The sequence below is a fragment of the Sinohyriopsis cumingii genome, chromosome 5, assembly GCF_028554795.1.
Source record: "Sinohyriopsis cumingii isolate HCF-2022 chromosome 5, ASM2855479v2, whole genome shotgun sequence".
Classification (NCBI taxonomy): domain Eukaryota; kingdom Metazoa; phylum Mollusca; class Bivalvia; order Unionida; family Unionidae; genus Sinohyriopsis; species Sinohyriopsis cumingii.
Genome location: NC_142965.1, coordinates 21,753,031 through 21,825,119, shown reverse-complemented (window position 1 = coordinate 21,825,119; position 72,089 = coordinate 21,753,031). Strand labels below are relative to the sequence as shown.

General features: G+C 37.4%; 2 protein-coding genes across 3 annotated transcripts; both read left to right on the top strand.

The window, feature by feature from the left end:
- The first annotated feature begins 22,137 nt into the window (after positions 1-22,137).
- On the top strand, positions 22,138-24,946 carry LOC149798764 (uncharacterized). The gene is made up of 4 exons (XM_089957289.1): positions 22,138-22,508; positions 22,770-22,841; positions 23,051-23,214; positions 24,835-24,946. The coding sequence occupies exons 1-4, from the start codon at positions 22,374-22,376 to the stop codon at positions 24,944-24,946; spliced, it is 483 nt and encodes a 160-aa protein (XP_089813415.1). The 5' UTR covers positions 22,138-22,373.
- Positions 24,947-28,401: 3,455 nt separating this feature from the next.
- Positions 28,402-69,973, top strand: LOC149798763 (signal peptidase complex subunit 2-like). 2 transcript variants are annotated; one of them, XM_089957640.1, is made up of 6 exons: positions 28,413-28,506; positions 34,181-34,207; positions 38,660-38,743; positions 51,985-52,145; positions 60,581-60,715; positions 65,923-69,973. In XM_089957640.1, exons 1-6 carry the CDS (start codon positions 28,471-28,473, stop codon positions 66,104-66,106), a joined length of 627 nt encoding a protein of 208 aa, XP_089813766.1. In that variant the 5' UTR covers positions 28,413-28,470; the 3' UTR covers positions 66,107-69,973. The 2 variants fall into 2 exon arrangements, with proteins under 2 accessions (XP_089813767.1, XP_089813766.1); XM_089957641.1 differs by lacking the exon at positions 34,181-34,207 and having other exon boundaries at positions 28,402-28,506.
- The last annotated feature ends 2,116 nt before the right edge of the window (positions 69,974-72,089 follow it).

Below are 72,089 nucleotides of genomic sequence, written 5' to 3'. Positions count from 1 at the left end.
TGTTGTTGTCATAGCCTTTATTACAGAACAAGCGTGTTTGGAATAGTTAGATGAGTGTATGAGTTGACCAAATGATTTAATTGCCATTATGCTGGTGACAATTCTGTGATAGTGTGTTAATTCTCCTGTGTTTGATCGGTAACGGGTCAGAAAGGCCCAGTACCAAAACGGCCCAGGTTAAAAAGGCCCGGTCAAGAAAGGCCAGTAACGGGTTAGAAAGGACCTGGACGGAAAAGGCTCGGGTTAAAAAGGACCGTTTACAAGATTGATTAATAATAATAATAATAATAATAATAATAATAAAAGAAGAAGAAAAAAGTCAGTTTTTCTACAATACCCATATCTATTCACTTCTAAGTCAATGGTATTTTTACATATATTGCTAAAACACTGAGCTGCCAAAACTGAAACACTGGTTAGTGAGGATTAAAACCTAGACAAAAATAAAGAACGTAGAGTAAACAGCAGACCTTTACCGATTACGCAGATTGTAGTACCGATATTACGAAAGAATCAGCGATCGCCTTGTACTTTTCACACTTCCGTTACCTGTTTTCTGTCTCAGATTTATTTAATATGTTAGGAAACTTTGAAAATCACAATTAAGAGTCAAATACAAATCTCTACAATCACGACATTTTCCTATGCTTCTAGTCTCAACAGCGCCTGATGTGTCATATGATTTTAACAGTGTTTGTAAAGATTACTGAGACACTACTTACTGAACTACCCCAGGCGATTATCTGTAAACAACCTATGGGACCAGAAAACATCTACTCCCATAAGGTACATGCGCATGCGCAGCAACAAATAATAAGATAATTACAGCATGTAATCCCTATATAAATAGCAAAGTCTTTACTGGTCATCACTGATTCTGGTGCTTATGGATTTATTTGTGTGCCAACTTTATTACAATCTATTTATTTTAATTTTAGCATTGTTTTTCTAAGATTTTAGTACTTATTGTTTCGTCTTGATACCAGAGGCGTAGCTATGATATTTTGCGCCCGGGGACGAACTATAAAATTGGCGCCCCAGCCCCCTCCCCGTTTAATCACATTTTTGAATATTACCCTTGTTTACTTATTATAATGTAACGTTGTAAGCCCCTGTACCTTGGCGCTCGGGGACATATGTACCCCCTGCCCCCACCCCCCAGCTACGCCTCTGCTTGATACACCATAATCTGTTTTCCATACTCGTCTATCAATTTATTAATACTTATAAAAAAGATAAGCACTTTGTATAATGGCGTATGTTCACTGTAGGTAGTAATTGGGGCCACTTTACGTACAATGGGAATTAGCATTACAGACCCCCCCCCCCCCCCGGGCCACTTTACGTACAATGGAAATTTAACATGGCGAAAAATCGTGTGCCACTTTACCTACAAGGGGAATTAACATGGGAATAAATCGTGGGTCACTTTTACCGACAAGGGGAATTTAACATCGGGGAATAGAGTTTGGGCTTGTCTAGGGACAAGGGGAATTGAACATGGGATTTTTTTATTTATTTTTTTTTTAAATTTTTTTTAACAAAAGGGGTAGGCAATTGAAAAGTCATTCTCTTTTCGAGAAATATGCGTGGCCCTGAAAAGGGCCTTTGGGATTTCTTCTTCTTCTTCTTCTTCTTCTTCTTCTAGCTCCTTAACTTCTTCCACCATCCTCTTCTTTTTTCCATCATTCCTTTCTTCTTCTTCTTTTCTGTTTCCGGCATCCAGTCCGGGTGTCCCATGGCTCGGAACTTCTCTTGGATTTTTATCCAGTTATTGTTCAGTCTCTCATATTCTTCTTTTTTCTTTCTATTCTCTTGTTCTTTTCTATCTTTTGCCCACCTGTCCTTAATTTTCTGCACTTCTTCCTCTATTATCTTTTTCATCTTTTCTTCCGCTTTCTTTAGTTGTTCAATGCCCCTTTTCACGAACTTCCACTCTGACCGTTTCTCTAGCTCTTCTAAATAGCATCTCACTGCTTTTACCTTGTCCATAGACTCTTTTATAGTCCCTACTCTTACATACTCTGGTTGAATCAATCCTCTCAATCTCTTAACTTCTTCCTCTATCATCTCCTCTATCATCTTCCTCGCTAATTGTAGTTCATTGACATAGTCAAGACTTTTTCTCAACCTCCATTCTCTTTCTATCCTTTCAATAGTATACTCTCCATCCATCATCCAAAAGTAAACATTTCTTAAGTCATTAAACAACGCCGACACTTCCATCTTGTATCTGTTATTCCGTAGAATGGTTTGAACGACGAATACTGTGGGTTCTTATACGAAAAGCGCGGACGTGAAGGAAAACATCCCCCTAAAAACATAAAATTGATCTTAGCTAGATCATGACCAAACAACGCGCGGACGTGAAGGAAAACATCCCCTACTTTCTCATTTCTTATAATAAAACCCAAACTATACTCTTCACATACGCTAAGAAACAATAAACAAACCCATAATCTACTATTCACACAAACTTACGTGAGTAGTTACAAACACAAACACACATACACTCACACTATGAAAAAAGAGTTAGTGTTTATATTCACACTACTCTACCTACACACATTGGCAAATTGATTGTTATTTCTTTTCTAGGGTATTGGGTAGCCCTGAAAAGGGCTGTTGGTTTTTTTAACTCCAGATGCACCTATCTAATGATGGCACCTTCCTGGCCTGGCGCCACACACGCATCTTCTTCCCCAGTCTCCTTTCACCTTTCTTCTTGGGAGTGCAGAGGCGGGATGATTGGCTTCAGCACCCCAATCCTCTGTCTCTGGTATCTTGTAAGTCATCCTCTCTCCTATTTTCTTTTCCTCCTCTTCCCTCTCTCTTCTCTCCTCCTCTTCCTTCTTTATTCTTGCTTTTTCTACTATGGCTTCCGCGGATAGTTCATTTACTATGCGCCTGGCATATTCCAAGTGCATCTGGAGTTCTAGCAGTTTCACAATTCTGGTGTTCATTCTTCTGGTGGTGTTGATCGATCAACAAGGGTAGCTAGACTGCCGAGCGAGTTTCAATTTAGACTGAAAGCGCGGACGTGATGGAAAACATCCCCCTAAAAACATAAAATTGATCTTACCTAGATCATGACCAAAAAAAAAACAACGCGCGGACCTAAAAGAAACACTCACTCACTTTTTTATGCTACCCATTACTATTCCCAAAAATTTTTTCATTAACCACTTCAATAGACTATCCACATACGCAAAGCAATCAAACCCCGAATCTACTCTCCCACACCTCAAACACCAAAAAAATCATCTTAATCTACTATCCACACCAACGTACGTGAGCACTTACAAACACACAATCTTATACACAAACACATACACTCACATTTTTTTAAAAAAGAGTTAGTGTTTATATTCACACTACTCTACCTACACACATTGGCAAATGGATAGTTATTTCTTTTCTAGAGTATTGGGGTAGCCCTGAAAAGGGCTGTTTTTTTTTTGTTTTTTTGTTTGCTATGGCAATCTTTTTTTAGTTTCTAAGAATGCGATGTCCTCTGAGGATAGACTTTCTGGCGATAGGTCTGCTTCTTCGGAAAGAGAAGAAGAACTCTTTGGTGTCGATACGACAATCGACAAAGCCTCTGTCAGCTTCAGGTTGCTGCTGCTGCTGTTGTTGTTGTTGTTGCTGCTGTTGCTGCTGTCTCTGAAGTCTGTACTTCTCTGACCATTCTTCTTTCTCCCTGTTCATTTCTTCTCTGAAGAGCTCTTCTATCAGGTCTTCAGTGACTTTTAACATTCTCACATTCTCTATTTCTTCTGGCTTCGGTATCAGACTGTGTCTGACCCTATGCAAATTCACGTAGGCTTCGTTGAGCTTAGCTAGTTTGGAGCACATCTTCGTAGGAGGATGAGTCGACAATGGATGGTTAGACTGGAAACAACCCCGGTTCTTAAAGTCAAAGCGCGGACGTGAAGGAAAACATCCCCCACACGGTTTTCGAGTCGCAACGTTCAGTGAGTGTCATGAGAGGGATAGTAAGAAATTAAAGAGCATCAATCCAACATTCTTATAGCTAAACAAAAGACAAAGGCATTTTTTTTCAAAAACACAACATTTTTTATTCAAAAATCACTTAACACTAAACAACAACATTTCTAACATTTTTAACAATAATCCAACATGATAACATCGAACATTTTTTTCTTCAAAAAAAAAAAATGACTAACATTTTTCTCAATTTACAATCTACTTTAAACAGGGCTGACAACGTTGTGATTTCCACTGTTGGAAATCATTAGGCCATTGATGGACACTACGTTTCCTAGCTTGAGACAAAAGATAAGCATAATGGTCACAAAACCATCGATCTACTTTCATATCATTTCTTGAAAAAGAACGAGGATCAAAATGAGTCACTAAATGTTCTAAGGAATAGCCCAGGCTGCGATGATGCAGAAAATACACACAGTACTGTCCACACACCAAGGAATCTGTGCCTTGTAATTTCACATTATTGAATCGGGTGGTCTGAGCATTTCTTCTCATAAAGTCAATGATATCGTCTTCCAAGGGGGGTAATCCGTACGAATCGAAATATTCCACACATCCTTCTTGAGGAAAGTAAACGGCTACCCAGTGGGTTCCTGGGAGATGACTGTCGTCCGTGTTGATCACGTAAGCTTGATGGTCTTTAGGTTTGCGATGAGGGAGTTCATCTTTAGCACAGACGACAGGATTCCAAGAAGCCGTATACGAACTGTGGTTCAAAAGGTAATAAAGTTCCCAGGTATCCATTTGTGTGTTTTTTTCTTCACAGGTAATAATAAGTCGTCAATTCTATCCTGACTTTTTGCTTGAAAATGTCTGACAAGTAACCGTTTCTTCGTTTCGTCTCCTCACTCTGATTCAGGAGAGCTTCGATACGATCAATCTCTTGAGTGGTTAATGGTGGACAAGAAGTTCACGCAAGTCTTTATACCACTGGTGCAACACGTCTTCGTCCGAGATGAGACTCCAAGCTTCGTCCAGATACTCGTCCAATTTTTCTTCTTGACTCAACATCAGGCATTTATCGTGTTGAATTTGACTGGGATGATCGTTTTGACATCCATAGCAATTTTTCTTGATCAATTCCGTCATTTTTTCGACCAAGTGTTTGGCAAAACAGGAGACTAAATGGGCTTCTTGTTCTGGCCATCTTGACTTCATCATGATCACTTCTTCTTTTTCCACGGTCTCCTCACATTTCATGTCCAAAGTTTCTCCACTAGGTAAAGAGGGATAACAGTCTTCCATGGCTTCTAGTAATCTAGGATGACTTCTCTCAAACTGTTGATTTCTATGGTATTATCGAATTCTGCATACAGGATGACGTTCACCGTTTCATCAGGGTCTCGGTCTTTAAACTGAATTTCCACACGAATTTGGCCGGATTTTATAGGGTGGAAATGTCCCTTGTCGCTGCCTTGGTCTGGAGTGAAATCAAAAGCCCACAAAGCATAGCCTCCTGCATAATCCTCGTACGTAATACCGTGACTTGTATTGGTTCCTAACTGTCCGGTGGCTTCGTACAGGGACAAGTACGATCTCAAGTAATTCTTCTTGGTAAAGTCAGGTTCGAAAGGTCGGGTACACAAGGTTTTGCCATCGCGACTGACTTCGATTTTGGACACGCCAAAGTGTTGAAAGTAGAAAGGATTTTTTTTTCGGCAGCTCCGTTGAAGGCTGTATTCTCGACGATACCAACGGTCAAACGTTTTGGTAACTGTCCTTGGAACAGATGATCTTCGATCATGGATCGCTGTCCCTTGGGAATGGTGAAGGTTTTCATTTCCACGCGTCGTATGGGATACTTGGCGGTCGTTCTGCTCAACGTCTGATTGATGTCGTTTCCCACTTTAGGTAACACTTCCACACGGCGTACGTAGAGTCTGGCTTCTAGGATTTTGGTTTTGTAACCGTCACTATCAGCCAATAAATGGAAAGCGGTACTGCTACGATTCAGTCTCAGGCGGACATCCACCCCGTTCAGCAAATACTTTTCTTGCAACCACATGTCCAAATGCAAACGATCCATCAGTTCTAAACTTGTGTCGACTCCCGTGATTCTCTTTCTTCGTTCTACAAATCCATCATTGTTGTCTTTCTTTTCATCAGTTTCCAATATTTCAAACTTGGTAGGTTCGTCAGCTTCCCATACCACACAGGCATTGAGATGAGTGTTCTTGGCATCTATTCCGTACGTCAAGAGATTTTCCAGGTAGGCACGATAAGGGTAAGTATCCATGCTGCTACTGACCAGTTTGTTATTCAAGTACAAGTCCACTCCACTGAACAAGGAATGCATGAAATTGTTGACGGGAGCTACTGCTTCATCGTCTATAGGACCTCCAGTCTTATCTAGAATTTTGACTTTCAGGTACAAGTAACTGCTATTCAGATCGATGTAATCTTCGGGCTGTCCTTTGATTTCAAACTCGATGGGAGCGGAATCCGTCAAAGAGGAGACGGGGTGAAATTCTACCCACTGGGATTCTTGCATGGTCATCATGGTGGGAGGCATGGCAAACAGATCCAGTTCCGACTTGGAACAAGCGCAAGACTCTCGGTGCATCATTTTTTTGTTCTTTCTCAATAATCGAAAACGTCTAAGTCTCGAACGGTTCTTCTTTTCTTGGCCTTTCTAGCTTGAAGTCTGGTGAAAGGGTGTTTTCTGCTTCGTCTCTTTCTGCCTTGTCCTTGCTGAATGCCTGACTCGGTAGTGTGCAGGGCATTTATAGGTGTTTCTCGGCGATCCAAAATGTCTTTGCCCGATTGTAACAAGACAATTTTGCTTGCCCTCATGAAGGCTTCTTTAGGGTTTTGTTTGTCGATGATGACATTTTGGAGAAATTCTTTGCCTTGCGTCAGTGCCGCATCTTTCAAGGCGTGCAATCCGCGTGTCACCATCGGTTTCAAGACTGGGGCCACCGAACGAAAGACTGATTTTAACATATCTCCTAAACCGTGTCCTCGCTGTCGTGCAACCTCTCGGTACACTGGATACATGACTTACGAGTCGTGAGAAAACCGTTTTCGAAAATGGAGTTTCACCGTGACTTTTCCTTTGGTGAATGGAATATTTTGTCCCAAATCTCCTTTTATAGTAATGTTGACCGTGTCCAAATACGACTTGCTGACAGGCAAATAGTGAGGATGGACAAATTCGCGGTGGACGTGGTAAGTGTTTCCACCTTCCTCGTCAGCGTTCGTGGCAGCATCCACTTTGAAAGGAATGACACGCAGTAACGGTACGGAGGTGTGTCCCACCACGTTGTGCTCCACCACATCGGAATACACGAACATCAAATTCAGTCCTTGATTTAGTTCTACCGGGGTACGAAATAACTTGATAAAAGACTCGTTGTCGTAAACGATGGGTAATTCGTTTTTCTTGATCATGGTCATTCTCATGTCCATGTCTCCGCCCAACATGTCAAACAATTCATGACAAAATAAAATGGACAGGATTTTACTCCCGTCAAATCTCATCGAGAAGCGACGAGCTGCTTTGTGGTACTCCAGGGTGACACTTTTTCTGACACTCTCCAAAGCTTTCAGAAACACGCTATTAAACCTGGTGGCTATGGTGCTGACCAAATGTTGACCACTAAAATAATAGCCTGGGGGAATGAACAAGTGATAGGTAGTGTACTTTTGATTTTGTAAACGGGTTTTCTTGTCATATTTGACGTTGGTATCCAAGTACTGTTGCACTTGCTTGTCATGAACTTCCACTGAAAAAAAATTTTGATTGGGAAGGACATTGAGGACTTGGGTCGGGTGAATGATTTCTACTAAAGCCACTTCCCAATGGGCTTCGTGATCTAAGGGGATGGCCTGAGGTAATTTGGCCGTGTAACAGCACAACGTGTTGTTGGGAAACACCTCCATGGAACTGTCACTGGGTAAGGTTAAGTAAAATTGGTTTTCGTGACTCATAATTCCAGAGTTCTGTGGCTGTCCGAGGGGTTACTGGACGTTAGAGGCGTGTCTCCGCCCAAAATGGGGTTCTGATTGTGGTTGGAGTGCTGACTGACACTGGCACTGGACACAAGGTTCCCGTGGTTCCCGTTCGAGGAGAATTTCAGGGAGGGATTAGGAAGCAGGTAACCGATGCAACTGCTCAATAAAATGGTCCACAATTGTTTGTCTCCTTGTTGCAAACTCAAATTGGCAATGGCTGCCCCGATGACACAATACACCACGAAGATTTGGCAGAAAAAGACGATTTGCGTTTTAGGCACACGTTCTCCGCACCACACCCAGAAGGGTTGTTTTTGTAAATCTTGCACAGAAGAACTAGGTGAAGGAGGAGTGGTCGACGTAGCTGCGTCTGCTGTGTGAAAGGACATGATGGTCACTTCTTTTTATAGTCGATGACTTGCGAAGCGTCGATCCAAGAATCAAAACTGGGTGGATATCCTTTCCAACGTACTTTGACTTCATTGACACGTCGTTTGCCCACTTTACGGGTTCTGCGTTCGAGAATGCTTTCGATGTCGTACACGTCGTCTTCTTTTTTGGTGACACGTTGTAACTCGGGCAAATAAAACGTTCCTTTGAGCACTTCTCCGTTCATGTCTTCCAATTTATAGACGGCAGGATGACGGCCATGCACTCGTCCAGTGACGCGAAACAATTCGGTCGTCCAGGTAGGTAAGTAACCTTTGTCGAAAGTGCGTTTGGTTTTGCCAATGCGCACCCAATCTCCTACGGCCAACTCTCCACTTTTCTTGGAGACAGCCCTCGTCGGGGACGTACCAAACAGACGCTCAAACACCAACACTTCGTTGTCGGGAGTCACGTCTTGCGGGGCACGTCCAATGCTTCGATGGTAAGATTGGTTGTACGCTTGCACCAGGTGCGGTAAGATGTCGATGTATTTCAGAGTGTGGTAATGCGTACAATATTTCCACATGCGTTCTTTCAAAGTGCGTTGAAAACGTTCCACGATGCTGGCTTTGGTTTCGGGATTCTCGGTGGTAAAAAAATGAATGTCACGTTTCTTTAATTCTTTTTGGAAAGCTTGGTTCAGAAATTCGGTGCCTTTGTCCGTTTGCCATCGAAGAGGGTGACGACTGCTTTGTTTCAACACTCGTTGCATGGCTCGCACTAACTCGCTGCTCGATTTGGAAGTCAAGGGTACGACCCAGGCAAATTTGGAAAAGACGTCGATGACACAAAACAAATATTTGTAGCCACGATTGTAGCTGGCCAAATGAGAGACATCGGCTAAATCGGCTTGCCATTGATGATCGATGCCTTCCACTCGGGTGCGACTTCTGGCAAACTTGCGTCGAATGGGTTTGTGTAAAGTGTAGGTAGCTTGTTCTTGTAACCATCGTTGCACTTGAGGTAAACGGAGACTTTTCAGTCGAGTTTTGGCAGCACGATACAATTTTTGAACTCCTGCGTAACCTGCAGGATGCGAGGGACCGTAGTAAATGCTGGCTAAGACTTTTTCCATTTTTATTTTTTGTGTTGGTTGTTGTGTTAATAAGGCACCCACTCTTGGAGGATGCTACTCTTTTTCTCTTGGGGTATTTTCTTGGATTGCAATGCTTTGCGTGTGCGACCGGCAATAGGTGTTGAAGAGGAGGATGTCTGAGCGGGGGATATCGGTTCTTGTTTCACTTCTGTCTTCACTTCTGTCTTCACTTTCTTTTTCTCTTGTGATGAAGAAGGGGTGGCCATCATCTTTTTAATCCATCCAATTCTGGAGGTAGGTGGTGTTGTTAACTTGCGTACTTTTTCTGGTGGAGTTTGAAACCCTTCTTCTTTTTCTTCTCCTTTTTCTGTCTTGGTCACGGGTAATGGTGGTACTGGTATTGGTACTGATACTGGTGATGGTGCTGAACTTTTCATCAAGGTCTTAAAATCTTTTAAAGTGGGTAAAGCTGTTTCGTCTAAAGCTTTCTGGTGAAAGAGTTGCAGTCGTTGCAAGAGTTGACCGTACTTTTGCGATTTTTCTGTTTCGGACAAATCTTGGCGATCCATCAAGGACTGCAATTCGTGTTGTAACTGGGACATCTCGCTCAAATGGGGATTGGGAGGTAAATGCGGGGTGCGTTGTTCTTGCCACCGATGGTATTCCATCCACCGTTTGTAAGGCACTAAAGCCAGTTTTCGTCCTTCCATGGGGTTGTCAGGGGTCGATTCTGAGATCTTGGGACTTCCGAGGGCCTTTTTATCTTGCTCCCACCAGTCCTCCCAACACGGTTCCCAAGACTCCTTTCAGTATGGGACCTAACAAGAGGGGTAAAATGCCTCCACGTTGGACCAACATCTTCTTCTTTTGACGAATGGGAATTTTCTTTTGAACCATTTGGCGAAGAACGTGGCGATGTTTGCCTAAGCATTGTTTCTGGTGTTTGGACAAAGGGATCGTGCCTTTCAAGACGTTCAAACAACATTCGCACACGGTATCGATGACCTCTTTGGAGGCCGATTGAATGAGTTTTTTTCGTAGGGGTGGAGAAGCTTTGGACAGGACAGATAACATGTCCCCATGTTTGACTAAACGTGGTGGCAGTCCTTTCCTTTTCTTTCCTTGGGTTTTCTGGAGGGTGACATCTTTGAGTCTTCAGGAGTACCAAAAAAACACTGATACCCTACTTGATCACACACCTTTTTTATACTGGAACGCGTCGCCACTGGTTGTCTTTACGTCGTATTAGTTTGAGTACAGGCATGACACGTCGTGCAGGGGTACGTAACGGACTAAATCAAGCCAGTTCTTGCTTGGACAAATCCAGTAAACTTTGTAACATGCCCGATCTTTCTTGGACTTTGATTTTGGGAGAAGGTACTTTGTGATCAGCAGCCACTGCCACTAAATTGGAGGGTCCTGCCACTGGGGAAGTTCTTTTGGGGGTCATCAACGGAGAAGTTCCTGGTGTGATCAACGTCTCCAAGTACTCTTCAGTTCTGGGTGTCATTAACGGAGAAGTGAATGAAGGTGAGGCTGCCGGAGACGCAGTCACCGCTGTGGCAGGTCGTGGTTTGCGAGTGTAAGGTTGCGTCCTGGCCGAAGAAGAAGTGCCTCTCTTGCGACTAGTTTTCTTCTGTGGACTTTTCTTTTTCTGGGGACTTTTTCTCTGTTTCTTTTTCTGGGGGCTTCTTTTTTTTCCGGGGTGGTGTCTGGTCAGAGGAGGGTCCCGCCATTGGAGAAGTTTTTCTTCTTGGGGACCTGGTCTTTTTCTTCTTGGGGCTTCGTTGGACTTTTTTCTTGGGGAGAAGTTTGTTGGCATTAGGATCCCATCTTAAGAGTGAGCGAATGAATAGCCCTCCTAGAGTACCGCTCCCTCCAGGTTTCAAAATGATTTGTTTTTTGGTTTGAGTGTCGATGCGGGGATCGGCCAGCTGGACCAAAGCGACTTTGTTTCGATCGAAAAAGCGTTTGGTTTGATGAGGAATCTGAATGATTCCTTGGAGTAATTGACGTGCCGTCACCGTGAACCATCGTAAGACTTCTTTGAGACTAGCTTCTAAGACACGAGCTAATGTTTGTGGATTTTTTTCTCGACTGATGCCATACAAGGCACGAATCAATTTGACGGGAAGATGCGACTGAAGGGACGACATGTTCACACTGTGTGAGACAGACGAAAAAAGGGTCTGAGGTTTTTATAGATTTTTTTATGTGGAGTGAAATTAAGTCGAGGACGGAGACGTGTACAGGACAGGCCCTCCGTCTTGGCACCAGTGGTGAAACAAGTGGGTACGAAATCGCAAATCCTCGGGGGTCGTAGGTTTCAAATCGACGAGTAAATAGGCGTGTGGCGTTTGAGTGGCATCGTCGTACGCCTGAGTCAGCCAAGGCGTTCCTAACTGTTTGGCTAAGACTTGCACTTGCGATTTATCTCGAGGGCTTTTAAACAAGACCACGTAATGCGCATTGAAACTGATGGTGCGATGGGCTTTACTTTGTTGAAACAAATTTTGGGTGATGTAAACTACACTGGCATTACGGTGATGCCCATTGCGCGTGAACCACAGTTTAATTTCTTCTTCGTTTTCTCCTAACATGTCGTCGAAAATGACCAAATGGGTTTGACGGGAGTCAGAGACGATGCCGTCGTCTTCTTTAGGAATGCCTTCCACAAACACGATGGAATCGCCTTGACTTTCTCGCAAGAGGCTGTACGCCGATTGCCACTCTTTGTAACACCACACGATCCGTTGAGGTGGCCGATCGATCAAATGATGTTTATGTTCGATCAAACGTTTGACGAATTCGGTTTTGCCTGAACCGCTAGGTCCAGCAATGAGCATGTTAAAGGGATGGCGAAGATACAAAGCCTCCCAACTGGCACGATCTAAGTGTTCGTCGATGACTTTGACAGTAGAGGAAGAGGGAGCAGAGACAGCAAAGGTAGCCATAGTGTGAGAAATGTCACTTGTGACACGAAAACAAACAAGACAAGAGTTTATATACTTTTTCAGAACACGTTTATTGAATGTTTTTTCAAACATGAATACGAAAGACAAAAATACATAAAAGCCAAAGGCTTAAGTACAAGGATAAAAGGCACATGATAACCATTAACGTGGAATAAAAACAAATATCTGTACAACAACATGTTTTGGGTAATGTTCTAACCAGTTCTATAGTAGGGGGTAAGGTCACACAAGTGTCTTCCCGAAAGGGTCTTTCAGGCCTGTCCACGACAGTTACGTCCTGGGTGACGGGTTCTTCTGGCACCGTCACTAACACGGGTTGAAAAGTAACTTTTTTCCTTGAACAACTCTCGTGCATACTGGGCCACTTCTTGGGTCCAAGCCTCAAAACCCCATTCTTTCCAGGCACGGACATCTGTCCAATGGGGATGTAAGTCACAAGCTACACACACATCGTCATACACGTCTTGGGTAGCTAAAAGTTGACGAATCTTTTTTTCCTGTTGAGGTCGAGAAGTATCCAGATGAAAACGCAAGGCTTTGAGCAAAATGAGTTTTTCGTGACCATTTAAGGCCATTGAGGTGGTAAGTACTGATCGTAAAGAGTCCACAAAGAATCGGCTGGTAAACGAAATCCCAGAAAACAAGTCACTAAGACACACACCACTTGTCGTCCCAAATTGTATGGATACAGTTCTTGTAATAATCGATGGTAATGATCCACGGTTTGAATATGGTCATTGAGTTCCTTCCATCTGTTCAATAATATGTGACATAATCCGTGGCATGGCAACTTGATTTTATAGTGTCTTTGTTTAAAGATCTTTGTTAAAGATCTGGTGACGTAACGGATGCAATTGTTCTTTACGTTTCACTTGTATTTTGACCAGTTCTCGGTAAATCCTTTCTCTCAACTCCTCATGCAAGCCCAAAATGTTCTCTTGTAAAGTATCCATAAGTATATACACTGTTTTTGGAATCCTTGGGTGGTGGCCAATAGCCTCGTTTAACTTTGTGCCTGATATAATATCCACTCATAATCAGTCTTCTTGTACTTTGGAACAGAGCATAATTTAAAAACGGTTGAATAACTTTGAGTTTGCGTTTCACTTGTATTTTGATCAGTTCTCGGTAAATGCGTTCTCTCAACTCCACAGGCAAAGCACGAATGTTCTCTAGCAAAGTATCCATGAATAGGTCATACTAAATCCTCTTTGGTCTGACACAAGAAATGTACTCTTTGCACAAACATGGTTTTACTTCAGTGTCGAATTTAAATCGTTTAGTCACTAATCTACACATTACAATTCGTTCAGAAGTTTCCTCTTTCACTAAGCTGACATTGTGTTCAAGATGTTGGTAATTCGTTAACTCTTCCTCTGGAATTCGATGCAGTAAGTTTACAATGATGCAGTAGTAGATAGAATCGTCCATAACAAACCAATCCTTTTTAAAACCAGGGGATCGTTGATCAATGTCTGTCCAATGGAACACTTTCAATTGAATCAGTCCTTGTATAGCCTTCAGGTACCAGTGGTTCAAACACCGGTGACGTAACGGATGCAATTGTTCTTTACGTTTCACTTGTATTTTGACCAGGTCTCGGTAAATGCGTTCTCTCAACTCCACAGGCAAAGCACGAATGTTCTCTTGTAAAGTATCCATGAACAGATTATGGTAAGTTACTTCAATGTCTCGGTCCCACTAAGGGTAAGTAATGACAATTCGGTGACCATCGAGCATGTTCTACGTAGGCCGAATCTTGCGGTTCCCAGTGGTGAAGTGACACACCGCAACTGAAGCACTTGACTTTATCTCCTTCGCCCAAGTAGAAAAATCCGGCTCTGGCTAATTCTTCGGGGGTCGGTCCTCCCAGATACTTAGGCCATTTTCCTTTGAACGATTGAAGACGATTTTCAAAGTCGCAGTATTCCGACAAACGCACAGGAAACGAATATTCGTCTTTCACAGGTTCGTTTCGATGAGGGTTGAGTGACATGAACAGGAGTTTGCTCAGGGCTGGATGACATCCGTAAGGGGGTAGACGTGAAGGTGAACATTCCCCTTTAAAACGAAACCCAGTGAAATGTCCAAGAGGACGAGCGGCATCACTTTCGCATCCCTCAGGTTTGACACGCACAGCATCACTTTCCATGATAGGGGTAGTGAGAACAAAGTTCCCATGATGCTTTACGACATCGCTAAGGTCACAACGTACAGCATCGTACCCATCGCAAGGCTCACAATCGCATTCCACTTCCGAAGCCTCACACTTGAATTGTGCCTTTCTAAACAACTTGTTCTGTGTTTCTCTGAAAGTATTCATCTTGTTCGCTCGGTCTTGGTAGTCACAATGAACTATCGATCTTGACCATAACCCCCTTTTTATACTAGTCGCAATGCAGTCTCCAGCTTGTACATCTTTCCTTTTTTATGTTTTTTAGGTCTTGTTCTGGAAGGTACCGTCTCTAAGGTACCGTCAACATTGTACCGTAGTGTGATGGGCGGAAAGGCCATAGAAAGGTAAGGGCAGTGCGGAGACCATCGAGTATGTTCCAGAATAGCTGAATCTTTATAGATACATAGATCCATTCGTAACTTCAGTCCGCAAGCGAAACACTGTACCTCGTATCCCAATCCTGACTCAGGTCCCAAGTAGACATATCCTGTTCTAGCTAAAACATGCGAAGAAGGTAATCCTTCCCTATCCGTAGGCCATTTCTGAAACGTGTCCAATCGACGGGCACAATCACAATAGTCAGGTAAGAAGACTGGAAAATGGTAGGGTTTGAACTTGGAGTTCTCATCGGGTTTCTCACTCGATTCTTGCTGTGGCGAAGTCATCCTTCTAGCGTGTGACTATCCTCTTACAACCAATGTTTTATACCAATGTGTCCATACGGTAAGGTGAAATGATTGGGAAGTCGCACTCGCTTCTGGTACACGATTTGACAGACTTTTTCCAAGGGCCGACTAACGATGTGGTGAGTGGGTAAACGTACAATCTTGTTCGGTTGATAGGTGGTCACTTTAAAGTTTCCATCCTCTCCGGATTGCAAGGCTTCTTTCAATACCCCAAAGTTGACCACACGACTGGTACGATAATTCGGAGTCAGTCCTTTCACTTTGCACGTCGTGTGCATTTCTCCTTGTTTGTCCCGGTTTTCGTAGCCGTAATTTTTGGGACCGCCACTGACGAAACTTAGAATCTTGTCGTCGGGCTGCTCGTCTGTCCAGGCTCCTAAACGGTTTCCTTCGATGTCAGGGTGCTGTTGACTCGGGTGATGGATGTAAATGCAACTGTCCGTGTCAAAGTACAGGACGCGTTCCCCTAACAGTTCTAAAGCTTCGTACAATTTTAAGCGAGCATGAGCTGTCACGTAAGCCGCAGTGATGATATTTCCAAAAGGGTCGTCTTGTACAAAGTCCAGATCTTCTTCGTAATTGACCAAGATCAAATCCTCGCGAACGACGTCCACGTGTTTCATGTATTTGGTTTTGTCGTGAATCATCTGGAAGTAGCGGGAAGGTTCTGTCAAATATTCCGTCTTGGGTAAACACGGTCGTTGTGCCATTTTACCCCACAAGCAATTTAACATCACTTTGGCAAATGATCGCCTGCCTTCGTTTTTCTCGATGTGGTCTAAAGTGATGCCTTCTTGTTCATAGTATTTCTCTTTGAATTGTATTTGGTCTTCGGGAGTGTGACACCAGGACGGATAGCCGCTGGCTTCTTGCTTCAGTTTCAAAAAGGCATCCACGTAGTCGGCGAAAATGCCTTTCTGACTGGGATCACCCTTGTGGTATTGTTGTGTCTTGGGAAAGTGGCAAATTTCGTACACTTCTAACAGTTGGTATCCCATGTCCAGAGCTTTGAACAATTCTACGCTGACCCAGGTTCCCGTCAAGGCACGTTCTTCCTGGGTGTGATGGCAAGGTTGGTCTTGGTTGCACGTTTCGGCACAAGTACGGCACAATGGAAACATCAGTTTGCCTTGACAATGGTGAGGTAAGACGGGATGGTACAAGTCCGTGGGAGGCAAAACTTTACACTTGATCAAGCCTTCGTATTGTCGAATGTTTTTCAGGTCGATGTGTTCCGTCAGCAATTGTGGGTGCCCTACAGGAAAGCGACAATATTTGCACACGTAGGGATACAGTGAACACACGTCCAAGTATTTGATTTCTTCTCCTTTCTCTTCGTCGGCTTGGTACAGCAAACAGGTGGCATTGGTCCTTCCTCCGTACAAACTATCGCTCGGGTTCAGCGGGTCCATGAACTGGTAACTTTCCACGAGACGTTTAAACTCGGGATCGGTTTTCAGACGGTGATCGTACTCGTGTTCCCACATTTCCACCACTTGGTATCCTTGCTGTTCCAACTTTAAGCGCCGCTGACATGTGTCCTGGTACAAGTCTTCCATGGTTCGTTGCAAAAACTGATTTTTAGTGCTACGGTCAGGGTAACAGACGGGACATCCGTGAAATAAGCAACCGTTAAACTCGTACACGATCTTGGGGTTTTCTAAGTCCCAGCCATCGACCGAATACGTTCCGATGGTCTTTTCACCCCCTCCGTTGCGGGCATGCTGAATCCACTTGTCTTCCTTGTCACACAAGTAATGTAACCAGCGTAGGGCTTTGACCGAGTATTGACGTTTGACATAGTGGGTCGTTTGCGGACTGATGACAGCCACGGTGTTTTCAGGCATGAATCGTTGTCGATACACTAAGGAACACGCTTTGGCAATGGTGCAAGCTTCTTTCAAAGGATCGACCCCTCCGTGTTCCATGAACAGTTCTCGAAATTTTCCACAGCAACGCCGTAAAATGTCCACGTCGGAACGACAATACTTTAGCATTTCTTCCTGAAAGTCGAAAGGGTCCGAGGCGTGAGCCTGGTACCAAGCGTAGAAAGCTTCTCGTTGTTCGGTACGCATGTTGTCGGGGTCGTAATAGTGAGCCTCAGGTAAATGGGGTAGAACAGCGTGTTGATTGGCTTCCGTATTGAAAAAGTGTGGAAAGTACCCTTTAGCCATTTCTGTCATTCCAAACGTTTTAGGCATTCGACTCAAAGGCATGGCCAAATAGCTCATCGAATCTTTAAACTGTACTTGTCCCACTTGCATGAAAATGATTTTGGCTCCGTTCAAAGTCACTTTAGGACGCTCGGTGCCTTGTTCCGTATAGTACCTCAAAAGAAACTGTCCATCGTATCCGGAGAAATTGTGAGCCATCACCGTGGCATGACGATGACAATCTCCGTAACGTTCGATGTCCTCTTGGCTCCACGTCTTGTCGATGGGGTCTAAGACCCATTGGGCAAAATCGGCTAACGTGTTCGGTCCCCGAAAGATTTTTTCACGCCCTCCAGGAATCTTGCTGCAGTGAGGGCAATGACTGAAGATAGGTTCTTGAATGCACTTCTCGCACGCTCGATGAGCCACGCAGAAATTAGGAATGTGAATGGCGGTCTCTTGCATGCATTCGAAATCGAAAAAGATGAAAATGCCTTTCTTCTTGTGACCGTCCTCTTTCTCTGGTGGGGGTTGGTATTTTTGCACGTAGCATTCGTGTTCCAAGTCCACGATGTGGTGACAAATGTGACATTTTTTCTTTCCTGAACATACGTGTGCCTTTGCATTATTGGTACGTAGGCCTTGTCCACAGGTAGGGCACAATCTCAGGAGTTGACAAGCACATTTCTTCTGTGAACCTTGCGTCTTCAAATGTTGTTGGTAACAGGTAGGGCTGACAAACGTACGCAGACAAGTTGAACAAGGCACTGGTTCTTCGCTTAGACAGGGTGAAGAGGCCAAACATCCTGGGCATTTCATTCCACAATGCTTGTGTTGCTCTCGATTGTTATAACCATAATCACATTTCTCACAGTAATATCTGTATACCAGGAATCCGGTGATGGTGGTAATGGTATCGAAATGGTCATCGTGATAATAAACATTAATGTATTTTCCGTCCTTAAAATCTTGGCCTCGAAACAACAGAGGTCCGCGCATTTCTTGAGGGTGCACTTTCAAGGTGTATCGTGGAGCTAGGACATCTTGCAATTTTTGCATCTCAGGAATGCCACAGGGTGTGTCTTTGGACAGGCCAGCTTGTTGCAACAGGAGTTCTGCTTCGTTTCGTTGTTTGGCTCGATCGGAACGTTGAATAGTGTTCCAGGTTCTTTTCCATTCTACCGTGTCGTTCTTGTTGGTATAGGTTCGTCCCACCACGATGGCATAGGCTAAACACATCTGGTCATGAGGGTTGTTAATTCGGACGAGACTCTTTTTGGTGTTGCGAAGGTCGTCCACCAATAACATCTTTTTGCGTCCAGTCCCTTGAGGAGGAGAGACGTGGGTCATGTCCAGTGTGGCTTTACCATCGGTGATGTCAAACTGATCATTAGATTGTTGTACGTGTTGAATCTTGTCCATGACTTTGGAAGCAGTCAATTCTGCAGGGGTGCTAAACTCGATCCAAACAGGGGATTTCAAACCGTCGTGTTGTATGGAAAGTCTCAAGCGATCGTCTTCTTTGGGTTGACATTGTCGCTTGAGTGCAGTGAGCAAAGAATCCCACACCCCAGTGATAAACACTTCTGCTTTCTCTAACGGCACTTCAGCCTTGAAATCTTTAAACTTCACCGTGTATTTGTAAGCCGTGGTTCTAAATTTTCTAGAGGAGCGCTTTTCCGTCTCTCGAATGGAATAGTACTTTTCAGGGTTGACTAAGGGTGGTGAACTTGGTTTAGAGGTTTCAGATTCTGGTTCACTCATGTCCTCTTCAAAATCACTGGCATGAACTTGTGCCAAGATTTCAGCTCTGGTACGAGGCGATAGATCACGTTTCTGCCTCTTACTTTCTTCTTCTTCTTTCTTCTCAAATGAATAGGATCGTTTCATCTTGAGTGAAAAACGTCAAATGACTCAAGTTTAAACACCATAAACTAATTTATAGTCATAGCAGACCAGCGTATATAAAAGGGTGTGTGTCTTGTCCTTTCACTATTCATTTCACTCTCAAGCCGAGCACAACGATGGAAGGGACTAACCAAATCGAACGTTTCGTCAGAGCTTTGCGAGGGGTCATTAGAAAATTCTCTTCAGACCAGCCCACGGACTACTCTCCTTCCTTTCGAGATAAAAGTCAAGATACTTGCTATATCTGTAAGAAGAAAGGGCATTAGTCTTCAGAGTGTCCAGACCGTCAAAAAAGAAAAAATAACAGGGGCTAAAAAAGACAAAAGTAAAGATACCTGTTATTATTGTAAAGAAAAAGGACATTGGTCTCCAGATTGCCCAAAAAAGAAACAAGAGGAATCAGAAGAAAAGAGGAATTCTTCAGAAGAAGAGAGGGATTCTTCAGAGGAAGAGAGGGATTCTTCAGAGGAAGAGAGGAATTCTTCTGAGGAAGAAAGAAGACAGGTGAAGAAAAAGAAACAGGAGAAGAAAAGAAGAAGGGAAGAAAGCGAGGAGGAAGAAGAAGAGGAAAAGAGTGTGACGGTGAAGAAATTCAAAAAACAGAGAGACTAAACAAGGAGAAAGAAGAAGTCAATGAACTTTTAATTTAAGTGTTCTGTTGTGAATTGTGAATTGGATTGTAAAAATGGAGAAAAGAATAAATTAATGATACAAGGTAAGTGTCTTTGAGTTTTGATTTTAAAATAAGAAGCTACACTCACGCACTCATACAAAGACACGTACTATAAGGGTAAAATGGGTGGGGTTTTTTTGAGTTATTGGCAAATTGAAATTGTATTTCTTTTCGAGAAATGTGGGTGGCCCTGAAAAGGGCCTTTTTATTTTGGTGTAGGGGGTAAGTTTAACTAATCAACTTTAACTGCCTTAAGCCTTTGCCACGGCCAAGGCCTACTTCTGGACTGCGTAATGTTGATGATGATGATTGGGTTGAAATCACTAAGGGTGGTACGGTAGGCTTAGTCACAGGGTTGACGTGTTTAGCTCGGGAAGGTCGTATTCTCTTCGGTCGTAATAAAGAAGTCTGATACATTTGTTTCAGACTTCTTAACTCCGCTAAAATGTCCAACAGTACCGTGACCGTTTGATTTTCACCTTCTTGTTTCTTTGCTGCTACTTCTTCTTGCTGTTGTTGCTGTTGTTTTTTTCTTACCTCTTCTTCTTGCTGCTGTTGCTGTAGGAGAAAAGCTTGTTCCGCTTCCTTTTGTCGTTGTATAAATTTCTCCAATTCTTCTTTCTGTCTCTGTCTAAAATTCTCCACTTGCGGTAATGAAGAAGGTAACGAAGGTTCCGGAACAAATTCACCTCTTCTGAAAGTAAGTCCGGGTTCCCTTGGGCAGTCTCCCCTGTTGGTGCACCCCAATGGATCGTTTTCTGAGTTTCCGTCATGTTGAATCACTGTCATATAGATTGACTGCACACAAGCGCTAGCGAATCTATATAGACCAACTGACGTCACAGACTGCTCTCTTCGGATTGGATGCGGGCTGACTGAATTTTGTAACGCGTGTTTGGATTGGTGAATGAACTCAATCCGTTTCAATCCTACCTCTACCTATAAATAAGCGCAGTTCACTGCATTGATTCACCTGTTCTCGTCGCTTCAAGATGTGGACCACAGTCGAATCATCCACCCTTGTGTCTTCCATGATGTTTAGAACGGACATGCTCATGTATGTCCGATCCAAGTGGACCGTTGTCTACAGGACGAACACCAGTCTGTGGATACGTAGGATCTACGTAGAAAGACAAGGATGTCTCAAAAGAGTGCTGATTTACGGGCCAACAGTGAGACTCAGCCTAAGGACAAGAAGAAGACCAATGCGGTGCCCTTTATGTTAATGGATACATTAACATAAACCCAAAGGCTCTTTTCAGGGCCAGCCATATTTCTCGAAAAGAGAATGACTTTTCAATTGCCTACCCCTTTTTTTTTAAAAAAAAAAATTTTTTAAAAATATAAAAAAAATCCCATGTTCAATTCCCCTTGTCCCTAGACAAGCCCAAACTCTATTCCCCCATGTTAAATTCCCCTTGTCGGTAAAAGTGACCCACGATTTATTCCCATGTTAATTCCCCTTGTAGGTAAAGTGGCACACGATTTTTCGCCATGTTAAATTTCCATTGTACATAAAGTGGCCCGGGGGGGGGGGTCTGTAATGCTAATTCCCATTGTACGTAAAGTGGCCCCTATTACTACTACTGTATTCGTTGTGCTCGGGAAGTTAGGCCACGACAGCATGCAATTGCTTGTGACGTGTGTGGATTTTGGCAACATCGCACGTGCAGCACTGGTAAGTACACTTTTAAATATATTCCTAAAGTTGTGAAAATCTTCATATTCACTTCTATTCAATTGGAAATAGGGGAGCACAAGCAAAAACATTTATTATTCTTACGTACTCTACCTTTTCTTGAAGTCACAAGAACTACAATGAAACATATAAAGATGACGGTGCAGGTCATTGATAATAAAATTATCAATGAGAGTTTTGCCTATTGTGGACTTTTGCAACACAGGGCACAAAAAATAAGAAAATTCTTTAGTTAAGAAAATTTTCTTTATTTACGACAATTAAGACACTACTATGCAAATGATGGCGATATTTAACTTCATGTATTCAATTAAATCACGTATGAATTTTTTATCCTTTGCATGTTTTAATTGTACACCTACAGAGTATGAATCGAAAATATTTATCTGAGAAGATTATATAATAAATTATTTATTCTAGGAATATCCTTGCTGGCGTACAGGGATGCTGTAAATAGCAGAGGGGAAATCAGTTTTACATGCAGGCCATGCAGAGAATTTAATCAGGTATGATATAAAGCAACTAAATATTAAGAAATTATTTCTACCACGTATGACCATGGCGGTGGAAGGTGAAGACAAAGACGAGCCGATGAACCCAACTTTGTTGTATATATAAACAATTAAAATATAGTTGATTAATTTCTCATAAAATTAACGGCGTTTATCCAGAAATGCTGCTGACAAGTCGTGACACTATTTTGCATTTATTAAATACACCTGATTCGTTCACAACGTTTCCAGTGACCATAGGTGTATCCGATCAAGACCAAGATGAGCCAGTAGATCCGCCATTTTTGGAGTTAAGTGTAAGTGTTTAAAATTCATGAAGCGACACGAGGAATTTTAAGAACACTTGTAATAAGGTAAATAACAGTACAATCATGTTCATGTCGTATTTATGTTGTATATATAAACAAGTAAAAATATAGTAGATTAATTTCTCATACAATTCAAGGCGGTTATTCCAGAAATGCTGCTGACAATTCGTAACACTATTTTGTTCATGATGAGCGTTTATCGAGGAAAATTTTGTATTAATTAAATAAATCCTTAATCGTTTACAACAGGTTCCAGTGACCATAGGTGTATCCGATCAAGACCAAGATGAGCCAGAAGACCCGCCATTTTTGGAGTTAAGTGTAAGTGTTTAAAATTCATAAGACGACACGAGGAATTTTGTTTGTAAGGCGATGAATTAAACCACTCGGTTTTCGACTGCCTTAATATTTATACTTCCATACGTCACAATTTGCCGTTATACATATGATGAAACTAAATTAAAAATCATTATCTGGTGCGAAGAAAAATAGAAAATGTAATGTCTTTTATTGTTTCATTTATTTCATAGACCCCTAGTATTGGCGATTTGTCGACTGATATTCTGGTGGCCGAGTCAACGGAAATTGAAGTGGATCCACGTGGGGCGATTACGATTCCCGACATCCCCGACGCAGACACTTCATTCGATATAAGTGACAGAAACATTGATCCAGTGAATATTATTGACGAAGAGTACGTATACGCAAGTAATACTAGTAATATTTGCGAAGTTGAGACACGTTATTATAAACATGATTTTGAATTCCTTGGTAATCATATACAAACATGAAACATGTGCAACCACAATACTTCCTTTCAACATAAATGCTTAAATTTTGTATGATTGCTTGCATAACATTGTTTATTTCAGGTCAGTGCACGATGTTTTGACTGAGACGATGGTCGAATACCGTGGTATAACGTATTCAATCCTAGAGGGATCTTCACAGAAATATACCAGACTATTGGTGTCCAGTCTTGGATATTCATATGGGGTAAAGGTGTGTGAAAATGTGTCGATCTTAATAGTATTTACATCAGTTATTGTAAACGTAGACAAATACATATGATTTATTTTCAATTTCTTCAAAATCCTGGACAAACCTTTTTACTTATATCGACAAACAAATTCCACATGATAATTTCAATACATACTTATTGAATGTCCCCTAATTGATTGTATAATTGATAATACTGAATACTGTTGTTTCTAGGAAATTAATCACATATCAATTACAAATGACATGTATATATCAAATGCGTAGTAAAATACATCTTTCTCGACCTTACTTTGTTACAATAAAATTGGTGTGTGTGTGTGTTTGATATCAAATCTTTAATTATATTACATTTCCTCATTGGACAAGACTGCTCAAGGACATACATAATGCATTTCTGTCCTTGCAGCGAGATAACGTAAATTCTACTTTGTGGCGCTGCACTTCTAGAAGTCTCAACGTGAAGTGCAAAGTGACAATACGCCAGCAAGGGAACTTGTTTGTTCAAAGCTATGCTCAGCCCCCCCCCCCCCCCCGCGCTGTATCTGATCGTCAGCTAAAGGCACAGGTGTACGCCAAGGTAAATTTTTGTCAGCATAGCATGTTACATTGTCAGCTAATTGTACCTTTGGTACATAAACAACGCAAAATTAGAATTATAACAACAAAAATTACATGTAACTATAATTATTTAAATATTCAATCCTAACACAGTGGTGATACTAAAGGCAATAATCGTGAAATGCATTTTTAATATGCTTTTCGTAATTTTAGTGGATTTCGTGGTAAAGGCAAGAAATTTTCATACATGTTTAGTGTTTTATTATACGCTTGTGATTACCTCCTTTGACATAACAAGATTTCCTCCTTATCAAAGGTGAGACGTGCTGCTAGAGAGCAACTATTCACACCAGCCTTGAAAATTGCAGAAGACGCTATTCTGGAGAGTTCTGGACCAGATACAGTCTCTCTCCAAAAAAAAGGCGCTTTTGAAAAGAGTTGCCAATAGAACAAGAGCGAAACTACGTCCAGAAGAGCCAAGAACGTTGGACTTTGAAGTTTGTGGTTTATATAGAAATCAGACAAATCTACAGTTCGATATTAATTGACTATAAAATTTAAACTAATTGATTTTTACTTTTTTATAATGTTTGCTCATTATTTTTAATATCTGCTGTCAATTATATTTTGAAGATAAAATGTATTATATATAGTTTGTAATTAAATTTTGATAGTTTAAAGTGTGAATATTTTATGACATGAATGATATTGACAACAATTATCTATTTGTTCGTTATCTGTTTTACATTTTCAGGCTGGCACCATCGTATAAATTCAAGGGCAGTACACATGGGGCTAGGCTTATACCAGTTAGTGCCACTGCTTCGGAGGGAGGCCGATCTCGTGCGCTTAGCCGTCCAGTGTAACGACCTAGGACGTGAGAGACGAACCTACAGATTTGAAAAATCATTAAATACACTTTGGGACCAGTACATGCAGCATGTGATCAAAGCCTGTCAGTTTTTGAGCTCCGTCGGCGAACTGTATGGTCTCAGAGTGTAAGTATAAATAATCACGTAATTGAGTCGTAATTAGACTGATCTTGAGTTAAATTTATCGAGTTCTGAGTAGTAAAATCGTTATGTCTTTATTTTGCTGAAAGACATGATTAAACTACGTCGTTGATGAAATGTGACCTGTTAATTGCGATCTGCAATGCTGGTCGCATCAGTACAAAAATCTAACAACCCACACTTTCAAATGTTATTGAGAACAAATTAAAAATAATATTAAATGCAAATGTCGTCATTTGAGATTTGTGAAGTCATGTGACTATTAATACAAATGGCGAGTACTGGGTCATGTTTCATCTACGCCGTAGTTTCGTCTTGTCTGTCACCGGATTAACGACATAATGATTATAATACTTGCCATTTCTGAGGAAATAAATAATTTTCCTATCGATTTCATGCCGATATGAGTCAATATAACAAAGTTTAAATTTCTAGGCCCGCTGGTAAGCGACTACCATACCATGGTTAAACTCTTTTTGTTACAAGACAATATTCATATTATTTGCGTTTATTTCTTTAATACTGTAATAGGAAATTAGAATTTTTATTTTGTACATTGAAATAACTTTATATGCCAATTAGGAATACAATCAAACTTGTTTCGTGTGATACATTTTGTGGTTTTGTGCATGATCATCGTTTCTGACTTTTATGTTTTTGGAGAGACTAGCAAGAGAACATTGTTAGATTTAGAAAATGCATGTTTTATAATCTAAAATGTTTTTTTAATTCTATTCAGTAATGGTCATATGTGAACGTTGAAAAAGTACTTTCATCCTGGAAAACCCCGGGAAATGACATGGAAATTTATCTTTAGAAAAGCTGAATAACCGTGAACGACATTACTATATCCCTCTGATATTCTAGGATTGAATCCGATATCGTCATATTAACGTCGGCAGCCACTGTAGTGCAAATTGGTTAAGTTTTTAAGTGATTATCTACGTATGCATGTTTTTATAGTTCGATGATTATTTGTTGCTGTTATTGTAGAATTAGTTAATATATGTTGCTGTTAAATTTATTTGACAGCCATTATGAGCAATATTGTTGTAGTATTTGATATTAGATATTAATATTCATGTATTATCGATAATGATTGATATTATTGACATATTAATGAATCTGTAATGGCATTAGCGTTTGTCTTTTTTGTGCTTATACTAGTTAGACATGATATCTTTTCTTCTTTTTCTCTTTCTAACCTATCATGCAAATTTATGTTGTTCATTTTTTATATATAAATAACCTCTTAAATCTTTTCCAATTGTGACTTGACTTTCATTGCAACCACAAGGCAATAACGGTGCTTACTAAGCACAGAATATAACAAATGTCTATTGAAAGCATAAATTATAATCAACGCAGATAAAATACGCATACACGTATTAACAATATTGAATGTATATGAAACAGGAAGAGTCAATAGTCTTCGCGAATTAAAATATTCATCCATCCATCATCAATGAAATTGCCATTACTTATTTAAGGCATTACCATGACAAAGTTGGCATACACAAACCACACGTGGGTGACACTAAATCGTATTCATTCTTGATATGTTATAACAAAGATATTACTGATTCGCTTTACATACAATGTTTTCTTACACAATTATTATTTGCCTTCCTTGTTCATCTTACATAGAACATGTATTAGCGTCTCGCAATTATTCTCATGATAACTTGACGTACGATTGTGACATACGGCACAGTGATTCTCTACTGCACATTTTTTATAGACATTTACCAGTAAAACAAGAATTTGATATTACATATTAGTTACTTTTATTAGACATGATACTAGTAATTGGTAATCAATACATAAATGGGCCTTTTCGGACCGGGCCTTTTAAGCACTGGTCCGTTTTGGTCGTGGGCCTTTTTGGTACCGGTCCGTTTTGACCCGTAACCGTTTGATCAAGGGGGCAAAATTGTACGTCCCTGTAATTCACATGAAGGTTTTCGGGTGGGCTATGATACCACCCGAAGATTAGAGAGAAGGAGAAGAGAGCAAGTGGAATTAGGCAGTTGTGCGAAGCGCTGGGCCGGGAGACGGAACAAGGGTACCGGAGGTACCGACAAAGAGAACTAGGAGAACGAAAACAAGAGTACCGGAAGTTCCGACAAGGAATACAAGGTGGAAGTTGCAGATGAGTAACATAGAAGGGACATGGGAATGAAACACTATCACCTTTAATTTCGCGTGATGAAATATTTGGCAATTTGGATAGGTCTTGTATTGATTGGAAGCAATCGCATTGAAAAATTGTCCTGTAAATGTTGAATACCGAGATATAGTTTAATAAATTGTTATACCTTTCACCTTATTATTTTAATTTATTTTATACACCTAGACCGTCGGCTTTGCTGACTGGGGGTTCGGAGCTATTTAACCATTTAATTGTCCGTCATTTTGCGGGGGTAAGTAATAATTCCGTGGGGGGGGGGGGAGAGGCCTGACAAATGCTGTCCATCATGTAACTGTAGATGTTTTCAGTTCAACACATGAAACTTTGCAAATCTGTATCAGTCAGCAGCTTCACTCAATTTGTTGTAGGAATTAAGTCATTTTTGCGTAAACCAGTTCGATAGCTCTAATTCAGTGACCACCGTAAATTTGTTTGTCTATTTTTCCCTTTTTTTAATAAAAAAAATACTTCGGCCATTTTCAGAATTTGTTTTCCTTAAGACATATTTTTTAAGTTGCTCTTTAACTCATATTTTCGGTTTGTTTGACCTTGTTTAAACAGCTCATTGTTGCCTTTTTTTCTTGAAGTGGTATTCAGTTCAGTGTATGGTTTTAATTACACGTGCCAGTTTATATCTATGTAGTGGGTAACAAATTTATCTTTATTTGTTATATTTGGGGACAGTTGATTATGTCCCGTTTCTAATTGAAATTAATTGCTTCTTAAGTGATGACCATTAGCTGTAAGGTGTTGCCATCTTATGGGTATTAGAGGATTGGTCTTAATGTAGTCGTCTAAATTAGTTTATGCTTCCAGATCAATCTCAGAAATATATCCGGTTTCGACGTTGACATGTATTTCAAAACGATTATATTTAATTCATTTCATTTGTTCATTCCATTTATTATGGACTCATCACACTTAAAAACACAAAGGGATATTTAGACATAAAATACATTGAAAGTACCAAGCAGGTATTTTGGTATTTAACATGAGAACGTATTTATTTTATTTTATTTTATTTTGTATTTTGTATTTTAGATCCCATGAGAGTAACACTAGCAAATGTCCGGTGTTATGTTATATGCTCCTCTCTTGATTCTATTATTATGTCTCTAAAACGTGAAACCAGTCTGCCAACCGGATCGACGTGTATTTCCTGTTACGGTTTTATGCAGACCGAAAGATGGCAAGCAAGAAGAATGGAAGTTTGTCGCTTAAGGTTAATTATTAGTCACGCATTGAAAAATGACAGAAATATGGTTATTCCTTAAAATTATTTGTGTATATATGCGTCCACATTTTGACTGATTTCAGTCACTTGTCCTGTAAACGTTGCGCAGTGTTCACCCATATGGGCACAGTTAAATTTCCAATGACCGTAATGGGATGTGTCGCCAATTTACTAAGACCGACAGAACATGCAGCATCCTACAAAAAGTATAAAACGATAAAAAGATATTTTGCTCGATTTAAAAAGAACAAAACAATTTCCTTGTGTAGTAGGGCCCACCTGGTGACAATCGGTTCACGGTTATAAATTAATGCAATAAATGATTATGTTTTGTGCATTTTTTATGTCCTTAATGCATTTTGTTATTAGAATTGGTAGGGATATAAACAAGCGGGAGGGTACATTAATACTATAGATATCCACAGTAAAAATCTTTTCTCATTTCCCAGTTTTCATTAGACTTACAAGGTAAGACATCGACTCAGATATTTATGTATTGCAGGTTGAGGTCTTACTGCCTAAATAACGGTGCTTTGTAGGATGTTCTAAGTCGACTAACATTGAAATGAGAAGTCACATTTTGAGGAATATCTTACACGCTTGGCAACCCTTATCGGTGCTTTTCTGCGAGTTATAGTCGTGATGTTTTACTCAGACTTTACTTACTCTGATATCCTTTTTCTAATAAATTCAAATTCTCACACAAACAAATGGACATGGTTTCAAGATCTGTTTCCCTACGTTTCTATTTGCTGGAATGTAAAATCGGTTAAAAGGATACGTATCTTGAACAAAACAAAGCTTTCTAATAGGTATTCCAAGCACTTTTAGGATATCAGCAGATACAGTTTAAAGCACTAAGCTGTTATTACCATTCTTAAGACCTTAGTATGAAAATAAAATGTAGATAAAATCATGTAAATCGGTCAAATACTTTTCAAGATATAACCTTTCAAAGTTTTTGAGGGACTTGGGAAATTTGCAATCCCCACAGAAAATGCATTTAACCATCAACTTCAGAGGAGTAAAAAAAATAATTTGAAACTATACAACTGTGGCATTTACTTCAAAGCTAGACAAGTTCCTTCTTATTCAAGAAATGCAAGCACTACAATCGTACACAAAAAATCATTCTTTTAGGTTCACTTTGAAACAGTAAAACTGCAGAGGGTGGCCTTACTGGAAAATATAGAAATTGATTTTTCCGTGACTTTGCAACCCTGCTATAATAAGACTATGACATTTAAATGCAAAAGAGAGTATGTTCCTGTGAGAAAACCTTCTGAAAACAAAGCCCAATTTTTGTCTGGACCAACAGGTATGAAACTTTTGCCTTACCAGATCATAGAAATCGGGGGAAAAGAGCAAAAGTTTGAATGTCCCCAAAAAATGCAAAAACGACAATTTTCAAAAGGTCACAACTTTTTTTTATTTATTAACAGATTTTAATACTTGTACCAAAATGCAGGGTATTATATAAAGAATGCATGCAATATACAAAGAGTGTCAAAATGGAGTGTATTACAGTCTTAATGCATGCATGCTAATAAAGTAAATGTAATTATGATAAAGCAAAGATAGGTTACAAGGCAAAAACCATTGATAGAGTATCAAAATCTTTCGCTACGACTAATGTTTTGAAGATAATTTACGCTTCAGACAGTAGATACATTTGTAAATATCATAAAGGACTGCTTTTTTAAAAAATAATCAGAAAAGTAACAGCTTTAACAAAGTTTTAGCGTGAGAATTTTATTCTGCTGTATTTTGCTGGTCAATGTGTCCAATATTTTCAACTTTCCAAGTTTGGCCATCACTTGAAACTAGTTGTACATTGAAGTTCCAAAACATGACTTGACCTTGGCAATGTCGTGACTGGCTGGTCATTCAAAAGGATCGGTTTTGGTTTTCATCTGGCATAAAAGCTGTACGAGTGCCAGATCAGGTTGGTGTACTTTCAACACTTGTCCAATGTAATATTGGTCATCGTAATACAGAAGCAGTATGAGGATAGGCTGTCTCAGGATAGAGTTTCTTAATCCACTCATAATAATAAACCTGAAATGTGTAAGGTTAGAAAAAGTTAAGTCAGATGCACTTGAACTGATGAATATAACAAAGCAAAAGAAAAATATTAAGAAGTGAAAGAATTTAAATAAATTTCTGTTGATTATTTGTTCATCCCAAAAGAGTTTTTTGTTTTTAAAAATGGTCCTGTTTTGTGGTTGAGCATTGACTTCCTACAGGGTTCCCATGCTACCGGGAAGTCAGGGGAAAAGTCGGGAGAAATGGTAATATTTTTTCCTGACCATGAAAAGTCCTTGAATTGTGCAAATATTGATGAAAGTCGGGAAAGAAATGGGAATTTTCCTCCACAACTTGATGCCTGAAACAAATATGTAATTGAATCGTAACTGAACTAATCGTGAGTTAAATTTATCGACTTCTAACCAGAATATTAGAAGGTTGCATTTGGATGCTTGCCATAAATATATATATGTTGAGACAATCCAAATGATCAGTGGATTAGATTCGTCTAGTAGACTTTTTGTTTCAGAGACAGGTCGATATCCATATTTTTTTATATATGGAAGGTATAAAAACCAGTCTAGCATCACCAGAGGCCAACATGGTGGCGTTAAATCATAACCGCTTAGCGGATGGGCTAGCAAACAAACATTAAATCAAGTTATACCTGCATGACATTGATATTAAAATGATTTATTTTCTCACAAATTGCGAGTATTAAAATTGTTATGTCTTTAATCTGCTGAAAGACGATAAAACTAATGCGTTGATGAAATTTGAGCTGGTACTTCTGTCAAAACTTAAATCAACCCTTTTGTAAATGTCTTTAAATGATGGAATTTTTAACCAATCATCTTAAGGAGTTTAGGTTGGTTGAAAAATCTTGTTTGAGATTTTATTGACACATAAATTCAGGGTTAAACTTTTTTCGTTACAAGATAAGATTCTAATACTTTGCACTTATTGTTTGTTTTTTTTTCTTCATACTGTGATAGGAAATGTTTAATTTGTATAACATGCACATATATATCTCTAGAATTGTTTTGAGTTAAATGTTTGAAAGGAACCAAAATAATTTATGCTCAGTATGTTGTTTCCACGTAGTAACATAATGCAGGTCAGCAGAGAAAATTTAGAATTTGTATTCTGTACATTGAAATGACTTTAAATGCAAATTTATAGGAATATAGTCAGATTTGTTTCATGTGACTCATTTTGTGGTTTTGTACATGATCATCTTTTCTGACATATATGTTTTGGAGAATCTTGAAAGAGAAACATCTTCAGATTTGGAAAATGCATGTTCATGATCCAAAATTTTCTTTAATTCCATTTAGTAATGGTCATATGTTAACCTTGAAAAAATTGATTTCATCCTGGAAAAGACCTGGAAATTTAAATTTAGAAAAGCGTGAGAACCATGTTCCTACATGAAGCCAAATTAATTCATTTCACACAAAGTATTTAAAACAAATTAGGTACTTTTAGCTACATTTAATGATGCTGACCTGAAAATTTACTGAGTTGTTATGAACTGGAAACAAGGGGCCCCGAGTGGCCGAGTGGTCTAAAGCGCTGTCCGTTACGGATCACTGCCATCTCACCTCTGTCTGCGTAGGTTCGAGTCTCGGATTCGGCCAATGTGGGTATGTGAGAAAGCTTGCCAGTAGCTTCTCGAGGGTCGGTGGTTCTTTCCATGGTTTTCCCGGGTTCTTCCTCCACCATTAATACTGGCCGCCATGTATAGCCTATCGTGTGCTGAAAAATGGCTTTAAACCCTACAAAAGTGCTAGAGTTGGCTATGAAACACGGATGGTCAGCCAACCAGAAACACTTTTTATTGCATTTACATAGCCACTTTTTTGCTGAGGTAAAACACATATGAACATCTATCCACACACACACATACATACATACATACATACATATGTACATACATACATATAAATCTGTCTTATTAAAATCAGTTTTCCAAAGACACCAATAAAAGTTCACGTTTTGGTGACCCATTGAATTCCCAGTCCACTTATTTCTAGTAGCCTTTTCAGATAATGTGGTGCAAATTTGCATTAGGAAGAGTTATCGTTAATAATTCTTTTGTTCTAAATAACATGTGTCACATTAAAAAATATGAAAGTTGTGATTTGACTGGTGAACCACAAGACCAACAGAACATGACCTCTTATTGGTGCCCATCAGATCAACATGTAGGACTGTGGAGATCTGATCATAATTAGACTGAAAATCTGATCTTATTTAGACTGTGGAGATCTGATCTTAATTAGACTGTGGAGATCTGATCTTAATTAGACTGTGGAGATCTGATCTTAATTAGACTGTGAAAATCTGATCTTATTTAGACTGTGGAGATCTGATCATAATTAGACTGTGAAAATCTGATCTTATTTAGACTGAAAATCTGATCTTATTTAGACTGTGGAGATCTGATCTTAATTAGACTGTGAAAATCTGATCTTATTTAGACTGTGAAAATCTGATCTTATTTAGACTGTGGAGATCTGATCTTAATTAGACTGTGAAAATCTGATCTTATTTAGACTGTGGAGATCTGATCATAATTAGACTGTGAAAATCTGATCTTATTTAGACTGTGGAGATCTGATCTTAATTAGACTGTGGAGATCTGATCTTAATTAGACTGTGAAAATCTGATCTTATTTAGACTGTGGAGATCTGATCTTAATTAGACTGTGGAGATCTGATCTTAATTAGACTGTGGAGATCTGATCTTAATTAGACTGTGGAGATCTGATCATAATTAGACTGTGGAGATCTGATCTTAATTAGAATGTGTAGATATGATCTTATTTAGACTGTGGAGATCTGATCTTAATTAGATTGGAGATATGATCATAATTAGACTGTGAAGATCTGATCTTATTTAGACTGTGGAGATCTGAGCTTAATTAGACCGTGGAGATCTGATCTTAATTAGAATGTGGAGATATGATCTTATTTAGACTGTGGAGATCTGATCTTAATTAGACTGTGGATATCTCATCTTAACTAGACTGACATAGAAATTTTACTACAGTTGTACAAATGATGTGTTCAGGTTGGTCAGAATATTTTGAGTAAGATTTTGGGATAAGTAAAGTTTTTCAATGGACCCAATCTGGCAGAAGTTAGTGTGACCTCAATGCACCAGACTGACAGTATTACTAAACACTTTGATTATCCCTATATTTCCATAAACCTTTTTTTTAAAATGATGAAAATTACGGTGAATAATTCTTAACGATGGATGAATTTAATGGTGAAAAGAAGTAACAGTAATGGATTATATGTTTAAATTATTTTAACGCATTGTTATTATTTATTGGCCATTTATGTGTTCATGTACATATAATGTGTTGTAATATCGGGATATTTTATCTCGATATATTTTATAATTTTCCTATAAAATTAATATACTGAAATATTCCTAATAATTTTTAGACAAAATCCCTATAAAATCCCTTTAATGTTGAAACCATTAGGATGAATTCTAGACAGATACATGTATGTGACAAAACCTGTCGGTATGATAAGTCAGCAGTTACTGTAGTTTATTTCAAAGTGACTCATTGATTTGTATTTATCTATGAAACTTATACTTTCAACTTAATTCCAGGAATCCACTGATGGTACCAATGCCAAGGTTGGTACCTCAATTTATGACTATGCATGCTGGGGAATCACTATCATTTATGTTCTTTGTTATATCTATGTGTCTGAAGTTTTCCCAATATTTCATATAATGTTGTAGGGATACATTAATCTTGGCAATTTGGTCATATAATTTTCATAAGATACATTGAACTAGGCACACCAAGTTCATATAATTTTCTAAAGATACATTTAGCTTGGTATGCTTGGCACATTAGCTAAGGTCATATAATGTTCTAAAGATACATTAAGCTTGGCATATTTGGCACATTAACTAAGGTCATATAATGTTCTAAAGATACATTATGCTTGGCATATTTGGCACATTAACTAAGGTCAAATAATGTTCTAAAGATACATTATGCTTGGCATATTCTTCACTGTCGCAAAGGCCATATAATGTTCTAAAGAAACATTAAGCTTGGCACATTTGCTAAGGTCATATAATTTTCTAAAGATACATTAAGCTTGGCACATTGGGTACTGTAGCTAATGTCATATAAATTCTAAAGATACAGTAAGCTTGGTGTATGGGCACTGTAGTTAAGGCCATATAATGTTCTAAAGGTACATTAAGCTTGGTGTATTGGGCACATTAGCTAAAGCCGTATAATGTTCTATAGATACATTAAGCTTGGCATATTGGGCACATTAGCTAAGGTCATGTAATGTTCTAAAGGTACATTAAGCTTGGTGTATTAGGCACATTAGCTAAGGTTATATAATGTTCTAAAGATACATTAAGCTTGGCATATTGGGCACATTAGCTAAGGTTATATATTGTTCTATCAATGCATTAAGCATGACATATTGGGCACATTAGCTAAGGTTATATAATGTTCTAAAGATATATTAAGCTTGGTGTATTGCACACATTAGCTAAGGCCAAATAAAGTTCTAAAGATACATTCCGCTTGGCATAATGGGGACTAAGGGTAAGTTAATGTTTAGAGATGCGGTAAATTTGACCTATTGGGCACATTATCTAGGATCATGTAATTTTCTAAAGATGCATTAAGCTTCGAATATTGGACACAATAGCTACAATCATATAATGTTCAAAAGGTACATTAAGCTAGGCATATTGGGACTCTAGTTAAGGTCATATAGTATTCTAAATATGCATATTGGGCATTATTACTATGGTAAAGTATTATGTATTGTCAAGAAGGTGAATGTATTTTTGGTATAAAATAAAAGGATGCATAATAAAAAGGTTTTTAATTTATTCCTATAACTTCATTAGAGAGGGAAAAAAATCTAGGCCATAAAATATGACTGAAAACTGTTTCAGAATCCTTTTAAAGGCATACTTTTTTAAAACCCATTTTATTCCTTAATTAAAAAATTGCAAATGATCATGAACTGCAGAAGCATTTTCAAATTATTTAGTAAAATGGAATTAAAGTCATTTCACTTTTCTTTCTTCACCTTGGTGAAGGATCAAAATGCAATGTTAAAAAAACATTTGTGGTTTTTCAAATTTTGGTAAATATTGTGCAATATCACAATAACTAAATACATGGTAATGCTTTGCAAGAGTATATGTTATTCAGTTTGGCCATATCAATGCTGATAACTTTATCCTTGCAAGAATAAATCTTCATTTTGGCCATATCAATGCTGATAACTTTATCCTTGCAGTAATAATCTTCATTTTGGCCATATCTATGCTGATAACTTTATCCTTGCAGTAATAATCTTCATTTTGGCCATATCAATGCTGATAACTTTATCCTTGCAGTAATAATCTTCATTTTGGCTATATCTATGCTGATAACTTTATCCTTGCAAGAATAAATCTTCATTTTGGCCATATCAATGCTGATAACTTTATCCTTGCAGTAATAATCTTCATTTTGGCCATATCTATGCTGATAACTTTATCCTTGCAGTAATAATCTTCATTTTGGCCATATCAATGCTGATAACTTTATCCTTGCAGTAATAATCTTCATTTTGGCCATATCTATGCTGATAACTTTATCTTTACAAGAATAAATCTTCATTTTGGCCATATCAATGGTGATAACTTTATCCTTGCAGTAATAATCTTCATTTTGGCTATATCTATGCTGATAACTTTATCCTTGCAGTAATAATCTTCATTTTGGCCATATCAGTGCTGATAACTTTATCCTTGCAGTAATAATCTTCATTTTGGCAATATCAATGCTGATAACTTTATCCTTACAAGAATAAATCTTCATTTTGGCCATATCAGTGCTGATAACTTTATCCTTACAAAAATAAATCTTCATTTTGGCCATATCTATGCTGATAACTTTATCCTTACAAGAATAAATCTTCATTTTGGCCATATCAATGCTGATAACTTCATCCTTACAAAAATAAATCTTCATTTTGGCCATATCTATGCTGATAACTTTATCCTTACAAGAATAAATCTTCATTTTGGCCATATCTATGCTGATAACGTTATCCTTGCAGTAATAATCTTCATTTTGGCCATATCAATGCTGATAACTTTATCCTTGCAAGAATAAATCTTCATTTTGGCCATATCTATGTTGATAACTTTATCCTTGCAAGAATAAATCTTCATTTTGGATATATCAATGCTGATAACTTTATCCTTACAAGAATAAATCTTCATTTTGGCCATGTCAGTGCTGATAACTTTATCCTTGCAGTAATAATCTTCATTTTGGCCATATCAGTGCTGATAACTTATCCTTACAAGAATAAATCTACATTTTGGCCATATCAATGCTGATAACTTTATCATTGCAAGAATAAATCTTCATTTTGGCTATATCTATGCTGATAACTTTATCCTTGCAGTAATAATCTTCATTTTGTCCATATCAGTGCTGATAACTTTATCCTTGCAGTAATAATCTTCATTTTGGCCATATCTATGCTGATAACTTGATCCTTGCAAGACTAAGTCTTCTGTTTGGCCATGTTTATGTTTATTCATCATATTTGTTGCCATGTACGGATGTTGTCAAAAGCAGTGGTTACATTTCATCCATTAAGGCCTGCATGTCAAGGTTTCTTGAAATATGCATAAGCCATACCATGTAAGCTAAGTCTTTTCCTTGAAATAAGCATTCGCCATACCATGTAACCTAAGTCTATTCTTGAAATAAGCATCAGCCATACCATGTAAGCTAAGTCTGTTCCTTGAAATAAGCATCAGCCATACCATGTAAGCTAAGTCTGTTCCTTGAAATAAGCATCAGCCATACCATGTAACCTAAGTCTATTCTTGAAATAAGCATCAGCCATACCATGTAAGCTAAGTCTGTTCCTTGAAATAAGCATCAGCCATACCATGTAAGCTAAGTCTATTCCTTGAAATAAGCATCAGCCATACCATGTAAGGTAAGTCTATTCTTGAAATAAGCATCAGCCATACCATGTAAGGTAAGTCTATTCTTGAAATAAGCATCAGCCATACCATGTAAGGTAAGTCTATTCTTGAAATAAGCATCAGCCATACCATGTAAGGTAAGTCTATTCTTGAAATAAGCATCAGCCATACAATGTAAGCTAAGTCTGTTCCTTGAAATATGCATCTGCCATATCATGTAAGCTAAGTCTATTCCTTGGAACATACTTCATGTACCTCCAAAATGTAGTGTACTACATTGAATGGGCTTAATGTTATATTCGGTTATTGATCTTCGCATAGTTTTCTCTTAAATCCTTGGAGATTTGTACATGACTGGATGAAAATGATTTACAGCTTTTAACAATTTTAGATCTTCAAACCAACTTGTATTTCATTGTACACACTGTTGTGTCTGTTTCCATTCAAAGTGATAGGCTTTCCTAATGTGAGCTGTTTCAAACAGCTCAACTAACCCAAACCCTTGTTCCAATTAAAGTTATAGGCTTTCCTATAATTTGAGCTCTTTCAGACATAATTCACCTAACCCTAACCCTGATCATCTTTCAGACATAATTTAACTAGCCCTAACCCTAAACCTTTTTCATACATATTTAACTATCCCAAACCCTCTTTCAGAGATAATTCAGCTAACCCAAACCCTAACTCTCTTTCAGAGATAATTCAACTAAACCTAACCCTCTTTCAGACAGAATTTAACTAGCCCTAACCCTCTTTCAGACAGAATTCAACTAGCCCTAACCCTCTTTCAGACAGAATTAAATTAACCCTAACTCTGTTTCCATTCAGAGTGATAGGCTTTCCTAATTTGAGCTGTTTTTAGCAGATCTGCTAATTTTAGGTAAGCCTCTAAGCAGCAGTATTCCAAAAATTGTCTTTCACATACTGTTTAAAAAACCCACCTCACAGTACTATTCATAACTATCTTGTTATTAATGTTTTCACACAAGTTCTTTGAAATGTAATATCTCAGGTGATTGAATAAATAAAAGTTGTACATTAAGTTGTTCTTGAGGCTATATTATATGCTTGAAAAATCGGGATAGTTGTTCTTTTTGGTTTCAGTGGTCTATTGAAGAGAAGCCTGTGAAGATAGACAAGTGGGACACAGCAGCCCTTAAAAATGCCTTGGATGATGGAGCCAAAAAGGTACACAACTTAGATGCTTTTATTGCTTATATAAAATACAACCCACTGTCAACAAAATATACTCATATGTCCTTATGTCATGATGCTGACACATGAAGGTATATGCTGTTGGTGCTAGTCAGTAGTGCTCCCTTATTATTTTATAACACTGTTCAGGGGAGTCTTACAAGTGTAATGTGATATGGACAAGACTGCTTTGTACTTGGCTATGTTATAATGGAGAACTATTATTGAACCAGCATAATGTATTCTATGGTCATACCTGTGTTATAATGGAGAATTATTATTGAACCAGCATAATGTATTCTATGGTCATACCTGTGTTATAATGGAGAATTATTATTGAACCAGCATAATGTATTCTATGGTCATACCTGTGTTATAATGGAGAATTATTATTGAACCAGCATAATGCATTCTATGGTCATACCTGTGTTATAATGGAGAATTATTATTGAACCAGCATAATGCATTCTATGGTCATACCTGTGTTATAATGGAGAGTTATTATTGAACCAGCCTAATGCATTCTATGGTCATACCTGTGTTATAATGGAGAATTATTATTGAACCAGCGTAATGCATACTATGGTCATACCTGTGTTATAATGGAGGAATATAATTGAACCAGCATAATTTGTTCCATGGCCATTCCTGTGTTATTTCATGAACCAATTTATGCAGGGATGTTCCTGATTATCCTAAAGATAGAGCATACATTTGATTGTACATAATTCTGCTCATCATACTGGCATTTTTTGCTGGACTTGGATTTTGTTGAAAAAATGTAGATAAATCACAACATTTAAATACAAAAGTATATATTTGGTACCAAATCCATTCCTATACCAGACCTGACAACCAATGCGATTTTTACCATAAAACTTACTGAAATAAACCTTAAGTTAGGGACTTACGGAACAGTAGCAAAAAATACAAAAATACAGTTATGGTCATAAACAGATTTTGGCTTGTCCATAAAGATGCCAATGGGTATTCAGATACCTGCCCGTTAATAATAACCTGGGTAAGAAAAATGGGCATCCAGGTACCCGTTAAAAAAAAACTATTCCAAGTTTCAAATGCAGATACAGAATAATGATTACAGTTCGAGGCTCGTGTCGTGTGCGCATTTATTCATCATCACAGGAGCTTGTTTGGTTGCTTGCAGTTTACTGATCATACAGGTACTATATAATAACACAAGGGAGTACACTAATTTCCTTTCTCGCGTGACCTATTTAAAAATCAATGCTGATATTTAAAGCTAGACCGTCCTAACTTTGTGTCTGTCCATGGTTCATGAGCCGTTCTTCTTGCAATTTAAACACACTTGTTTTGAGATCCTGATGACAGTATCTAGTTCAATACCTTTCATTGACAGCAACAGCAAGTACTGATTAAGACATATAAGATGAAATAAAATTTAAGTACAGTAGTCCCCTCTTGAATGCCCCCCCCCCGGACCAGTGGCCACCCGCTCCTTACGGCCAGAATCTGTCGTCACCAACGAGTTTGTGTTCAAAAGTACCCCTCACGAAAGGCCACCTGGCTAACGCGACCAGTGGCCAGCATATTAGTTAAATAATATAAAATTTACCCCTCACAAGCGGCCGCATTTTATTTGAATATGTATCCAGAACCAGTATTTTATTCATAACGTGTGTTAAGTAATCGATTTCTGTTTCCCAACGTCAGGTTTTCGTTACTGAAAGAAGTGTTGAGTAAAGTATGTGTACCACTAAGGTTCATATTATATCATTTACGCCTCACGAGAAGCCAAATTTATTCCATAAAAACCGAGAAAGACTCAAATATTAATCCATACAAAAGGGTAAGTACATGTAATCCAATTAGCCTTACTGCTGTGTTATCATAAGATGTCCAGTTTAGTCACTCTGATAATTGTTAAGATTACAATTATTGAACAGTAGTAACAGCTGAGAAGTGGCAGTATCGATGTACAATACCCAAGTCAGCAGGAAAATGGTTTGATAGCCTTTATGGCTTCCCTTAGTAAGATGTTGAGCTTGTTCACTTTGATAATTAGTGGCTATTACTACTGACAGTAATTGTCAAAATTACGAATTCTAACGGCCGCGAGGTAAAATCTGCATGATATTAATGGTACATATCAAAGCCGTTTTGGCTTCTCTCACTTAGTGTAAAGAAATGTATAAAAACAATAGGGTACCAGACTGCGACTAACGAATCATGTGACAAGATCACTTCCTTTAAGAACACACTGCAATTTGTTTAGATGCATACAAAATTGTTTTATCAGTATTGTAGTTGGCAACATGAATAACTTACTGCAAAAAGATCAACATGTCATCGAGGAAAAGAAAAATTCTCAGTTTAGAAGAGAAAGTGAAAGTAATTCAACTGACCGGGGGTGGGGGTTGAGGAACCTTGCAGAAAACTATAATGTTGGGAAGACTCAGATAAACAATATCGTGAAAGATAATGAAACAATTCTGCAGAAGTGGGAAGGTGAAATGGATGGAGAAAGAAAGATTGTTTGAGCCAGGAGACGTTTATATCCTGTTTTGAATGACAAGAAAAAGCAACAATTTTGTCAAATGAATTGGGATATGACGACTTTACTGCAGGTAACAGATGGTTGCACAGATTTCAAGTGCGAAACAATATTAAGTGTTCTGTCCTTAGTGGAGAATCAGCTGATGTTAATAATGAAGTTGTCGAAGATTGGAACAAAGGACTAAACGATATATGCAGGGGATATGACAACAAGAATATTTTTAATTGTGACTGTTACCAACAAAGTGACAGATGATGTGATCTGTAATATAATTATAAAGACAGTTTTAAAACTATATCAATGGTTATTCAAGCATTCTTTTGAAAGATGACACAGTTTGTTTTACATTTATTTCACAACATGCATGTGATTTTTTAATGAAAATATTAAATGTTTTAGAATTAGATGTACATGTGACTTTTTCATATGTATTTACTATTCGCATTTGTCATCCTCTCTTGAAAGGCCACCCTCATTATAAGGCCACTACCCTGCTGCATTAGGGGTGGCCTTATAAGAGGGGGACTACTGTATGTACTACAATTCAAATAAAAGAAAGCACAATATAGATATCCGGTTTAACTAATGCCATTTTTGCCTCATGTTTGTGTCCCTGGAGCTAGTATTAGCTGTTAAAGTCAGGGCCGAAGTTCACATCACAGGCACTTGATTCCGGGGGAAACTAATGTGTACACTCACCAGTTACGTGTACACATTAGTTTTTCCCCAAATCAGGTGCCTGCGGTTCACATGTTTGTTTACTGGACTCTTTTTTTTTTTTTTATTAGCAGGAATCCCAAGACATTTTATTCACAGCAAAGACAACACAAAAACTTTGTTACCGTAACATACATTTCTTATACCATGTTAGAAGAAAAAAAATGAGGGAAATGGACAATTATACAGAATGAAATTTTTCACTGAAATATATAAATAGAAGGGAAATCTTTGTTATTTAATAACACTGAAAAAAATCTAATAAATATTGACCACATCTGTAGTTATGGTAATTTTTGCATTAATTTTACATGATACAGTTCCAAGAGATGGGATTCTTGAATGTGATACCACTTGTCATAGATTCATTCTATGTTGATACTATATACATAGCAGACCAGTCTAATTTGAAATTAAATGGCACCAGATGTCATGAAACAAAACAACAAACAAAAAGATGGGCTGTAATGATGGGACTGTTGGATGTTATATAACTGAAAAATGTTAGAGGAGAAGGATTTTGTTAAAGTTAAAAACATGTTGCACCAGACTGTCATTAAAGGACAAACCATGGTAGGGTGAGGATACTACAATAGTCATGATTTGTGGACTTTATGACTGTCTGCAAAAGTTACTGTAGACATGTAGACTAGTTAAAGTGAGTTATGCATAAACAATTTATCAATTTCTTCTGTATCTATACTCTTGTATTAACTACTCATCCACTTGGATTTAGCCAATTTGTAACAGAAAATTTAACTGCAGATCCAGGTAAGTAGCAAAACTAAATGTATGTTAAAAATCAAATAAATATATACGTTTTCCATTGTTTTCTGTAATTATGGCATGTAATATATAGATGGCTCTTTTTATGCTGACATTGCACTTTTTCCACTTAATGATAAATTAGGCTTGTGCCTCTTTTGGGGAATGGTATGTGTGAACCTACAACAAAGCAGTTTGGGTTCACATTTAATACAATTTACTTTTGATCAGTTACCTGGGTAACTGATCGTTAGGATTGACGGATACCCAGTAGAAATTTCCCAAAATTTTGACATGTCTGCTTGTCCAGGGTCAGTCCAGAGCCATGTATCATATTAGAACCAGATTAACGTTAAAGGGGATACCTCAGAAACTTGAATCTACTGATGCTGTTTACGTAAATTGCCAGCATTTTTGTTTTTAAGTTATGGCATCATCTGGAAATGCTGTCCTGCATAATAAAAGGATTGAAACAATTAGGATGGTAGCATATAAGAGAATCATCAGATACTTGGCCAGGCTTGAAAAGAAACAGTTATATTCTATTGGTGATCATGTTTAGGTGAACTGAGTTTTGACCATAGTGGAAAATATGATTGAGGCCACTGTTTTGAAATGAGCATTGACCACAGTGGAAAAGATGATTGCCGCCAACAGTTGAACTGAGTATTAACCACAGTGGGAAAGATGATTGATACCACTATTTAAATTGGGCATTGACCACATTGTAAAATATGATTGATGCCACCAGTTGAATTGAGTATTGACCACAGTGGAAAAGATGATTGATGCTACCAGTTGAATTGAGTATGAACCACAGTGGAAAAGGTGATTAATACCACCAGTTAAATTGAGCATTGCATTGACAACAGTGTAAAATATGGTTGATGCCACCAGTTGAATGGAGTATTGATAACAGTGGAAAAGATCATTGCAGTTTACAGTTGAATTGAGTTTTAGTAACAGTATAAAATATGATTGATGACACTAGTTGAATTGAATATTGACCATAGAGGTAAATATGATTGCTGCCAACAGTTGAACTGAGTATTAACCATAGTGGAAAAGATGATTGATACCACCATTTAAATTGAGCATTGACCACAGTGTAAAATATGATTCATGGCACTAGTTGAATTGAGTATAGACCATAGAGGAAAGATGATTGCTGCCAACAGTTGAATTGATTATGGACCACAGTGGAAAAGAACATTGCTTCTTACAGTTCAATCGAGTGTTGGCCACAGATGAAAAGATGATTGCTTTCCACAGTTGAATGAAAATGATAAAGATTACATATAGTTGAAATCTAGCATGTTGTCATTGGCCACAATGAGGTTTGCAACTGTTGTTTCTCAGACCTTTCTAAACTTTTAAAACGCACTGACTATTGCAGTAAATGATCTTTCGTTACTGAAAATTGATCTCATGTAGGGATAATTGTAGACTCCCTGAATGAGGAAGTCTTTTCAGGATTGGCAAGTCTACTTTACATAAAAACACTAAACAAAATTTTAACCTTGGTATACAAATTCCCAACAATGATGACATCATTAGCCTGCGTTCAGACATTTTCAGATGTTGGGTCTCTTGGGCCATCAGAATATTGATATGTGCACAAGAACAAAATATGTACAAGAATACTCATTTCATATAAGAAAAGGAGAATTATTCACCACTGTATAAACCTGTGATGTAGCATTTTAACAAGAAAATGTTTGAAATATTCTCAGTCTAATTTATTTCCTACTTATACCCTACTTTATTCTCATCCTCCCTATTTTTTCTCTTTTTTCCAAAATGGCCTTCCATCCATTCTGTTTTTTGAATTTTAAGTTAACAAATCGGTTACTCATCATGTATGAATATAAAAATGGCAATGTGACCACAACAATGGTGATTTCTTTTGTTTGTTACATGTCTCTACAAGGAAAATGACACAGCTTGTAAGGGGTGAAACATTTAAGCCTAGATTTTCTTCAGATGGGCTTTTAACTGTGAAAATCTAGTAACATAATGAAAATAACAGGTTTTCAGATCAATATACATCATATACTTGCATTTCCTCCTGTTTCCATTTATCCTTCCTTATTTCTGCCTTCTGTATTTTGCATTGAAGTTTCGGTTTTCTTCAGACAGCATTCTTTATTTTGTCTGCATGTCATTTCATTTGCATCAGTTCTTCATTTCATTTGTATTCATTCTAAACTTCATTCAACATTTTGTTTGCAAACAGTTTGCATTCATTCTGCAGTCAGTTTGCATTCATTTTAAATTTCATTTGCAGTCATTCTGCACTTCATTCTCCATTTTGTTTGCATTCATTCTGCAATCAGTTTGCATTCATTCTGCATGTCATTTTGTTTGCAATCAGCTTGCATTCCATTTTCATGTGAATGATAAAGTGACCCACTTTAGAGTCGATACTATACATAACCATTTCACATGGAAAAACTTGCAAACAAATCACTTGCATGTTTAACAATGGGCGCTGTAAGGAAAGATGGATGTGGCATCACAGATTTACATCTGGCTCTCTGCCAGGGGTACAATATGGTCAGTCTCGCTAGAGAAGATACACTTAGCCATTACAATATACACAATGGTATATCAGTCTCATGCAATAGGAGTATGTCCATAATAAAAGTACAGACAATTCGAAGGTTTCAGTTTTTAATATTAAGTATATCTCTGATGAAGGTTCAGAAATGTGTGGAAAAGGAAAATCTTATCTGTGCATGCATATGTCAGTGGATTATTTGCATGAAAATGGTGTATAAATAAATTTGCCAATGATTATTCTGAAATTCGCAAAGAAATTGTTTGCTCACATGCCAATTCAACTCTGAGATTTATTGTCTGATGACAGCTTTGTTTTAGGAATGAAAATGAATCTTTTTGAGCTCCTGTCTCAACCCTTAACCTATGAAACCTGCAACAAATTTCCCAAGTGGCTGAGTGGTCTAAAGCTCTCTCCGTTACGGATCACTGCCATCTCACCTCTGTCTGCGTGGGTTCGAGTCTATTATTCAGCCAATGTGGGTATATGAGAAAGCTTGCCAGTAGTTTCTCTTGGGTTTGTTGTTCTTCCTGGAGGTTTTCCCGGGTTCCTCCTCCACCATTAATACTGGCCGCCATGCAATGCCTATCATGTGCTGAAAAATGGCATTAAACCCCACAACAACAACAACAAATTTCAAATTGCCTGATAGCTTACAAATGAAACTGATAAATCTTATTACAAGCCTTTCTAAATCACCAGCCAAACTGATAAGTTGACAAGAATGACATGATATTCTTTTGAATTTGCATATATTATTTATCTCCATACAGGAATACATGTACATCAATTTTGACTAAGTACAGAAAGTTGTTGACCAACTATTTAATGATCAGACAAAAATATTGTGTGCTTTCCTTTATCTCGAGATCAAAAAATTCCAGCATAATATGACAGATTTAGATATTTCATAGATCAAAAAATTCCAGCATAATATGACAGATTTCGATATTTCATAGATCAGAAGATTCCAGCATAGTATGACAGATTTAGATTTTTCACAGATCAAAAATTCCAGCATAATATGACAGATTTAGATTTTTCACAGATCAGAGCAAGAGTCATTTTTCTCAATTGATTTGAGGGTCAAATGTTTCCCAGAAAACATGAAGCCCTGAGAAAAAAATGCTTGGTCACTGATATTACTGATATCTTGCTTCAGCAACATTGTTATATGGTCATGACAATGATGACAGTGATAGCTGTGTAGTGCTCATTACTCTCTCGACTTTCCCGTCGATAGTTAGGAACATCATGGCCATGTTTGCTATCTGCTTTATTGATTATTGACTTGTACCTCTGGGGGATACCCAGATGTAATGTGATAACATCACATCTTTTCCTATGGGGGGCCCCGAGTGGCCGAGTGGTCTAAAGCGCTCTGCGTTATGGATCACTGCCATCTCACCTCTGTCAGCATGGGTTCGAGTCTAGGTTTTGGCCAGTGTGGGTATGTGAGAAAGCTTGCCAGTAGCTTCTCGTGGGTCGGTGGTTCTTCCCGGGGTTTTCCCCCACCATTAATACTGGCCGCCATGCATAGCCTATCTTGTGCTGAAAAATGGCATTAAAGCCCACAACAACAACTTTTCCTATGGCACCAGTTCCCTCCTTTAAGTTTGTATTTGAAAACTGTACATTTATGAAATACATTTGTCCAATAGAATGTAGAGCCTTAATACATACTTGTTATTGCTTGTTGTAAAGTCAATGTAAATGTCATCTGACAAAGTTTAAAGGCTGTAAAATATGTCAATTGAATGACTTGGGGCTGTACGACATGTTAATTAAATGACTTGTGTCTGTACAACATGCTAATTAAATGACTTGGGGCTGTACAACATGTTAATTAAATGACTTGGTGCTGTACATCATGTTAATTAAATGACTTGGGGCTGTACAACATGTTCATTTAATGACTTGGGCTGTAAAACATTTTGATGAAATGACATGGGGCTGTACAACATGTTAATTAAATGACTTGGGGCTGTACAACATGTTAATTAAATGACTTGGTGCTGTACAACATGTTAATTAAATGACTTGGGGCTGTACAACATGTTCATTTAATGACTTGGGCTGTAAAACATTTTAATGAAATGACATGGGGCTGTACAACATGTTAATTAAATGACTTGGGGCTGTACAACATGTTCATTGAATGACTTGGGCTGTAAAACATTTTAATGAAATGACATGGGGCTGTACAACATGTTAATTGAATGACTTGGGCTGTAAAACATGTTAATTGAATGACTTATGGCTGTAAAACATTTTAATTAAATAACTTGGAGCTGTGAAACATTTTCATTAAATGACTTGAGGATGTACAACATGTTAATTAAATGACTTGGGGACTGTATAACATGTTAATTCAATGACTTGGGGCTGTACAACATGTTAATTAAATGACTTGGGGCTGTAAAACATTTTAATTAAATGACTCAGGGCTGTAAAACTTGTTCATTGAATGACTTGGGCTGTAAAACATTTTAATGAAATGACATGGGGCTGTACAATTTGTTAATTAAATGACTTGGAGCTGTAAAACATTTTCATTAAATGACTTGAAGATGTACAACATGTTAATTAAATGACTTGGGACTGTATAACATGTTAATTCAATGACTTGGGGCTGTATAACATGTTAATTAAATGACTTGGGGCTGTATAACATGTTAATTAAATAACTTGGGGCTTTATAATATGTTAATTTAATGACTTAAGGCTGTACATGTTAATTAAATGACTTGGGCTGTGAAACTCTTTAATTAAAAGACTTGGGACTGTTTGTTCGGACTAATCGGTCAGACAAAATAAATCCAGATCTGCTGTCACATAATGTTGTTTGCAGTTGGAGTCGACATAAAAAGTACAGTAAGTGTACTTTGATATCAACTCTTTCAAAAAATGTTTTATTTGCGTTTGAATTTTCATAGTTTGTACATAGGTTATATACTCATCTATATTGCTTAGATGTTTGCATATATATCTGTCAACCTCTTGGTAAATGGTCATAACTGCTGTTTGTTGTTCATGCCAGATGTTTGCATATATATCTGCCAACCTCTTGGTAAATGGTCATAACTGCTGTTTGTTGTTCATGCCAGATGTTTGCATATATATCTGCCAACCCCTTGGTAAATGGTCATAACTGCTGCTTGTTGTTCATGCCAGATGTTTGCATATATATCTGCCAACCCCTTGGTAAATGGTCATAACTGCTAACAAGTTCATACTAGTTGTTTAGTTAAAAAAAACATTTATATTAATAATTTTGGGCAATCAAATTTCTTCATCATATTAGACAAAGGGACATTTTCTTGTTTGTCAATAACTATATATAATTTTACTATATAAATACAGTAGCTCTCTATTGGTTTTAAAACTAAAACACTACAAGATCTTGAAATAAATTTTTATTGATGAAAAAGGTTTACAGAATAATCTGAAGGGAATTGAACAATATTTTTTAATAGCAGTAATATAAAACCTGCTTCCATTACAGTGCTTTCCTTTACTGGGAGTCCTAGTCCCCAGTCCAAGCTAATTATTATATTTATTATTGTGAAAATCTTGTTATAATTAGTTCTCATGATTGAATGGTTGTATTAACATGGTTTTTCTCTAAAAGATGTCTTATTGGTCCAAAACAATGGCATTGATCTGACCTCCCATACGGCCACTACATTGTTCATCTTGAAAATTTTGTTACTACTTCTCTGAGCTGACTGGTCAACATTGTGCTTTCATCAGAAGACTTCAGAATCTTATGTATAGTTGGTCCAAAATGGAGAAAGTGCCAGTCTGTTATCCAATATGGCCACCATGTCAGCCATCTTAAAATTTTTGTATCATTATTCCTTCAAAATGGAAACTCATATCAACAGGATATTTTCACCACTAGGCTTCATACAGTGTCTTGTTGATCCTAGATTAAAATTGTGCCAATCTAACATCCAGTGTACCCACAAAGGAGGTCATCTATATGATCTAACATCCAGTATACCCACAGAGGAGGTCATCTTACATCCAGTATGTCCACAAAGAAGGTCATCTATATGAACTAACATCCAGTATGCCCACAGAGGAGGTCATCTTAATCCAGTATGCTCACAAGGAGGTCATCTATATGATCTAACATCCAGTATGCCCACAGAGGAGGTCATCTATATGATCTAACATCCAGTATGCCCACAAAGGAGGTCACCTAACATCCAGTATGCTCACAAAGGAGGTCATCTATATGATCTAACATCCAGTATGCCCACAGAGGAGGTCATCTAACATCCAGTATGCCCACAAAGGAGGTCATCTATATGATCTAACATCCAGTATGCCCACAAAGGAGGTCATCTAACATCCAGTATGCTCACAAAGGAGGTCATCTGTATGATCTAACATCCAGTATGCCCACAAAGGAGGTCATCTAACATCCAGTATGCCCACAGAGGAGGTCATCTAACATCCAGTATGCCCACAGAGGAGGTCATCTTACATCCAGTATGTCCACAAAGGAGGTCATCTATATGATCTAACATCCAGTATGCCCACAAAGGAGGTCATCTAACATCCAGTATGCCCACAGAGGATGTCATCTAACATCCAGTATGTCCACAAAGGAGGTGATCTAACATCCAGTATACCCACAAAGGAGGTCATCTATATGATCTAACATCCAGTATGCCCACAAAGGAGGTCATCTAATATCCAGTATGCCCACAGAGGAGGTCATCTAACATCCAGTATGCCCACAAAGGAGGTCATCTAACATCCAGTATGCTCACAAAGGAGGTCATCTATATGATCTAACATCCAGTATGCCCACAGAGGAGGTCATCTAACATCCAGTATACCCACAAAGGAGGTCATCTATATGATCTAACATCCAGTATGCCCACAAAGGAGGTCATCTAACATCCAGTATGCCCACAGAGGAGGTCATCTAACATCCAGTATGCCCACAAAGGAGGTCATCTAACATCCAGTATGCCCACAAAGGAGGTCATCTTACATCCAGTATGTCCACAGAGGAGGTCATCTATATGATCTAATATCCAGTATGCCCACAAAGGAGGTCATCTAACATCCAGTATGCCCACAAAGGAGGTCATCTTACATCCAGTATGTCCACAAAGGAGGTCATCTACATGATCTAACATCCAGTATGCCCACAAAGGAGGTCATCTAACATCCAGTATGCCCACAGAGGAGGTCATCTAACATCCAGTATGCCCACAAAGGAGGTCATCTAACATCCAGTATGCCCACAAAGGAGGTCATCTAACATCCAGTATGCCCACAAAGGCGGTCATCTAACATCCAGTATGCCCACAAAGGAGTCATTTTATATTCAGTATGCCCACAAAGAAGGTCATCTAACATCCAGTATACCCACAAAGGAGTCATTTTATATTCAGTATGCCCACAAAGGAGGTCATCTATATGATCTTACATCCAGTATGCCCACAAAGACGGTCATCTTTAAAATCTTGCTATTGCTGCTTCTCTTAAATAGAAAGTCATTTTGACGTGAGGTTTTCATCAGAAGACTTCTTATGGTATCTGGTTGTGTCAAAATGAAATGATCATAAGTGTTCCTCATTATGGCCAGTATGGTGGCCAGCATGAAAATATTGTTAACTCTGCTCCTTTCAAATGGATGATCATAATCATCATGGGGTTTTCACGAAAGACCTCTTTTGATACCCTGTTGGTCTTAAATGAAACTGGTGTCAGTTGTACATCCCATGAGGTATTGATGTCAGTCATTTTGAAAATCTTGTCACTACTCCCTCTGAATGGATATTAACATTGACATGGGTTTTCATCAAAAGACTTCTAATGATGTTTGCTTGTTCCAGTATGAATTGGTGCCAGTCTGACATCTATTATGTCCACATTAGCAGCTAATTGTAAAATCTTGTCACCAAAGAATGTGACAGTTTGTTTTAACACTCAGCATTTAAAAGGGAGAAACAGTCATATTTTGATTCATGCAAAAACATTTGGGACATTCAGTCCTTTTAAGGGACTCTTGTTTGGGTGGTAATTCTTGTTTAATTATGTAATACTTACCTGCTACTGTTGTAAGGATTCCCAGTTTCAATCTTACCTCTGATGTCATGCACTCCTGGACCAAGTGAAATGAGGAAGACATTCTGTGTGTTGATTATGACTGTAGAGTCCGACTGGGTTTGTGTTCTTGTTAATCATGGAATTCCATTACAATCAGAGGAGTGAATAATTACCTTGTACTGGCAACTAGTAATCCCAGAAAAGGAAAGCAGGTAAGTATTACATAATTAAATTAGTTAATCCCCCACCCCAGTCTGTCCATCCACCTTGCATCAACATGGAAGTTTCCTTTTTTTATATTGAAGTCATCCTTTAAAAAGACAAAAACGTTTACAATCCATGTTAAGTTTTTAAAAGGTCATATAACATATTCTGCATCATTGGTAGCATTCTGCTGAAAGTCGGGTACAATTTTATTGTTTGCTTAAAATTTGTACATGTAAATGCATGATTTTCTATCTGGACTGTCTGAACAAAAAGTGGCAGCATCAGATAACATAGAGTCCTGTGATTCATTGTATTGTTATCATAAAGTCTTATTTCATTGTAGATAGGAACTTTCAAAGATCTTTATATTTGCAGGTGATGTTGGACAAGTTTGGCTTTGTTGAGAACCACACACTGATGGATGTTCGCCTTCTCATCTGTACAATTGCAGTGGCCTTTGCAATGTTTGCATTAATATGGGACTACCTGCATCCATTTCCTGCATCTCGACCAGTTCTAATCACCTGTGTCTTATCGTATCCTTTCATGGATTGCGCTTTTGTACACCTGATTATATTACAGAAAATCGATTAGGTGGATTTACAATTAGTCATTAGGATATGCTTTGAAACAATGTAACTAAAGTTGTAAGGAGGACAAAAAATCATATTATCAAAATATTATTGAAGAACATGAAATATCCATAGGCCATCTGGAAAATATTTAATAATTTTGGGGTTGGCTAACATAAACATAGGGTGTCAAAACCTCATTAAAAATATAGATCTGCTGATATTCCTGATGAAACTACTAATGTGTCTAATAAAATCTTTTCCAAAATATTGCATCCAAAATGACAGGTTGTAACGTTGATTCAGATATTGAGGATCAAAAGTAGTTAATGTGCAAAGAAATTTCCTATCACTAATCAGTATGCGATGACAGTAAAAGTACTCAAATTTCTGCTGAATTTGGATGTTAAAATGTCAGCAGTATTAGGTCTCACTGGGTCAAGATTTCATAAAGTATGAATAGATCTAAATGGGTCAGAATTTAAAAGCTGGATAAAATCTAATTGGGTCAGGATTACTAAAAGCTGGATTAGATCTAATTGGGTCAAAATTTCTAAAAGCTGCATAAAATCTAATTGGGTCAGGATTACTGAAAGCTGCATTAGATTTAATTGGGTTAAAATTTCTAAAAACTGGATAAAATTTAATTGGGTCAGGATTACTAAAAGCTGGATTAGATCTAATTTGGTCAACATTTCTAAAAGCTGGATATGGTCTCATTGAGTCCAGATTTCTAAAAGATGGATTAGATGTAACTGTATCAGGATTTCTAAAAGCTGGATTAGATCTAATTGGGTCAAGATTATCGAAAAGCTGGATTATATCTAATTGGGTCAAGATTTCTCAATGCAGGATTAGATCTAATTGTGTCAAGATTTTTAAAGAGTTGCTGCACTATCAATAGCTGAAAGTGTAACTTAAGAAACCAAATTGAAGAAAAGTACTCAGGATGTGGGGAATGTGCCAAGATTACACCCGTTTTCAAAACCAGTGCAAAAGATGATGTGAGCAATTATTGGTATCCATTCTTATCCATATGAAAACTGCTTGCAGGACAGGTTTACAGTATTCATGTAATATACACTTCAATCATAAAGTTCTACTGGAAAATCAGTTAAGTTTTAGACGGTGTCATTCATGTGATAGAGAACTTGTGTCTTGTTGATACATGGTTGGCTTTTTTTAAACGGTTTTGTGGAGTTTAACGCCATATTTTAGTACTTAGGTGATACAGTATCATAACAGACATGTACATGCTGGTAATACTGAATTTGTTAGGTACACAAAATTCAAAGCATGCCCTTGAATCAAAACTTCAGACAGCTCTCAGTAAGCTTGTTATTTAGTATAAGGAAATGGGATGGTATTAAGTACTAATAAAACTAAAAGTACTTCTTATAGGTTTGTCAGTACTAATCAGACTTAGGTGCTTCTGTAACTGTATAAATATAAATAAAACTAATGTACTTCTTTTAGCTAGTTAATACATGAAGTGTCATTATCACTAATAATTATGCCATTTTACAGACGGCCCATGGTGGGCACTGGTGGCTGAGTGGTCTAAAGCACTTGCACTTACAAATAACTGCTATCTCATCTCTGTCCTCATCGTTCTTTGGTTCAGTCTATGTGGGTGTGTGGGAAAGCTTGCCAGTAACTACCCATAGGTCGTTGACTTTTACAGGAGATTTCCCAGGTTCTTCCTCTTCAGTTATAATGGCCACCATATATGGCCTATAGTGCTGGAAAATGTCATTAAACTCACAATAGCAACAACAACAGATGGTCACACATGACAATATACTTAGGAGTTTATTTTACAAGAAGCTAAAATTGTCTTAACACATTTTGCTTAACAAAGAAAATAAATTCATAGTCTGTGGCTCATAAGAAAACAAAGACATCCTGAAACAGCCAGCATGGTCTGGCTTGGGCAGGTATTGAACCTGCTACCTTTTGGATTATAAGTCTGATTCTCTACCAACTGAGCTGCTATAGCTCTCCTATAACATGCAGAATTGATACAACTCATACTTCTTCATTCAGACATCCATTTGTTTTTTTTAGCTCGTTGATTAAAGATCATGTTAATAAGGTGGTCTTTCATCTGATTGGCTATACTTTTGAACACGTTTTATTAAATCAGTTGTGCAAGCATGTATTATCTGTTGTTGTTGTGGGGTTTAATGCCATTTTTCAGCACACGATAGGCTATACATGGCGGCCAGTATTAATGGTGGAGGAAGAACCTGGGAAAACACCGGAAAGAACCACCGACCCACGAGAAGCTACTGGCAAGCTTTCTCACATACCCATATTGGCTGAATCCTAGACTCGAACCGCCGCAGACAGAGGTGAGATGGCAGTGATCGGTAACGAAGAGCGCTTTAGACCACTCGGCCACTCGGGGGCCCCCTGTATTATCTGTTGTGTATGAATGCATTTTGGCACAGACATGGCTATATGATACCAAATAAAAGTAAAGTTCTACAAATGTAAAAGTTAAGAATTGTACAAAACTTTTGGAAGATAAACGCTTAAAATATATGTAACTATGATATACAAGACCTCAGGCGATCATGATTATAAGCAACATTCATGCATAGGAATCAGATAAGCTTGGGGACATAATTCTGATAAGATTTGATATGTAAGCTTGTTTCATCAAGATCCCAGATGAGTTCAGCTATGACCAAGATCACTGTGTATTAGGAGGACCAGAGCTGATCGGATGGTGGGAATTGAACCTGCACACTTTTAGTCACAAGTCCAACACCTCAACCACTGAGTCACCACAGCTTCCTTGGCTGTGGATCTTAATGTGTGTGAATTTGCATTCACGAGCAGAAATGTTAGCTGTCAGGGTGAAGGACGTCAGGGCCACTTTTGTCTCTTATTGTCCAAATAATTTTGGGTCCCTTAAGGAATTCAGATAAATGAGATTTGATGGTTCCAACTAATAGCATCTTCCTTGGTAAATCTAACAACGAATCTGACTGGATCAGTTTTTTTTCCAGCTACATCCAGTCAGATAGCAAAGAGCACCTCTCCGGTGGGCTAGTGGTTAGAGCATCTGCTTCAGATGTGGGAGGTCATGGGTTCGATCCCCAGCCGAGTCATTCCAAAAACTTTTTAAAAAAATGGTATTTACAGCTGCCTCGCTTGGCGCTCGACATTAAGAGGTTAGTGTTTGGACTGGTCGGCCTGTTGTCAGGATAATGTGACTGGGTGGGACATCGTGCTACATGTCTGTGGCATGATGCCCAGTGCTAGACATCACTATAAACTGTCATACTGCAGACATCGTAGCAATATGACTGAAAAATTGTTAAAGCTGCATTAAAAATCCAAATCACACACACTGAGATAGCAAATTGGTATATATTGTGCAAGCTACAAATGTCAAGGATCCATGTGGAATGAAGGGGATGGACAAATTTTGCCTAGCAAAGATAAAGGTGCCCTAACTTGTGATGTGGGTCACTTTTGTGAACAGCATTGTAAAGATGGAGCAATGAACATTGAACAGTTTTTCTTGATGAAAAGGTGAAGTAGTTAGAATGCATCTGGTATATTTATCTTCTCAGTGGTCAACACTCATTAGTGCTGGGTTGGTATATTGACAAACCAGTATAAATTAATATTACACTATGATATGATGACTAGTAATCATCCTTAACTGTGTCTATTCAATAATATATTTTAAAATATCTCCACTAAAAAATTACCTGATCAAAGTATAAGGATAATTTTCTTTGCTACCTCCAAATCCAGCCAAATCAGAACAATGGAAAATGTCTCTCTGTCTATAGATAGGATTTGAACAAAGGGAAGCAACTCTTGCAGGTTAATTCCCCTTCTATCTGCTAGGTGGCTGTTATATATGTGTTAAGATATCCTCCTTACAAAAATCTAGTTAAATTTGCATGTCAGACTTAAATTGAATTGCCACATTTCTTTTTCAGTGGTACATTAATTACAGATTTTTATTTTGTAGTTCAATCAACATTTATGTAAACTCCGGTGAATTTATCGATATTTTAAAAATTATCTTGCCATTGTTTTTGTCACATTTGACTTTGAATCTCAACATGCATTTTTACTGGTGAAATTTTCCATGTTCATTCCTTAGGTAGTTGATCTAGTTGTAACTTGTTTTTAAAATATGGTTGGCATTTATTTAAATTTCAATTATATATATATATAATTGATTGCACGAGTGATGTTTTCATTGTTTTTGGGAGCAAAGCATACAAGATTTTGGGGTGTGAAAAAACTCAATGTAGAGAGGGAACAGGGCCCGACTTCTCACATTTTATTGTTATCAACCGTGGGCTGCTCTTGAAGGTAAGAAGGTTCTTGACATATTGGACCAAAACCAGACTTGCTCACTTTCTTTGAAGGATGTTCCATCTAAATAGATTACACAGTCTAGTGTTTTTGTAAAGGCCCAGGGGCTGACGTTGTCAAGGCCAATGGGCTTATATTGAGAAGGTACAAGGGCTTACATTGTGAAGGCCCAAGGGCATACATGTGAAGGCCAAGGGCATACATGTGAAGGCCAAGGGCTTGTGTTGAGGCTGAAAGAAAGAACATGGAATTGATATACTGATGTAGTGGCAACTCATATGCATTCTGTTTTCTGTCCTTTCAATTCAACCCTCCCTCAAATAGAAGGGGAGAGCCGAAAATATGGCTGTAGAATGCTGCCACATGGTGTTACTTTAGACAGAAGTCCATCTTACAAGAGGCCATCAGGGCATTAGCCATGATGTGGTGAGAAGCCCTATTCATGACCTTGATGATATGGCTTACTGAATCCCAGGCATGATTGCTTCCAAGCCTTCTTAACACCAAAACAAAAATTAACCAAGGACACAAAGTCAGGTAGTGAGGAAGTTGATATAATATTCTTCACTAGAGTATTGCAAATAAAACGTTTATGTTAGCAAGGGAGTTTTTTCAATTCTATGGCCTGTTCAGTGCATCAGCAGATTATTTACACCTTGGTTCCCTGTAGATATACATTACAAATAGCCCTTCTGTCCCAATGGTGACCTTTCACAGGCCATCTGTATCAGAATATTGTGATGTCAACCCACATCAAGAACTTAAATTCTCCAGTGGCAAGACAGGAAGTGACTAACAGTTGGAATACCCCTCGAAAACCCACAGCCAATAATGATTTGTACAGATGCTAGTCTGTTGGGTTGGGGAGCACACTCGTCTGATTTTACGATGGTCATTGGCAAGTCATCATGTCAAGAGATGGCTCTTCATACCAGTCTTCTGGAAAGTCATCCTTAGTGCATACAACAATTTGGTACAACACTTGAATGGATATACAGGCCTAATATTGTCAGACAATCAGTAGCAGTCATTTACCACCTGAAACAGGGAGCGATGAAATCACCTGACATTTGTGTCATGGTGTGGGATTACCTTTGCTGGGGTGCCCAATACCAGATACATATTTAGGTCTGCCAGATTCCAGGACAGCTGAATGTTTAAGCCAACTCATTGTCAAGGAGAGGGCAACTGCTTCACACAGAGTGGTCTCTCCCTCCTTTCACTTTCCGTCTAGTTTGTGCCCTTTGATAGATATTTTTGCAGCGAAGTGGGACAGAAAGGACCTTTCCGACTTAATGTCCAATTTTGATCTATCCAGACCATGCTCACTCACATTATTCCAAAAATTTAATCTCCACTGTTTGTTCACATAAACTGTCTCATCCAAGTCCAAGTACCTGTCATCCACATCCATCAGTCAGCTTTCAAACAAGACTTGATTTCTGAAAGCACTTACCTCAACCTGCCGAGTCACTGAGCTACATGCCCTTTCCCTTGGTTTGCCTTGAAAAGACCTTAAACTTCATATGATCAGGACTTCCTTCCACAAAAAGAAATCAGTGAGTTTTTGGTCGGAAATAATAAATAACATGCACCAATTTTTTTGAAATGCGCCAAGTGCTAGCATCGCATGGTTACTACTGTATCCAAACTTTTAATTGTAGCTCACATTATACATATCCAGTTGCTGTTGCCATTACTTTTTCAAAGTGGCAGATTGATGTTCCATTTAGTTGTGAAAAAAATTCCCACATGAGGGAAAAGAACAAGCAATTTTTCAGTTTGCAATACAAATGTTCCAATTGGTCAAGGAAAAAAAATAATCTGAAAAGATGAAGCAATTGTCCAGTTAATAATATTAGATGGCCAACATAAATCAGTTAGATTTATTCTGTTTCCTCATGCATGGAAAGTATGTTCATTGAGAAGTGGTTGTCTGACTACAGTTGGTTCAGAGAAGTACAGGATGATTAGTACAAGTTGTACTCTGTGTTTTAAGAATGTAGATCTTGTGAAAAATGGGTGAAAGTGCAGAAATGAGTGAGAAGCACAAAACACTTGCAACATTTTTGGAATCACAAACCTTTGGAAATTTCTTCATAATGAAAATAGAATCCTATTCAGTACCAACAGAAACTAAGCTCAAATTTGGCTAAGTGTAAATTGGAAACAAATAATACAATGGCAAGATTAAGTAACTGAAAAAAAAATTGTGTTCATTTAACCCCACCACTTCGACCTGCGCTAGCTTGGACATGATGCCTCTTCCAGTGGCATGCAAGGTATTGCTGGCTTTGTTTTAAAAAACCCATACACTGAAACCTGAAATTTTGTGGACAGTACAAATAATTGTGACCCTTTACTCTAATGAATCAAATGAAAACAACACAAAGCTTTATTGTTTCCTGAATACAACATTGCTGACCAGTTTTCATGTTGTAAGAGAAAGATTTCTTAGTTATATATTGTGCAGTATTGAAAGCATTGGAAAGAGGTAACATTAATTGGTTTAATGGGACCTTAAAAATGAGTGATAAAGCCTTGGCATGAGTGATAAGGCCTTAAAAGTTAGTGATATGGCCTTAAAAATGAGTGATATGGCCTTAAAATGAGTGATAAGGCCTTAGCATGAGTGATATGGCCTTGAAAAGTAGTGATATGGCCTTAAAATGAGTGATAAAGCCTTAGCATGAATGATACAGCCTTTTGATAACGCCTTAACCCGAGTGAAATGGCCTTAAAAATAAGTGAGAAAGCCATACAAGTCCTTAAATAAAGTCCTTGAAATCTCTGTGTAAACCATGCTCTCTGTAGCCCCGAACTGTATGCAGCTTTGACAAGGTAGATCAGTTGGCCTAATGGCACACCCTGGTTTCAAAAACGGGTTGCTGTCACTGGGAAATCAACAAATACTATTCACCCTCACTCCTTGATTGACACATTGAGAGAAAAATCTCCAAGACCACATCTGTATTCTAAAATATTGTCTTAGGGAAAATATCTGCAATGGTCATGCCAGGGTTTTTCTACTTCTCAAGTCAGTAAAGCAAGACATGACACTGCAAGTGCTAGTCACTTGGTTAAAGGGAGTTGTAGTGTACAGTGACCCCTCTCAGGAACATGTATACTGCATATAAAATATGTGCAATTTCCAAGATCCTGGCAATCAAATGTAACTTCTCCATTCAAGAGATAGTGGTGTCAGTTGGATCTCATGCTTTCTTCAATTTCTATCTCAGGGATAATGCCTTGCAGATGAAAGCACTGAACCTCATCGAGCCAGATAGTAACCACACCCCTGTTTATGACGGCACAATCTTGTAACCAGGCAGTATTGGCCGCTTTAAGGTGAAACCATAATTAAGTGCAGAATCCCATATGGATCTCGTCACGTGTAGAACTGCCTCCCAGCATGCTAAACTAATATTAGAATAAATTCATCCATTAGTAGAGCAACCTTAGTCCTTCTGGGGGACACATGTATAGGTAGAATGTTCAGCATTTCCTCCTTTTAGTTTTTCTCATAATGTTACATGATCAGATAATGTATCTTCCAGGAAATCAAATCTTTTTTAATAAATTATGTTTGTTCTGTAATACTTACCTGATAAAATTATTAATAACCCCTCCCACCCTTCCCCACAATGTGAGCATTCCCCTTGGTGACACTCAAAAAAATAAACAAACACTGGTTTAAACTAGGTAAAACAGTAGTCACCCAGTGGGTAGATAAGGAAGTTAACCTGTAAGAGTTGCTTCTCATTTCATATATATATGTATGTGTCCTCAAAAGATCATTTGCCATTATAGAAATTGTTTTATCAATTCAGGATCAGTTTTATGGTAAAATGGTAGAAAAGATAAAAAAAATTACCTATATCTTGAGATAAGAAATGCTTTGGTTTTATAAAATATATTCTTAAACATATGTCTGGATGGAATGTATTTTTGAAACTAAATCCTCAGTCTTTTTACTTTGCAAATACATGTATAGTACTATTACAGTAATTGAATTTTTCACGGACATTTTCATCCTTAATCTATACCAGCTATTTTGTGCTGATGGGGGTTCTGACCATTTACACTACATACAAGGAGAAGGGAATTTTCTTGGTCTGTCTTCAGAAGGACAAGGCTGGTATTGACCCACCCAATGTATGGAGCTTGTCATCTACACTGAAGAAGTAAGTTGAAACTGATGACAAAAATCTTTATCCTTTTCATTTCTTTTTCGTTTCCTTTCTTCCTGTCATTTTCCTGGTGCTGATGGAATCATTGTTGTCAAAATAATTGTCAAAGGTTTGCTTGAAGTTTTAAATTAGCTTATATTGCCTAAACATTTTGATGAATTATCATCATTTCTGTCATGAACCATTATGAAGATAAATCAGTTCATTCTGTGACACGCTTATGACCTTTAGAGTCAAGGTTACAAGGCTAGAAACTTTGCATTCAGATTTTGGTTCTGTTTTTTCATTTGCTGCTATTTCCTTTTTCTAGGCCTCTGGTTTGCTGAGTAGTCTAATATGCTCACCATTGCCAATCACTGCCATCTAACCTCTCTCTGCATGGGTTCAAGTCTCTGGCTAAGCCAACATGAGTATGTGAGAAAGCTTGTCAGTAGCTTCCCATGGGGTGGTGGTTCTTGCTGGAATTTCTTTTGGGTTCTTCCTCCACCAGTTGAACTGGCTGCCATGAATAGCTTATCATGTGCTAATAAATAGTGTTAAACAACATCAACAACATTTCCTAACCCCTTGCTGGATACTTTGTTCATACTTTGAATGAATCATTATGAAGCTGGGCAGTACATTCTGCAACATGTTTATTCACACTTTTGACCTTGGTGTCAAGGTCATAGAGAACATTTGTATTAATTTTGGGGGATTAAAGTTTTTCATTTGTATATATTTTACTAAATCTCTTAATAGCCTCTATTCGTGACAGAAATGAATCATTATAAGTCTGATTGATTCATACCAGTGATGAATCATTATAAGTCTAATTTATTCATGCTTGGGATGAATCGTTATAAGTCTTAATTTATTTGTGATTGGGATGAATCATTATTTTTAAGTCATAGCTGTTCATGCCAGAGTCATTGTGAGCCTGCACTGTTCATGCCAGGGATGAATCGTTTTAAGTCTAAGTTATTCATGCCAGGGATGAATCATTGTAAGACTAACTATTCATTCTGCAGCACACTTGTTTATCCTTTCAACATTTGGTTCAGGGTCACTTATTTTGAAGTTTTCATTGATGAAGGCCTCAGCATTGATAGCCTTGCTTTCTCGTTATAAAAATAGTAAAGAAAGTGTGTGTGTTTTTATTGCTTTGTTTTTTATGTGCAGTTCATATAGATTCTTTTGTAGTAATGGAAAATCTTGTCACATTCATAGGATTGAAAGACAGCTGCACCTTAAAGAGTTCATAATATTCCAGGCACATATATAAGTAAATTTTATGTCATTTCCTGCATCAATGCTGTATCTTTAATGTACATAAACGCTCTAGTGCTTAAGCATTATCCTTGTGTTCCAGCAAACATTTATAGAGACAGGGCTTCCGATAATGCACAAATGTGCATCCCTGATGCAATAAAATTAAAAATGACACATTAAAAGTCACGTAAGACACAATAAAAATTTCTGACCAAGTCAATTTACAGCTTGCAGAAAAGGTCAAGGCTTCACAAAACAGAGGTCTCAAGAATTTTCTATACTGTCTGTTGTCATGCCCATTAATCGTGCATTGTGTTCATTTCCGAGTGTAGACAAATAAGTTTAGTACATGTGATCTCGAAAAGACGATGTGCTAAGGATTCAAATTAAATTATAAGATGAACTCTATGACAATAAATATTACTGCCATTTGTAGCTTTCACATGGAGACTTGGACAAAATGACGTTTGTAAATTTGGATACGTAAAAATGTCATTTGCATATTTAAATAACTTAATAAGTATTTTGGGGGTTAAATGCATACATGCCAGCCATTATGCTTTTGGGGTAATCATTGCACCATTTTTTTCAACAAATTACATTTTATGTTCTCCAGTATATGGATTAAGTAAAACTCACAAGGATTTGTGTCACTTTATTTCTGGCATTATAATGGATATTTATCCAAGGACCCTATAAAATTCAGATATGGGGGGTCTTGGGGCTCCATAAAATGTCAATTTAAGGGAAGTCCTGAGAGAGCAAACTAAGTATTACTCTTTTACACTATTAGACACTAGGTACTTGTATTACATACCAAATACCCCAAAAAATGAAGTTTTTAAAGACATGAAAAAGTCATGTACTCATGGACCACCTGAATTTCTTATGGATGAATACAGCTGACATAACAAAAGCTGACTGTGTCACAGTAGTCAGAACCAGTCCAGTCATGTAAGAATCATTTATAACTACATTATGGTGCAAGCACAACCGAAACCAGTCCATTCATGTAAGAATCATTTATAACTGCAATATGGTACATGTATAGCCAGAACCAGTCCAGTCATGTAAGAATAATTTATAACTACATTATGGTTTGTGTACAGCTGGATCCAGTCCAATCATGTAAAAATAATGTATAACTACATTGTAGTACATGTATAGGCAAAACCAGTCCAATCATGTAAGAATCATTAATAATTGCATTATGGTACATGTATAGCTGGAACCAGTCCAGTGATGTAAGAATCATTTATAACTGCATTATACTACATGGATATCATTTATTATCTGAATTCATTGGGTGACAGGAAATTTTAATTAATAAATGTTTGGATGTTTAGATGGAATAGTTGCATTTCAGCTAGTTTGAAAAAAGTCACGCATTCATACACTTGTACACCAGTTCCTTTTTAACTTGTCCCTGGATAACTCATGAACCTGCTTGTAACATGGGTTCATTTATGGATCTCATGGGTATTTTTAGTATAAAATATTCCAAAATGTGGCACCTATTTGTTAAACATGAAGAAAATTATGATTGAAGTTGGTAAATGAAACATTGATATTTCACTTGTATCTTCAAAAGGGTGGTTTTGTACCTGGAATTTTTGAATCAACATCATGAAATTCTCCCTCTGTCTGCTTGGGTTCAAGTCCAAGGCTCGGCTAGCGTGGGTACGTGGGAAAGCCTGCCAGTAGCTTCTACTGGGTCGGTGGTTCTTCCCTGGGTTTTCCAGGGTTCTTCCTCCACCAGTTATACTGGCCACCATGTATAGCATATCTTGTGTTGAAAATGGCGTTAAACCCTAGAACAACAACGACGACAACATGAAATTCTCAACTTTTAACTAAAAGTCTTACATTTTTGGAAACAGTTCCTAACAATATTCTTAGTATACTGTAAATAGCAGTATTTGACCAAATTTGGATCATTGAAAACCACTCTGTGAAATAAATGCCAATTAATAATAAGTTTTTCAAGAGAAATTCATATTTTAGTTCTATCATTCAGCTTGGTTTTATCATCATCATCGTAAATCCAATATGCCTCTTGTGAAAAATGGAAATCTACAATCACATCTATGTCTGTGATTTGATCTCCGACTTGCAAAAGTATTTGTTATATTCTTGCACTCATTTAAAAGCAGACCTCATGTTAATTAATCTTTTGTATGAAATCAACTAAAGCAGTTGGAATAAAAGAGAAGTCAAAAGGCATGCAAACCATATCTTCATAAGAGCTAGCGGTCACTGTCATGTGTCAGGTCAACTCATTTCAGTTGATTAATCGAACAGTTATAAATATCATTATGTAATATAATTTAACTGCCTAAAATTAGCCTACTCATTCACAAATGTGATAGAATATATCAAGGCAACTAAAGGAAAATGAGCGGTGAATAAAAAGCTTTGTTTCACAGATACACTTCATTGTGGAGAAGCGATTTCCAGATTTTGTAGTGAACTTAAAATTTCTGAATTGACGCTCAGATTTCCTCAGTTATGAGAAGTTTTACTATTAATTTCAGCAAAATTATAAAACAAGATTTTACTAATACAACAATTACAAAAAAGTTGAGTTTCGGAGTTGAAGGTTGTTTCACAAAATAAATTTCCTTAGTTTTTGAATCAACAAGAATGTTTTTGTGTGATGGGTTTTGCTGAAACCTCCTGGAGTAATGTTATTACATGATGGGTTTTGCTGAAACCTCCTGGAGTAATGTTATTACATGATGGGTTTTGCTGAAACCTCCTGAAGTAATGTTATTACATGATGGGTTTTGCTGAAACCTCCTGGAGTAATGTTATTACATGATGAGTTTTGCTGAAACCTCCTGGAGTAATGTTATTACATGATGGGTTTTGCTGAAACCTCCTGGAGTAATGTTATTACATGATGGGTTTTGCTGAAACCTCTTGGAGTAATGTTATTGATCTTTCAGTGGTTGGGCATCTTGAATATTAAGGTAATTAATGTTGCCCCTCCATTTTTTCTTCACCATGTCAAGGATGGCATTCCCTTTATAATTTGTTAGGGCCCTCACTGACACACACCCTTGCTTATAGTGTGGTCTGTTTTCTGGAACCTATTATGCATGAATTATCATATGAGACTTGTATATGTTATATAAAATTCAAATGCATTAAAACTTTATATTAATACTCACCTTATTCAGAATTCATATGCATTAAAACTTTATATTAATACTCACCTTATTCAGAATTCAAATGCATTAAAACTTTATATTAATACTCACCTTATTCAGAATTCATATGCATTAAAACTTTATATTAATGCTCTCTTTATTCAGAATTCATATGCATTAAAACTTTATATTAATGCTCACCTTATTCAGAATTCATATGCATTAAAACTTTATATTAATGCTCACCTTATTCAGAATTCATATGCATTAAAACTTTATATTAATGCTCACTTTATTCAGAATTCATATGCATTAAAACTTTATATTAATGCTCTCTTTATTCAGAATTCATATGCATTAAAACTTTATATTAATGCTCACCTTATTCAGAATTCATATGCATTAAAACTTTATATTAATGCTCACTTTATTCAGAATTCATATGCATTAAAACTTTATATTAATGCTCTCTTTATTCAGAATTCAAATGCATTAAAACTTTATATCAATGCTCTCTTTATTTAGAATTCAAATGCATTAAAACTTTATATTAATACTTACCTTATTCAGAATTCAGATGCATTAAAACTTTATATTAATGCTTTCTTTATTCAGAATTCAAATCCATTAACACTTTATATTAATGCTCACTTTATTCAGAATTCAAGTGCATTAAAATTTTATATTAATACTTACCTTATTCAGAATTCAGATACATTAAAACTTTATATCAATGCTCACTTTATTCAGAATTCAAATGCATTAAAACTTATATTAATGCTCACTTGATGCTTTCAGATATGATGACACATATACGCTGCACATGACCTTGCAAGATGGCACAAAACACAAAACAAGATCTGAAGAAATAACAAAATCTGTTGCCAGCTTTTTCGATGAAAATGGTACACTTTGCTTTGACCTATATGAGCCTGAAGTCAGAATGCTACAGGGTAGAATAGCAGTGGACAAGAAGGAATAACAGCTTACATCAAACTGATACTTTTCTCTGTGTGTGTATGTGTAAGTGAGAGAGAGGGGAGGGGTGTTTATGATCAAGAATAATATTTTCATTAGGTAAGATGAAATTGTGGTATGAAATAAACATTTATGCCATCTCTTCCGACATTTAAAGTAAGAAATAAATTATTATATTTATTCTGGTAAGACCAGGAGACACCGTTTAAAGCCTTATATTAGAGGTTTTATTTATTCTTCATTTGAATTTAAAAGCATGATTACAATACATCCTAGTTGGTACCAAATGGCAGTTGACTGCAGTAAGTGGTAATTGTTTTGATTGTAAAAAGCCTTCTTGTTTTAGTAACTGGAAAAGATTGTAGTATATTTTTTCATGAACAAAGTAAGGTTTTGATATGGTCCTGCACCAGTCTTGTGTCATTCTTCATCCATCAGCATTTGCTATTTTCAGCTTTTCACAACTGACTGGGCTAGTTTCCACAAAATTTGGCAGACAGCTTCCTAGAATGAAGGCTGTCAAGTTTATGTAAATGATGCCAAATATCATAATTTAATATGGCCACATAAATGTTGCCAAATATCATAATTCAGTATGGCCACATATCCAAAAAAAACAAGATTTTACAACTAACCAGATATTGACCAAATCTATTGAGCAGAAAGCAGCCTGGTTTAAATGTCAATCCACCTACCATCAAATATGGCTGCTGTTACTAAAATAATAGGGACCCCGAATGGTCGAGAGGTCTAAAGGACTCACTGTTCCGGATCACTGGCATCTCACCTGTCTGCCTGGGTTCGAGTCTCAGGCTTGGCTAACGTGGGTACGTGAGAAAGCTTGCCAGTAGCTTCTTGTGGGTTGGTGCTTCTTCCTGGGGTTTTCCAGGTTTCTTCCTCCAAAATTTATACTGGCCACCTTGTATAGCCTATAATGTGCTGAAAAAGGGCGTTAAACCCTACAACAACAACAACAACAACAACTAAAATATTAAAACACATGTAAACTTCTTTAAAAAACAGTCAGCAGAAACCAAACAAATTTGACAGAAAGCACCTTGGCATGAAGGCATATTAAGTCTGTAAATATGATGTCTATCCACCATTACTAAAAGTGAAAAACCTTTAAAGGATTTCTTCTGAAAAAGCACAAGACAGAATTTTTAATCATGTGTGATTGAAAGTGTTCTTGTATAAAGCCTTTTAATATCTATCATATGATGTTGATCAGTCCAGTATATTTGTTTAAGAAACAGACAAGCCTTCTTAAATTACTTTATAAAAATCACAGAACAGAATTGAACCAGATTTGACAGAAATCATAATATTTGGTCAAAGAGTGTAAAAACTGAGCAAAATTCAATATTTTGGGGGAAACCATTCAACCAACATTTCGGCCAAAGAGTGTAAAAGCAAACAAAAATTCACTATTTTTGGGGAATCATTCAACCAACATTTGGGCCAAAGAATGTAAAAGCAGAGAAAAGTTCAATATTTTGGTGGAACCATTCAACCAACATTTAAGAAATTTGTAAGGAAAGCACCCTCCTAACCCAGATTATCCATCTGCTGAAATTCAGTTTTTTGGTACTTGTAGCTGTTAGGTGAGTGAAGTGAGGCCAGTTGCTTTGTGTTTCTCGAAGAATGAGTTGGTATCGAGGATTGTCCAGCCCTAATAATAGTAACTATAGTGATACTTTCAGTGAATCTCTCTCATTGTAGAGGATTGTGGATTGTTTGTTTTCCTTCACTAACCTCTGTCAGATGTAATGTTTTGGACTCATTTTTCAGCCTCTTCCATGAGTTACTCATCATTGCTACAACACAGTTTCATAGTCATGAAATAAAATGCTTTATAATCAAAACATGCTATATGTTGAAAAAGAATGGCATCTGTATGATTGGTTTTTGATAAGCCCAAGACATCTAAGAGAAAGTTGTCCAAAGAATAGCATTTGAAAGTATTTTTGTCCTGTTTACAGTAAAATTAGTTTGTAAACAGTTAACACGGGTGAATAAAGGCATGAATAAGGAGAGTGTACTACAGTCGTATGCATGTCATGATAGGTGAGAGTCAGTCATACACCTTCTTTCCATGTAAAGTTCCATTATTGAGTAACGGCTTGTCATTCCCTCAGAGTGCTAGTCTGTGAGCTATTGAATGGGGAAAAAAAAATCAACAATGCTTTAAAAGATTCCTCATATATTACACTGGGATATTTGCAAGAATACTTAAAACTGAGTTAATGCATAACTGTGCGAGTATTAAAAATTTGAAGAAAAGTGAAATCTGTGCTAATGAAGGGACAGTCGACAGACTATGATAAAATTTTTTCATTTGTATATGTGGTTTATAATTGTTTGATGTGAGCAAAATCAAGTAAGTAAATTTGTTTGTAAGTGGCCCTGTGGAATATCATATGAAAACCAGTATCTTGTTAATTACTCATTTCATGGCAGTCTTGCACATAGTCCCAACTAGCTGAGTACATTATACACTCACATATAAGTTGCACCAGCTGCAAACAACACAGACCCAGATCTGCCTCTGGATAATGTGCCAGTAGATCTGTGTCTCTGCATATTTTTAAGAGTAATCAGTAGAACAAACAACATAGACCCTGAACTGCTATTGCATGATACAACAGCAGATCAGGAACTGTGGTGTTTGGGCCCATCTTGTATGTCAAGAAAATTCTGTAAAATCTATACATTATATTTTACAAAATATACCCATATATCAGCTTGTTAAAACTTCATCATTTTTCTGACACACTGTATTAATCATGTTTCACTGATCAATTTATCATGACATATAACTTTCCTTAATCAGTTATTTATCAAATATTGTTTGCAACTGATGTTTATGTTGACAGTTTGAAAACTTGCTTCTAATCAGGGTCTATTCTTGGAAGTGAGATTGTAGTATTGATGGTAATTTTTTTTAAAATTAATTGCACAAAAACTCCACTATTATTTCTTTCTTAAATCCTTCCAGTGTTTAATAAAGTTCCTCCCTTTCTTCAAATGGAAAGGTTTGTTCTCTCCCCCTCCCCACAAAATTTCCGTTCTGAGATAGACCCAGTTGATCTTTTTCTTATTATTCTTGAAAATCATAAATTACTCATGTCAGGTACATCAAAAAAAAGTTTATGTTGATGAGTGACTCTTTTTTCAGTATGACAAATTAATGAATTGATATCTGTATTAACAGAAAGCCTGCAAGGCTAGTAATCATTGCAACAACTTAATTTTGCATCCAATTTCTCTCTAATTTGTACTACAATAAACTGAGGTAAAAAGTGACCTTATTTAAAATGATGTTGTAATGATCACATTATTTTGAACAGTTCAGTAGACATTGACTTTTTAAAGTCCGTATATTATATATAAAAAATAACCCAGGTCAAATTCAATTTTCATCTTTCTCTAACAGTATTCAACAGAGTTATTGCCCCTGCTTGACTTGGCATGTTTCCCTTGAATGTCTTGAGCATCTATGTCACATTGACACATACATAATTGGGGTTTGTGGCTTTGTAATGGAGAAAGAGGTTAAATTATTAAAAGATTTAAGTTTTGTTTTTCTAATTTTAGTTGCAGATATTATTTAGAAGAATATAAGTCCTCATTAAAATATAAATAAGTCAGAAAGATCTTATTACAGTTCAAAAGCTAGTTGTATGGAAGGATTGTAATTTTAGCCAGTTTAACTTTCACTGCTCATCCAGAGAATCAGATTGAACGTCTAGTCATAGATGAGATGTGACAGTGATCACCTGACTTATTGTTGCATGGTCCATTTGTCTTTTCACACACTGTCAGAGATGTATGTCTGATTTGTAAAATAAAAATAGGTTACGAAAAGGAATTTTTGTTTGTTTTCATTAATGCAGAGAATACTTTTTGTTTATTGTCTATGCTGAGACTCTGTATTGATTACTCCAAGATCTTTTGAGTTACTATTTTTTAATTCATCTGGAAAGCTCAGTAGAAATATTATGCCTTTATTTATGTGGTTGATGTAATGTATCACTAATTGGACCAGTCAGCTGTAATGTATCACCAATTGGACCAGTCAGCTGTAATGTATCACTATTTGGACCAGTCAGCTGTAATGTATCACTGATTGGACCAGTCAGCTGTAATGTATCACTGATTGGACCAGTCAGCTGTAATGTATCGCTAATTGGACCAGTCAGCTGTAATGTATCACTATTTGGACCAGTTAGCTGTAATGTCTCACTGATTGGACCAGTCAGCTGTAATGTATCACTGATTGGACCAGTCAGCTGTAATGTATCACTAATTGGACCAGTCAGCTGCATCCTGTTTTATTCTCTGAGAAAATCATTAATATTTTATTCTCATATTTTTCCTTGAGATTTGCTGACCAATGAGGAATGTTATGTGGAGTAAATATTCCAGCAACATTAAAGAATAGATTTAAAAAATAAAATTATATATTTTAGTCTCTTGAGTTTTGCATAAGATGACAAAGTAAACAGGTGTGATTTTATGTTCTGCAAAGGGCACTTGCATTAAAGTTTCCAGTAATTTAATTCAGATGCCACTATGTTCAGTGCAATCCATACAGAATTTTTATATATTTCTTATTCAGGATAGTATGTAATAGAAATAATGTAGTCTTGGTGCATCTGAACTGCTATTCATTAGAAATGTAGAAAAATGAAATAAATTTGTAAGGAACTTAATTAGTCTAGTAAGATCTGTAATGCAAACTTCTGGTCATTTAAGACAGACAAAAAGGTTGATTTAAAGAATCAAGAGGTGAGTAATCAAGGTCACTGTGAACTTCATAATTAACTTAAATTATGTTGAACATACCTTCACCAAATCTTTTGAATGTTTTCCTGATGTTACAAAGAAACTTATTGATTTGACATTCAGAGATCAACTGTGTCAAGTTCACTGCAGTTTGACAAAGGGAGTTGGTATTTGCATTTTAATTAGAATCCTATGGAACAAACCTGATGATTACAGGATTAGAGGTTTTGTGTCATAGTCACTGAAACCCACAACATGAATGCAGTAGGTGTGTTGTTGAGACCCACAAGAAGGCAGTAGGTATGTTATGGGCTTTTTGAAGTACCTTTATTCATGCCCGTGTGAAGTTTCACAAACTTGATGTAAAAATTTTTCACTTCATGAACCATGACAGTGCACATGCCTAATTTTTAGACTTGAAAGCTCTGAGTCGAGAGTCCACATATAGAAAGCTGGTATGGACCCAGCAGAAAGGCCCTTGGATAGTTGGCAGATAAATGGATTTAAGCCTAACACCATTTTGTGTAGTTATTCTTGTTTCAATTGAACAATATAGCTTTCTTATCTATAAAATAATTTATAATTTAAAGTGTTCATCTTAAATTAAAATATATTTTACAGTGACTATATGCATCAAGTTTATAAAGCTGTTAAAGCAAACTGATAATTGCTTTTTGCAGAGCAATACATGCCTTACTAAAAGGCCAAATATTTTACATCTGTCTTTGCATATGTTGCAGCGGGGGTGGGAGTTATTGTGAAAAATTACCATTATGCAGTTGGTTTATTGCAGGTTTGGTTATTACATATATTATTTTGGGGTTATTTTTTAAAGTAATCTTATTTTTTATTTAATATTATTATTGTTATTGTTCATATTGGGGGAATATAATACATTATACTGATTTCAGGTTAAAATATAACAGTTTATAATTCATTCAATGACAAGTGTAATAGAGTAATTCTTGTGCCAAAGTTTGTGAATGAAAAGGAAATACTAAACTAATCCTTCAGTTATATGACGGTTGTTATCATGTCTACATCGATTTACAAACAAATCTTGTTGACAAAAGCTTTTTAAAATATTATGAAATGTTGGAATCGATAAATTTACATAGTGTTCCAAGCAATCCGAAATTGCTTACAAATTTATAGATTGGCGTGTAATTTCCTTTGGTCGTCTTTCTTGAATATTTATC

What these genes read in the sequence shown, in the direction of transcription:
- LOC149798763 (XM_089957640.1), top strand. Translation starts at nt 28,471, where the DNA reads ATGGCAAGCAAGAAGAATGGAAGTTTGTCGCTTAAG. An exon ending in ATGGAAGTTTGTCGCTTAAG is followed by an intron (nt 28,507 to 34,180) that starts GTTAATTATTAG and finishes ACTTAATTCCAG; the next exon opens with GAATCCACTGATGGTACCAA. An exon ending in TTGTCATCTACACTGAAGAA is followed by an intron (nt 60,716 to 65,922) that starts GTAAGTTGAAAC and finishes TGATGCTTTCAG; the next exon opens with ATATGATGACACATATACGC.
- LOC149798764 (XM_089957289.1), top strand. Translation starts at nt 22,374, where the DNA reads ATGCTGCTGACAAGTCGTGACACTATTTTGCATTTATTAAATACACCT. An exon ending in CGCCATTTTTGGAGTTAAGT is followed by an intron (nt 22,842 to 23,050) that starts GTAAGTGTTTAA and finishes TTTATTTCATAG; the next exon opens with ACCCCTAGTATTGGCGATTT. An exon ending in GTGAATATTATTGACGAAGA is followed by an intron (nt 23,215 to 24,834) that starts GTACGTATACGC and finishes TTACATTTTCAG; the next exon opens with GCTGGCACCATCGTATAAAT.